This window comes from Ambystoma mexicanum, chromosome 3q, assembly GCF_040938575.1.
Source record: "Ambystoma mexicanum isolate Mex_15411 chromosome 3q, UKY_AmexF1_1, whole genome shotgun sequence".
Classification (NCBI taxonomy): domain Eukaryota; kingdom Metazoa; phylum Chordata; class Amphibia; order Caudata; family Ambystomatidae; genus Ambystoma; species Ambystoma mexicanum.
Genome location: NC_090926.1, coordinates 446,607,143 through 446,678,821, shown reverse-complemented (window position 1 = coordinate 446,678,821; position 71,679 = coordinate 446,607,143).

The following is a 71,679-nucleotide window of genomic DNA, read 5'->3' as shown; positions in this document are numbered from 1 at the left end:
GTCTCATGGTTACAAGTCAACCCTGTATGCAGTACAGGAATGTTAAGGATTACATACATAGAGTTACTACAGTTACATACTAGTGAGAAGGTCATGTACATTTTCCTTTCAGACAAAAAGCTTGGTTTTGATTGCTTTGGGGAATGCTTGGTGGGACTTGATCATTCTTAGGTGACTCGGTAACACATTCCAATGGGTAGCAGCCAGTGTTGGAAAGCTGGATCCCCCCGCTCGAACTTTACACGTCCTGGGGGTGAGAATCATGTTGCAGTAACCCTTCCTCAGCGGTCTTGTGGCGGTGTGCAAGGTGATCCTTTGGGCCAGGTACCGGGGTGCAAGATCATGGAGGCATTTGTGGGTGAGAGCAAGGGTTTTGAACACAATTCTCTCTTTGGCCAGGAGCCAGTGGGCCTGCCTTCTGATTTCGGCAATGTAATCTTTTCTGGAGGTTCCTGTGGCTGCCCGGAGGGCGTTGTTTTGAACCAGTTAGAGTTTTGCGAGATTTTTGCAGGACATTCCGGTGCATAGGGCATTACAGTAGTCCAACCTTGAACCAATTATTGCCCTAGCAATGGTGAGGCAGTTTTGGCGCGATAGGAAGGGTCTGGCAGCATTAAGAATCTTAGAGTAATACGCTGATGATGAGGCGATGGCATTCACCTGTCTATCCAGCATTAGGTCGGAATCAAGGTAGACCCAAGTGTCTTAACGTGGTTTGAGACCTTGATGCAGATGTTGTCGATAGTAAATGAAGAGTATTGTTGATCGAGGATGCCCAGGGTGGTGGGTGACCCAATGAGCAGGAGTTCCGTTTTTTCGCTGTTATGGCAGAGCCAATTGTCTGGCCTCCAGGATTGGATGGTGGAGTAAATGGTGGTGAGCGTGTTCATATCTCCTACATAGTTACCCATAAGCGGGATAAGAACCTGCGTGTCATCTGCATAATTGGTATATGAGATGCCCATGGAGTCAAGGATGCTGAACAGTGATCTTGTGAAGAGGTTGTACAGCGTGGGTGCAATGCAGGATCCTTGTGGGACCCCACATTTGATGTGACTTGGGGTTGCACAGGCTGAGTCAGAGAAGACTTTCATGACCCTCTCTTGGAGGAAGGAGGTAATCCAATCATATGCTTTAGGGGAGAAATTGGCCTCAGATGCTAGGTGGCGGCACAGGGTGTTGTGATCCACCAAGTCAAAGGCGGCAGAAAGGTCCAGAAGCAGTGGGAGCGTAGGTTTGCCTGAGTCTCTAAGATCGTCCATTTGGTTTTTTAAGTTTAAGAGCGCCGTTTCAGTGCCATGTCGTGGGCGGAAACCAGATTGCCGCAGGCCGAGGAGACGGTTCTATTCAAGGTATTTTTAGACTTGCAGGTAAGCTGCTTTGTCTAAAATCTTCAGTAGAAAAGGGACGGTAGTGATGGGCCTATAGTTCCCTGGGACCGTTGGGTCGAGGGATTTTTTTTTAGGAGTGGGAGTACCCACACTTCCTTGAGGCCGGTAGGGACATGGGACACCTGGAATGAAGAGTTGATAAAGGTGGTTATGAAGGCTGCTAGGATGTGTGCTGAGTCTTTGATGAGTAGGGCTGGGCAGGCATCCCCCTTGCAATTGGATGGTTTGATGGATTTGAGCAGGGCGATTACTTCCTGGACTGTCATGTCTTTGAAGTGAAAGGATGGGGCAGCCTTTGCTTTAGTGGGCTTAGGCTTTTTCTTGTTAAGGTTCTCTATGAGAAGGTTCAGTGATTTTTGATGGCCGAGGATTTTGGTTTGTAAAGAATCGAGCTTGTCTAGCATGGCAGACTGAATACTGTTGTACCAGCTTTCATCCTTCAAGATAGAGGGTGAGGGTTGGAGGGTTTTTCTAGCTCTCTAAACATGGAGAAGATTTATTTGGACCCTGATTTGGCATCATTAAGTCTTAGGTTGAAGGACTCTACTTTCGCTCTCGTGATGTTGGCTTTGTAAGCTATAAATACTATCTCCCTGTGTTCATATTAAGCCTCCCAGTGCCCGGTAGAATGTTCATTGTGGCAGGGTAAGACTTTGCTGGGACAACTGAAGCATCCACTGGAAAGAAAGGCACAGCTACACTTGTACATTTGCTAATTATGTGTTTTGTCCCCACCACCAAGCCAAACCCATACACCACAGGTGGTAGGTTATTACAAATCGTGGAGATTCATTGATAGCCGACTTTAAAGAACAGTTGTGAGTGATCAATAACATAGTCAACCGTGGAGTTCAATGATAGATAAACAAAAGTGCAGTACAGCCCTAATGTCATTACTACAGATAGAGTGGAGTGGGATAATCGAATGGAATAGCTTCAATATTTGGGCCAGATTCAAAAAGTCTGTTTGATCTCTGAAAAAGAGGCTTCTAATTTGCAGCGCCCTTTCCGTGCATCCGGAAGAGAAGCTCACATTATTACACTCCGTTTCAGTCCTATTAGATGTCACTGAGGATTCTTCCACAGATGGAAATGCAGGGCCAACTGCTGGACCAGCAGAAGCCTTGAAAGCAGCAGAAGCCTTGAAAACATGTGTAGTTATGGAGACAGCAAACAGGTGTTTTAAGTTATACATAGGAGTGAATTCCTTCACCAGATGTTGTCTTTTATCTCTCCCCCATCCTTGGGAGAATTTCGAGCCCACCCCTTTTCTTAGTGCCAGCATTAAGTAAGATGGACAGAGATGCAGGTGCCGCATCCACCAAAGCCTTATAAGCTACCATACTCACCACAGCAGGCACTGCAGAGGGATCTCTCAGTGGGGACTTCAGTACCGAAATACAAAAGGAGGTCTGAACAGCACAGGTGTTCCTCCACAAGGGTTTAACAGAGCATGGTGAGGAGGCTCAATAGTCAGCAGGTGGAGCCAAGGTGTTAACAAGAAAAGACAAGTCACAATTATCAATGAAATTTGTGATGTAATCTTTGATGTCTTGGGTGTTAGTCTTAGGAGTGCACGGTGGTGGTGCGAGTTATGGTTGCTTAGCTTACCATATCTGGCGAATTTCAAGGGTACCAAAACGTCCCTTTGACAAAGTTTTTTCACTGAATTTCATAGGTTTTTAGTAGCGCAACTTAACCATAACGTCACTTTAACAAAGTTTTTCACTGAATTTCAAAGGTTTTTACTAGCGCAATTTAACCATAACATCCCTGTAACATTTTTTTTAACTAAATTTTAAAGGTTTTTATTAGTGCAACGTCACCATAACATCCTTTTCAATAGATGAAGACCACTAACATCATATGTCCTCAAAGTGGGAACGCCGGGTGGTAAAAAAACAAAAAGATTTTCCTTCCTACACCGGGACGCCTGCGGCATGAGTGGAGACATGGGGCATGAGCGGGGGGGCTACAGGGCACACAGGGGACATGAGCGGGGGGGGAAGGAGAGAGACAAGGGGCATGAGTGGGGGGTGGAGGGAACACGAGGGAGACACGGGGCATGGGCGGGGGGGTGGGTGGTAACACGAGGGAAACACACGGCATGATCGGGGGTGGGGGGAACACGAGGGAGACACGGGGCATGAGCGGGGGGTGGGGGGCAACAGGAGACAGACACGGGGCATGAGCGGGGGGTGGGGCCAACAGGAGAGAGACACGGGCATGAGTGGGGGGTGGGGAGAACAGGAGACAGACACGGGGCATGAGCGGGGGGGTGGGGAGAACAGTAGACAGACACGGGGCATGAGCGGGGGATGGGGGAACAGGAGACAGATACAGGGCATGAGTGGGGGTGGGGAGAACAGGAGAACGACACGGGGCATGAGCGGGGGGGTGAGGGGCAACAGGAGACAGACACGGGGCATGAGCGGGGGGGTCAGGGGCAACAGGAGAGAGAACGGGGCATGAGCGCGGAGTGGGGGGTACAGGAGACAGACACGGGGCATGGGTGGGGGCAACAGGAGACAGACACGGGGCATGAGCGGGGATTGGGGGGAACAGGAGACAGACACGGGGCATGAGCGGGGGTGGGGGGAACAGAAGACAGACACGGGGCATGAGCGGGGGGTGGGGGGCAACAGGAGACAGACACGGGGCATGAGCGGGAGGTGTGGGGGTACAGGAGACAGACACGGGGCATGAGCAGGGGATGGGGGGCATCAGGAGAGAGACACGGGGCATGAGCGGGGGTCTGGGGGGATACAGGAGACAGACACGGGGCATGAGCAGGGGGTTGGGGGCAACAGGAGAGAGACACGGGGCATGAGCGGGTGGGGGAACAGGAGACAGACACGGGGCATGAGCGGAGGGCAATAGGAGAGAGACACGGGGCATGAGCGGGGGGTGGTGGGGGTACAAGAGACAGACACAGGGCATGAGCAGGGGTGGGGGGGTACAGGAGACAGACACGGGACAAGAGCAGGGGGTGGGGGGCAACAGGCGAGAGACACGGGGCATGAGCGGGGGTAGGGGGTACAACAAACATGGGGCATGAGCGGGGGGTGGGGAGAACAGACACGGGGCATGAGCGGCGGTGGGGGGCAACAGGAGACAGACACAGGGCAAGAGCGGGGGGTGAGGGGCAACAGGAGACAGACACAGGGCATGAGCAGGGGGTGGGTGGCAACAGGAGACAGGCACGGGGCATGAGCGGGGGGTGGAGGGCAAAAGGAGACAGACTCGGGGCATGAGCGGGGGTGGGGGGAACAGGAGACAGACACGGAGCATGAGCAGGGGGTGGGGAGAACATCAGACAGACACGGGGCATGAGCGGGGGGTGGGGGCAACAGGAGACAGACACGGGGCATGAGCGGGGGGTGGGAGTCAACAGGAGAGACACGGGGCATGAGCGGGGGGTGGGGGAACAGGAGACAGACATGGGGTGTGGGGGGCAACAGGAGAGACACGGGGCATGAACAGGGGGTGGGGGAACAGGAGACAGACACGGGGTGGGAGGCAACAGGAGAGACACACGGGGCATGAGCGGGGGGTGGGCGGGAGGGACAGAGACACACAGGGCATGAGCGGGGGTGGGCGGGAGGGAGAGAGACACACGGGGCATGAGCGGGGGGTGGGCGGGAGGGGGAGAGACACATGGGGCATGAGCGAGGGGTGGGCGGGAGGGGATGAGACACACGGGGCATGAGCGGGGGGTGGGCGGGAGGGGGAGAGACACACGGGGCAGGAGCGGGGTGGGGGGAGGTTCGAGAGAAACACGGGGCATGAGCGGGGGTGGGGGGAGGGAGAGAGACACACGAGGCATGAGCGGGGGGTGGGAGGAAGGGGAGAGACACGGGGCATGAGCGGGGGTGGGGAGAACATGAGACAGACACGGGGCATGAGTGGGAGGTGTGGAGGTACAGGAGACAGACACGGGGCATGAGCAGGGGATGGGGGGCAACAGGAGAGAGACACGGGGCATGAGCGGGGAGTGGTGGGGGTACAAGAGACAGACACGGGGCATGAGCGGGGGGTGGGGGGGTACAGGAGACAGACACGGGGCATGAGCAGGGGGTGAGGGGCAACAGGCGAGAGACACGGGGCATGAGCGGGGGTGGGGAGAACAACAGAGACAGACACGGGGCATGAGCAGGGGGTAGGGGGCAACAGGAGACAGACACGGGCATGAGCAGGGGCTGGGGGGCAACAGGAGACAGACACAGGGCATGAGCAGGGGGTTGGGGACAACAGGAGACAAACACGGGGCATGAGCTGGGGGTGGGGGGCAACAGGAGACAGACACGGGGCATGAGCGGAGGGTGGGGGGAAAAGGAGACAGACACAGGGAATGAGCGAGGGGTGGAGGGAACAGGAGACAGACACGGGCATGAGCGGGGGGTAGGGGGTACAACAGACATGGGGCATGAGCGGGGGTGGGGGGCAACAGGAGACAGACACAGGGCAAGAGCAGGGGGTGAGGGGCAACAGGAGACAGACACGGGGCATGAGCAGGGGGTGGGGGGCAACAGGAGACAGACACGGGGCATGAGCGGGGGTGGAGGGCAACAGGAGACAGACACGGGGCATGAGCGGGGGTGGGGGGAGCAGGAGACAGACACGGAGCATGAGCAGGGGGTGGGGAGAACATCAGACAGACACGGGGCATGAGCGGGGGGTGGGGGGCAACAGGAGACAGACACGGGGCATGAGCGGGGGGCAACAGGAGAGACACGGGGCATGAGCGGGGGGTGGGGGAACAGGAGACAGACACGGGCATGACCGGGGGTAGGGGGTACAACAGACACGGGGCATGAGCGGGGGGTGGGGAGAATAGACCCGGGGCATGAGCGGAGGGGTGGGGGGCAACAGGAGACAGACACGGGGCATGAGCGGGGGGTGGGAGGAACAGGAGACAGTCACGGGGCATGAGCGAGGGGTGGGGAGAACAGGAGACAGACACGGGGCATGAGCGGGAGTGTGGGGGGCAACAAGAGACAGACACAGGGCATGAGAGGGTCGGGGGAACAGGAGACAAACACGGGGCATGAGCGGGTGGGGGGAACAGGAGACAGACACGGGGCATGAGCGGGGGGTTGGGGAGCAACAGGAGATAGACACGGGCCATGAGCGGGGGGTGGGGGGAACAGGACACAGACACGGGGCATGAGCGGGGGGTGGGGAGAACAGGAGACAGACACGGGGCATGAGCGGGGGGTGAGGAGAACAGGAGACAGACACAGGGCATGAGCGCGGGGAACAGAAGACAGACACGGGGCATGAGCGGGGGGTGGGCGGGCTTGAGAGAGACACACGGGCATGAGCGGGGGGGTGGGCGGAAGGGACAGGGACACACACGGCATGAGCGGGGTTGGGCGGGAGGGAGAGAGACACACGGGGCATGAGCGGGGGGTGGGCCGGAGGGAGAGAGACACATGGGGCATGAGCGAGGAGTAGGCGGGAGGGGATGAGACACACGGGGCTTGAGCGGGGGGTGGGCGGGAGGGGGAGAGACACACGGGGCGTGAGCTGGGGGTGTGCAGGGGGGAGAGAGACACACAAGGCATGAGCGGGGGGTCAGGGGGAGGGAGAGAGACACACGGGGCATGAGCGGGGGTGAGGGAGAGAGACACGGGGCATGAGCGGGGGGTGGGGCGGAGGGAGAGAGACACACGGGGCATGAGCGGGGGTGGACGGGAGGGTGAGAGACACAAGGGGCATGGGCGGGGGGTGGGCGGGAGGGGGAGGGACACAAGGGGCATGGGCGGGGGGTGGTCGGGAGGGTGAGAGACACACGGGGCATGGGCGGGGGGTGGGTGGGAGGGGGAGAGACACAAGGGGCATGAGCGGGGGTGGGGGGGAGGGAGAGACACAGACGGGGCATGAGCGGGGACTGGGCCAGAGGGAGAGATACACACAGGGCATGAGCAGGGGGTGGGGGGAGGGAGAGAGGCACACGGGGCATGAGCAGGGGGTGGGGGGAGGGAGAGAGACATGGGGCATGAGCGGGGGGTGGGCAGGAGGGAGAGAGACACACAGGGCATGAGCAGGTGGTGGGAGGGAGGGAGAGAGACACATGGGGCATGAGCGGGGGGTGGGGGGGAGGGAGAGGAACACGGGGCATGAGCGGGGGGTGGGAGGGAGGGAGAGAGACACATGGGGAATGAGCGGGGGTGGGCGGGAGGGGGAGAGACACACGGGGCATGAGCGGTGGTGGGGGGGAGGGAGAGAGACACACGAGGCATGAGCGGGGGGTGGGGGGAAGGGGAGAGACACGGGGCATGAGCGGGGGTGGGGAGAACATGAGACAGACACGGGGCATGAGCAGGGGGTGGGGGGCAACAGGAGACAGACACGGGGCATAAGCGGGGGGTGGGGGGCAACAGGAGAGACACAGGGCTTGAGCGGGGGTGGGGGAACAGGAGACAGACACGGGGCATGAGTGGGGGGTAGGGGGTACAACAGACACGGGGCATGAGCGGGGGGTGGGGAGAACAGACCCGGGGCATGAGCGGGGGGGTGGGGGGCAACAGGAGACAGACACGGGTCATGAGCGGGGGGTGGGAGGAACAGGAGACAGACACGGGGCATGAGCGAGGGGTGGGGAGAACAGGAGACAGACACGGGGCATGAGTGGGAGTGTGGGTGGCAACAAGAGACAGACACGGGGCATGAGAGGGTGGGGGGAACAGGAGACAAACACGGGGCATGAGCGGGGGGGTGAGGGGCAACAAGAGACAGACACGGGGCATGAGCGGGGGGGTCAGGGGCAACAGGAGAGAGAACGGGGCATGAGCGCGGAGTGGGGGGTACAGGAGACAGACACGGGGCATGGGTGGGGGCAACAGGAGACAGACACGGGGCATGAGCGGGGATTGGGGGGAACAGGAGACAGACACGGGGCATGAGCGGGGTTGGGGGGAACAGAAGACAGACACGGGGCATGAGCAGTGGGTGGGGGGCAACAGGAGACAGACACGGGGCATGAGCGGGAGGTGTGGGGGTACAGGAGACAGACACGGGGCATGAGCAGGGGATGGGGGGCATCAGGAGAGAGACACGGGGCATGAGCGGGGGTGTGGGGGGATACAGTAGACAGACACGGGGCATGAGCGGGGGGTTGGGGGCAACAGGAGAGAGACACGGGGCATGAGCGGGTGGGGGAACAGGAGACAGACACGGGGCATGAGCAGAGGGCAATAGGAGAGAGACACGGGGCATGAGCGGGGGGGTGGGGAGAACAGTAGACAGACACGGGGCATGAGCGGGGGATGGGGGAACAGGAGACAGATACAGGGCATGAGTGGGGGTGGGGAGAACAGGAGAACGACACGGGGCATGAGCGGGGGGGTGAGGGGCAACAGGAGACAGACACGGGGCATGAGCGGGGGGGTCAGGGGCAACAGGAGAGAGAACGGGGCATGAGCGCGGAGTGGGGGGTACAGGAGACAGACACGGGGCATGGGTGGGGGCAACAGGAGACAGACACGGGGCATGAGCGGGGATTGGGGGGAACAGGAGACAGACACGGGGCATGAGCGGGGGTGGGGGGAACAGAAGACAGACACGGGGCATGAGCGGGGGGTGGGGGGCAACAGGAGACAGACACGGGGCATGAGCGGGAGGTGTGGGGGTACAGGAGACAGACACGGGGCATGAGCAGGGGATGGGGGGCATCAGGAGAGAGACACGGGGCATGAGCGGGGGTCTGGGGGGATACAGGAGACAGACACGGGGCATGAGCAGGGGGTTGGGGGCAACAGGAGAGAGACACGGGGCATGAGCGGGTGGGGGAACAGGAGACAGACACGGGGCATGAGCGGAGGGCAATAGGAGAGAGACACGGGGCATGAGCGGGGGGTGGTGGGGGTACAAGAGACAGACACAGGGCATGAGCAGGGGTGGGGGGGTACAGGAGACAGACACGGGACAAGAGCAGGGGGTGGGGGGCAACAGGCGAGAGACACGGGGCATGAGCGGGGGTAGGGGGTACAACAAACATGGGGCATGAGCGGGGGGTGGGGAGAACAGACACGGGGCATGAGCGGCGGTGGGGGGCAACAGGAGACAGACACAGGGCAAGAGCGGGGGGTGAGGGGCAACAGGAGACAGACACAGGGCATGAGCAGGGGGTGGGTGGCAACAGGAGACAGGCACGGGGCATGAGCGGGGGGTGGAGGGCAAAAGGAGACAGACTCGGGGCATGAGCGGGGGTGGGGGGAACAGGAGACAGACACGGAGCATGAGCAGGGGGTGGGGAGAACATCAGACAGACACGGGGCATGAGCGGGGGGTGGGGGCAACAGGAGACAGACACGGGGCATGAGCGGGGGGTGGGAGTCAACAGGAGAGACACGGGGCATGAGCGGGGGGTGGGGGAACAGGAGACAGACATGGGGTGTGGGGGGCAACAGGAGAGACACGGGGCATGAACAGGGGGTGGGGGAACAGGAGACAGACACGGGGTGGGAGGCAACAGGAGAGACACACGGGGCATGAGCGGGGGGTGGGCGGGAGGGACAGAGACACACAGGGCATGAGCGGGGGTGGGCGGGAGGGAGAGAGACACACGGGGCATGAGCGGGGGGTGGGCGGGAGGGGGAGAGACACATGGGGCATGAGCGAGGGGTGGGCGGGAGGGGATGAGACACACGGGGCATGAGCGGGGGGTGGGCGGGAGGGGGAGAGACACACGGGGCAGGAGCGGGGTGGGGGGAGGTTCGAGAGAAACACGGGGCATGAGCGGGGGTGGGGGGAGGGAGAGAGACACACGAGGCATGAGCGGGGGGTGGGAGGAAGGGGAGAGACACGGGGCATGAGCGGGGGTGGGGAGAACATGAGACAGACACGGGGCATGAGTGGGAGGTGTGGAGGTACAGGAGACAGACACGGGGCATGAGCAGGGGATGGGGGGCAACAGGAGAGAGACACGGGGCATGAGCGGGGAGTGGTGGGGGTACAAGAGACAGACACGGGGCATGAGCGGGGGGTGGGGGGGTACAGGAGACAGACACGGGGCATGAGCAGGGGGTGAGGGGCAACAGGCGAGAGACACGGGGCATGAGCGGGGGTGGGGAGAACAACAGAGACAGACACGGGGCATGAGCAGGGGGTAGGGGGCAACAGGAGACAGACACGGGCATGAGCAGGGGCTGGGGGGCAACAGGAGACAGACACAGGGCATGAGCAGGGGGTTGGGGACAACAGGAGACAAACACGGGGCATGAGCTGGGGGTGGGGGGCAACAGGAGACAGACACGGGGCATGAGCGGAGGGTGGGGGGAAAAGGAGACAGACACAGGGAATGAGCGAGGGGTGGAGGGAACAGGAGACAGACACGGGCATGAGCGGGGGGTAGGGGGTACAACAGACATGGGGCATGAGCGGGGGTGGGGGGCAACAGGAGACAGACACAGGGCAAGAGCAGGGGGTGAGGGGCAACAGGAGACAGACACGGGGCATGAGCAGGGGGTGGGGGGCAACAGGAGACAGACACGGGGCATGAGCGGGGGTGGAGGGCAACAGGAGACAGACACGGGGCATGAGCGGGGGTGGGGGGAGCAGGAGACAGACACGGAGCATGAGCAGGGGGTGGGGAGAACATCAGACAGACACGGGGCATGAGCGGGGGGTGGGGGGCAACAGGAGACAGACACGGGGCATGAGCGGGGGGCAACAGGAGAGACACGGGGCATGAGCGGGGGGTGGGGGAACAGGAGACAGACACGGGCATGACCGGGGGTAGGGGGTACAACAGACACGGGGCATGAGCGGGGGGTGGGGAGAATAGACCCGGGGCATGAGCGGAGGGGTGGGGGGCAACAGGAGACAGACACGGGGCATGAGCGGGGGGTGGGAGGAACAGGAGACAGTCACGGGGCATGAGCGAGGGGTGGGGAGAACAGGAGACAGACACGGGGCATGAGCGGGAGTGTGGGGGGCAACAAGAGACAGACACAGGGCATGAGAGGGTCGGGGGAACAGGAGACAAACACGGGGCATGAGCGGGTGGGGGGAACAGGAGACAGACACGGGGCATGAGCGGGGGGTTGGGGAGCAACAGGAGATAGACACGGGCCATGAGCGGGGGGTGGGGGGAACAGGACACAGACACGGGGCATGAGCGGGGGGTGGGGAGAACAGGAGACAGACACGGGGCATGAGCGGGGGGTGAGGAGAACAGGAGACAGACACAGGGCATGAGCGCGGGGAACAGAAGACAGACACGGGGCATGAGCGGGGGGTGGGCGGGCTTGAGAGAGACACACGGGCATGAGCGGGGGGGTGGGCGGAAGGGACAGGGACACACACGGCATGAGCGGGGTTGGGCGGGAGGGAGAGAGACACACGGGGCATGAGCGGGGGGTGGGCCGGAGGGAGAGAGACACATGGGGCATGAGCGAGGAGTAGGCGGGAGGGGATGAGACACACGGGGCTTGAGCGGGGGGTGGGCGGGAGGGGGAGAGACACACGGGGCGTGAGCTGGGGGTGTGCAGGGGGGAGAGAGACACACAAGGCATGAGCGGGGGGTCAGGGGGAGGGAGAGAGACACACGGGGCATGAGCGGGGGTGAGGGAGAGAGACACGGGGCATGAGCGGGGGGTGGGGCGGAGGGAGAGAGACACACGGGGCATGAGCGGGGGTGGACGGGAGGGTGAGAGACACAAGGGGCATGGGCGGGGGGTGGGCGGGAGGGGGAGGGACACAAGGGGCATGGGCGGGGGGTGGTCGGGAGGGTGAGAGACACACGGGGCATGGGCGGGGGGTGGGTGGGAGGGGGAGAGACACAAGGGGCATGAGCGGGGGTGGGGGGGAGGGAGAGACACAGACGGGGCATGAGCGGGGACTGGGCCAGAGGGAGAGATACACACAGGGCATGAGCAGGGGGTGGGGGGAGGGAGAGAGGCACACGGGGCATGAGCAGGGGGTGGGGGGAGGGAGAGAGACATGGGGCATGAGCGGGGGGTGGGCAGGAGGGAGAGAGACACACAGGGCATGAGCAGGTGGTGGGAGGGAGGGAGAGAGACACATGGGGCATGAGCGGGGGGTGGGGGGGAGGGAGAGGAACACGGGGCATGAGCGGGGGGTGGGAGGGAGGGAGAGAGACACATGGGGAATGAGCGGGGGTGGGCGGGAGGGGGAGAGACACACGGGGCATGAGCGGTGGTGGGGGGGAGGGAGAGAGACACACGAGGCATGAGCGGGGGGTGGGGGGAAGGGGAGAGACACGGGGCATGAGCGGGGGTGGGGAGAACATGAGACAGACACGGGGCATGAGCAGGGGGTGGGGGGCAACAGGAGACAGACACGGGGCATAAGCGGGGGGTGGGGGGCAACAGGAGAGACACAGGGCTTGAGCGGGGGTGGGGGAACAGGAGACAGACACGGGGCATGAGTGGGGGGTAGGGGGTACAACAGACACGGGGCATGAGCGGGGGGTGGGGAGAACAGACCCGGGGCATGAGCGGGGGGGTGGGGGGCAACAGGAGACAGACACGGGTCATGAGCGGGGGGTGGGAGGAACAGGAGACAGACACGGGGCATGAGCGAGGGGTGGGGAGAACAGGAGACAGACACGGGGCATGAGTGGGAGTGTGGGTGGCAACAAGAGACAGACACGGGGCATGAGAGGGTGGGGGGAACAGGAGACAAACACGGGGCATGAGCGGGGGGGTGAGGGGCAACAAGAGACAGACACGGGGCATGAGCGGGGGGGTCAGGGGCAACAGGAGAGAGAACGGGGCATGAGCGCGGAGTGGGGGGTACAGGAGACAGACACGGGGCATGGGTGGGGGCAACAGGAGACAGACACGGGGCATGAGCGGGGATTGGGGGGAACAGGAGACAGACACGGGGCATGAGCGGGGTTGGGGGGAACAGAAGACAGACACGGGGCATGAGCAGTGGGTGGGGGGCAACAGGAGACAGACACGGGGCATGAGCGGGAGGTGTGGGGGTACAGGAGACAGACACGGGGCATGAGCAGGGGATGGGGGGCATCAGGAGAGAGACACGGGGCATGAGCGGGGGTGTGGGGGGATACAGTAGACAGACACGGGGCATGAGCGGGGGGTTGGGGGCAACAGGAGAGAGACACGGGGCATGAGCGGGTGGGGGAACAGGAGACAGACACGGGGCATGAGCAGAGGGCAATAGGAGAGAGACACGGGGCATGAGCGGGGGTGGGCGGGAGGGAGAGAGACACACGGGGCATGAGTGGGGGGTGGGCGGGAGGGGGAGAGACACATGGGGCATGAGCGAGGGGTGGGCGGGAGGGGATGAGACACACGGGGCATGAGCGGGGGGTGGGCGGGAGGGGGAGAGACACACGGGGCAGGAGCGGGGTGGGGGGAGGTTCGAGAGAAACACGGGGCATGAGCGGGGGTGGGGGGAGGGAGAGAGACACACGAGGCATGAGCGGGGGTGGGAGGAAGGGGAGAGACACGGGGCATGAGCGGGGGTGGGGAGAACATGAGACAGACACGGGGCATGAGTGGGAGGTGTGGGGGTACAGGAGACAGACACGGGGCATGAGCAGGGGATGGGGGGCAACAGGAGAGAGACACGGGGCATGAGCGGGGAGTGGTGGGGGTACAAGAGACAGACACGGGGCATGAGCGGGGGGTGGGGGGGTACAGGAGACAGACACGGGGCATGAGCAGGGGGTGAGGGGCAACAGGCGAGAGACACGGGGCATGAGCGGGGGTGGGGAGAACAACAGAGACAGACACGGGGCATGAGCAGGGGGTAGGGGGCAACAGGAGACAGACACGGGCATGAGCAGGGGCTGGGGGGCAACAGGAGACAGACACAGGGCATGAGCAGGGGGTTGGGGACAACAGGAGACAAACACGGGGCATGAGCTGGGGGTGGGGGGCAACAGGAGACAGACACGGGGCATGAGCGGAGGGTGGGGGGAAAAGGAGACAGACACAGGGAATGAGCGAGGGGTGGAGGGAACAGGAGACAGACACGGGCATGAGCGGGGGGTAGGGGGTACAACAGACATGGGGCATGAGCGGGGGTGGGGAGAACAGACACAGGGCATGAGCGGGGGTGGGGGGCAACAGGAGACAGACACAGGGCAAGAGCAGGGGGTGAGGGGCAACAGGAGACAGACACGGGGCATGAGCAGGGGGTGGGGGGCAACAGGAGACAGACACGGGGCATGAGCGGGGGTGGAGGGCAACAGGAGACAGACACGGGGCATGAGCGGGGGTGGGGGGAGCAGGAGACAGACACGGAGCATGAACAGGGGGTGGGGAGAACATCAGACAGACACGGGGCATGAGCGGGGGGTGGGGGGCAACAGGAGACAGACACGGGGCATGAGCGGGGGGCAACAGGAGAGACACGGGGCATGAGCGGGGGGTGGGGGAACAGGAGACAGACACGGGCATGACCGGGGGTAGGGGGTACAACAGACACGGGGCATGAGCGGGGGGTGGGGAGAATAGACCCGGGGCATGAGCGGAGGGGTGGGGGGCAACAGGAGACAGACACGGGGCATGAGCGGGGGGTGGGAGGAACAGGAGACAGTCACGGGGCATGAGCGAGGGGTGGGGAGAACAGGAGACAGACACGGGGCATGAGCGGGAGTGTGGGGGGCAACAAGAGACAGACACGGGGCATGAGAGGGTCGGGGGAACAGGAGACAAACACGGGGCATGAGCGGGTGGGGGGAACAGGAGACAGACACGGGGCATGAGCGGGGGGTTGGGGAGCAACAGGAGATAGACACGGGCCATGAGCGGGGGGTGGGGGGAACAGGACACAGACACGGGGCATGAGCGGGGGGTGGGGAGAACAGGAGACAGACACGGGGCATGAGTGGGGGGTGAGGAGAACAGGAGACAGACACAGGGCATGAGCGCGGGGAACAGAAGACAGACACGGGGCATGAGCGGGGGGTGGGCGGGCTTGAGAGAGACACACGGGCATGAGCGGGGGGGTGGGCGGAAGGGACAGGGACACACACGGCATGAGCGGGGTTGGGCGGGAGGGAGAGAGACACACGGGGCATGAGCGGGGGGTGGGCCGGAGGGAGAGAGACACATGGGGCATGAGCGAGGAGTAGGCGGGAGGGGATGAGACACACGGGGCTTGAGCGGGGGGTGGGCGGGAGGGGGAGAGACACACGGGGCGTGAGCTGGGGGTGTGCAGGGGGAGAGAGACACACAAGGCATGAGCGGGGGGTCAGGGGGAGGGAGAGAGACACACGGGGCATGAGCGGGGGTGAGGGAGAGAGACACGGGGCATGAGCGGGGGGTGGGGCGGAGGGAGAGAGACACACGGGGCATGAGCGGGGGTGGACGGGAGGGTGAGAGACACAAGGGGCATGGGCGGGGGGTGGGCGGGAGGGGGAGGGACACAAGGGGCATGGGCGGGGGGTGGTCGGGAGGGTGAGAGACACACGGGGCATGGGCGGGGGGTGGGTGGGAGGGGGAGAGACACAAGGGGCATGAGCGGGGGTGGGGGAGAGGGAGAGACACAGACGGGGCATGAGCGGGGACTGGGCCAGAGGGAGAGATACACACAGGGCATGAGCAGGGGGTGGGGGGAGGGAGAGAGGCACACGGGGCATGAGCAGGGGGTGGGGGGAGGGAGAGAGACATGGGGCATGAGCGGGGGGTGGGCAGGAGGGAGAGAGACACACAGGGCATGAGCAGGTGGTGGGAGGGAGGGAGAGAGACACATGGGGCATGAGCGGGGGGTGGGGGGGAGGGAGAGGAACACGGGGCATGAGCGGGGGGTGGGAGGGAGGGAGAGAGACACATGGGGAATGAGCGGGGGTGGGCGGGAGGGGGAGAGACACACGGGGCATGAGCGGTGGTGGGGGGGAGGGAGAGAGACACACGAGGCATGAGCGGGGGGTGGGGGGAAGGGGAGAGACACGGGGCATGAGCGGGGGTGGGGAGAACATGAGACAGACACGGGGCATGAGCAGGGGGTGGGGGGCAACAGGAGACAGACACGGGGCATAAGCGGGGGGTGGGGGGCAACAGGAGAGACACAGGGCTTGAGCGGGGGGTGGGGGAACAGGAGACAGACACGGGGCATGAGTGGGGGGTAGGGGGTACAACAGACACGGGGCATGAGCGGGGGGTGGGGAGAACAGACCCGGGGCATGAGCGGGGGGGTGGGGGGCAACAGGAGACAGACACGGGTCATGAGCGGGGGGTGGGAGGAACAGGAGACAGACACGGGGCATGAGCGAGGGGTGGGGAGAACAGGAGACAGACACGGGGCATGAGTGGGAGTGTGGGGGGCAACAAGAGACAGACACGGGGCATGAGAGGGTGGGGGGAACAGGAGACAAACACGGGGCATGAGCGGGGCGGTGAGGGGCAACAAGAGACAGACACGGGGCATGAGCGGGGGGGTCAGGGGCAACAGGAGAGAGAACGGGGCATGAGCGCGGAGTGGGGGGTACAGGAGACAGACACGGGGCATGGGTGGGGGCAACAGGAGACAGACACGGGGCATGAGCGGGGATTGGGGGGAACAGGAGACAGACACGGGGCATGAGCGGGGTTGGGGGGAACAGAAGACAGACACGGGGCATGAGCAGTGGGTGGGGGGCAACAGGAGACAGACACGGGGCATGAGCGGGAGGTGTGGGGGTACAGGAGACAGACACGGGGCATGAGCAGGGGATGGGGGGCATCAGGAGAGAGACACGGGGCATGAGCGGGGGTGTGGGGGGATACAGTAGACAGACACGGGGCATGAGCGGGGGGTTGGGGGCAACAGGAGAGAGACACGGGGCATGAGCGGGTGGGGGAACAGGAGACAGACACGGGGCATGAGCGGAGGGCAATAGGAGAGAGACACGGGGCATGAGCGGGGGTGGGCGGGAGGGAGAGAGACACACGGGGCATGAGCGGGGGGTGGGCGGGAGGGGGAGAGACACATGGGGCATGAGTGAGGGGTGGGCGGGAGGGGATGAGACACACGGGGCATGAGCGGGGGGTGGGCGGGAGGGGGAGAGACACACGGGGCAGGAGCGGGGTGGGGGGAGGTTCGAGAGAAACACGGGGCATGAGCGGGGGTGGGGGGAGGGAGAGAGACACACGAGGCATGAGCGGGGGGTGGGAGGAAGGGGAGAGACACGGGGCATGAGCGGGGGTGGGGAGAACATGAGACAGACACGGGGCATGAGTGGGAGGTGTGGGGGTACAGGAGACAGACACGGGGCATGAGCAGGGGATGGGGGGCAACAGGAGAGAGACACGGGGCATGAGCGGGGAGTGGTGGGGGTACAAGAGACAGACACGGGGCATGAGCGGGGGGTGGGGGGGTACAGGAGACAGACACGGGGCATGAGCAGGGGGTGAGGGGCAACAGGCGAGAGACACGGGGCATGAGCGGGGGTGGGGAGAACAACAGAGACAGACACGGGGCATGAGCAGGGGGTAGGGGGCAACAGGAGACAGACACGGGCATGAGCAGGGGCTGGGGGGCAACAGGAGACAGACACAGGGCATGAGCAGGGGGTTGGGGACAACAGGAGACAAACACGGGGCATGAGCTGGGGGTGGGGGGCAACAGGAGACAGACACGGGGCATGAGCGGAGGGTGGGGGCAACAGGAGACAGACACGGGGCATGAGCGGAGGGTGGGGGGAAAAGGAGACAGACACAGGGAATGAGCGAGGGGTGGAGGGAACAGGAGACAGACACGGGCATGAGCGGGGGGTAGGGGGTACAACAGACATGGGGCATGAGCGGGGGTGGGGAGAACAGACACAGGGCATGAGCGGGGGTGGGGGGCAACAGGAGACAGACACAGGGCAAGAGCAGGGGGTGAGGGGCAACAGGAGACAGACACGGGGCATGAGCAGGGGGTGGGGGGCAACAGGAGACAGACACGGGGCATGAGCGGGGGTGGAGGGCAACAGGAGACAGACACGGGGCATGAGCGGGGGTGGGGGGAGCAGGAGACAGACACGGAGCATGAGCAGGGGGTGGGGAGAACATCAGACAGACACGGGGCATGAGCGGGGGGTGGGGGGCAACAGGAGACAGACACGGGGCATGAGCGGGGGGCAACAGGAGAGACACGGGGCATGAGCGGGGGGTGGGGGAACAGGAGACAGACACGGGCATGACCGGGGGTAGGGGGTACAACAGACACGGGGCATGAGAGGGGGGTGGGGAGAATAGACCCGGGGCATGAGCGGAGGGGTGGGGGGCAACAGGAGACAGACACGGGGCATGAGCGGGGGGTGGGAGGAACAGGAGACAGTCACGGGGCATGAGCGAGGGGTGGGGAGAACAGGAGACAGACACGGGGCATGAGCGGGAGTGTGGGGGGCAACAAGAGACAGACACGGGGCATGAGAGGGTCGGGGGAACAGGAGACAAACACGGGGCATGAGCGGGTGGGGGGAACAGGAGACAGACACGGGGCATGAGCGGGGGGTTGGGGAGCAACAGGAGATAGACACGGGCCATGAGCGGGGGGTGGGGGGAACAGGACACAGACACGGGGCATGAGCGGGGGGTGGGGAGAACAGGAGACAGACACGGGGCATGAGCGGGGGGTGAGGAGAACAGGAGACAGACACAGGGCATGAGCGCGGGGAACAGAAGACAGACACGGGGCATGAGCGGGGGGTGGGCGGGCTTGAGAGAGACACACGGGCATGAGCGGGGGGGTGGGCGGAAGGGACAGGGACACACACGGCATGAGCGGGGTTGGGCGGGAGGGAGAGAGACACACGGGGCATGAGCGGGGGGTGGGCCGGAGGGAGAGAGACACATGGGGCATGAGCGAGGAGTAGGCGGGAGGGGATGAGACACACGGGGCTTGAGCGGGGGGTGGGCGGGAGGGGGAGAGACACACGGGGCGTGAGCTGGGGGTGTGCAGGGGGGAGAGAGACACACAAGGCATGAGCGGGGGGTCAGGGGGAGGGAGAGAGACACACGGGGCATGAGCGGGGGTGAGGGAGAGAGACACGGGGCATGAGCGGGGGGTGGGGCGGAGGGAGAGAGACACACGGGGCATGAGCGGGGGTGGACGGGAGGGTGAGAGACACAAGGGGCATGGGCGGGGGGTGGGCGGGAGGGGGAGGGACACAAGGGGCATGGGCGGGGGGTGGTCGGGAGGGTGAGAGACACACGGGGCATGGGCGGGGGGTGGGTGGGAGGGGGAGAGACACAAGGGGCATGAGCGGGGGTGGGGGGGAGGGAGAGACACAGACGGGGCATGAGCGGGGACTGGGCCAGAGGGAGAGATACACACAGGGCATGAGCAGGGGGTGGGGGGAGGGAGAGAGGCACACGGGGCATGAGCAGGGGGTGGGGGGAGGGAGAGAGACATGGGGCATGAGCGGGGGGTGGGCAGGAGGGAGAGAGACACACAGGGCATGAGCAGGTGGTGGGAGGGAGGGAGAGAGACACATGGGGCATGAGCGGGGGGTGGGGGGGAGGGAGAGGAACACGGGGCATGAGCGGGGGGTGGGAGGGAGGGAGAGAGACACATGGGGAATGAGCGGGGGTGGGCGGGAGGGGGAGAGACACACGGGGCATGAGCGGTGGTGGGGGGGAGGGAGAGAGACACACGAGGCATGAGCGGGGGGTGGGGGGAAGGGGAGAGACACGGGGCATGAGCGGGGGTGGGGAGAACATGAGACAGACACGGGGCATGAGCAGGGGGTGGGGGGCAACAGGAGACAGACACGGGGCATAAGCGGGGGGTGGGGGGCAACAGGAGAGACACAGGGCTTGAGCGGGGGGTGGGGGAACAGGAGACAGACACGGGGCATGAGTGGGGGGTAGGGGTACAACAGACACGGGGCATGAGCGGGGGGTGGGGAGAACAGACCCGGGGCATGAGCGGGGGGTGGGGGGCAACAGGAGACAGACACGGGTCATGAGCGGGGGGTGGGAGGAACAGGAGACAGACACGGGGCATGAGCGAGGGGTGGGGAAAACAGGAGACAGACACGGGGCATGAGTGGGAGTGTGGGGGGCAACAAGAGACAGACACGGGGCATGAGAGGGTGGGGGGAACAGGAGACAAACACGGGGCATGAGCGGGGGGGTGAGGGGCAACAAGAGACAGACACGGGGCATGAGCGGGGGGGTCAGGGGCAACAGGAGAGAGAACGGGGCATGAGCGCGGAGTGGGGGGTACAGGAGACAGACACGGGGCATGGGTGGGGGCAACAGGAGACAGACACGGGGCATGAGCGGGGATTGGGGGGAACAGGAGACAGACACGGGGCATGAGCGGGGTTGGGGGGAACAGAAGACAGACACGGGGCATGAGCAGGGGGTGGGGGGCAACAGGAGACAGACACGGGGCATGAGCGGGAGGTGTGGGGGTACAGGAGACAGACACGGGGCATGAGCAGGGGATGGGGGGCATCAGGAGAGAGACACGGGGCATGAGCGGGGGTATGGGGGGATACAGTAGACAGACACGGGGCATGAGCGGGGGGTTGGGGGCAACAGGAGAGAGACACGGGGCATGAGCGGGTGGGGGAACAGGAGACAGACACGGGGCATGAGCGGAGGGCAATAGGAGAGAGACACGGGGCATGAGCGGGGGGTGGTGGGGGTACAAGAGACAGACACGGGGCATGAGCGGGGGTGGGGGGGTACAGGAGACAGACACGGGGCAAGAGCAGGGGGTGGGGGGCAACAGGCGAGAGACACGGGGCATGAGCGGGGGTAGGGGGTACAACAGACATGGGGCATGAGCGGGGGGTGGGGAGAACAGACACGGGGCATGAGCGGTGGTGGGGGGCAACAGGAGACAGACACAGGGCAAGAGCGGGGGGTGAGGGGCAACAGGAGACAGACACGGGGCATGAGCAGGGGGTGGGGGGCAACAGGAGACAGACACGGGGCATGAGCGGGGGGTGGAGGGCAAGAGGAGACAGACACGGGGCATGAGCGGGGGTGGGGGGAACAGGAGACAGACACGGAGCATGAGCAGGGGGTGGGGAGAACATCAGACAGACACGGGGCATGAGCGGGGGGTGGGGGGCAACAGGAGACAGACACGGGGCATGAGCGGGGGGTGGGAGGCAACAGGAGAGACACGGGGCATGAGCGGGGGGTGGGGGAACAGGAGACAGACACGGGGGTGGGGAGCAACAGGAGAGACACGGGGCATGAGCAGGGGGTGGGTGAACAGGAGACAGACACGGGGTGGGAGGCAACAGGAGAGACACACGGGGCATGAGCGGGGGGGTGGGCGGGAGGGACAGAGACACACAGGGCATGAGCGGGGGTGGGCGGGAGGGAGAGAGACACACGAAGCATGAGCGGGGGGTGGGCGGGAGGGGGAGAGACACATGGGGCATGAGCGAGGGGTGGGCGGGAGGGGATGAGACACACGGGGCTTGAGCCGGGGGTGGGCGGGAGGGGGAGAGACACACGGGGCAGGAGCGGGGTGGGGGGAGGTTCGAGAGAAACACGGGGCAGGAGCGGGGGTGGGGGGAGGGAGAGAGACACACGAGGCATGAGCGGGGGGTGGGGGAAGGGGAGAGACACGGGGCATGAGCGGGGGTGGGGAGAACATGAGACAGACACGGGGCATGAGTGGGAGGTGTGGGGGTACAGGAGACAGACACGGGGCATGAGCAGGGGATGGGGGCAACAGGAGAGAGACACGGGGCATGAGCGGGGGGTGGTGGGGGTACAAGAGACAGACACGGGGCATGAGCGGGGGGTGGGGGGGTACAGGAGACAGACACGGGGCATGAGCAGGGGGTGAGGGGCAACAGGCGAGAGACACGGGGCATGAGCGGGGGTGGGGAGAACAACAGAGACAGACACGGGGCATGAGCAGGGGGTAGGGGGCAACAGGAGACAGACACGGGCATGAGCAGGGGTTGGGGGCAACAGGAGACAGACACAGGGCATGAGCAGGGGGTTGGGGGGCAACAGGAGACAAACACGGGGCATGAGCGGGGGGTGGGGCTAACAGGAGACAGACACGGGGCATGAGCGGGGGGTGGGGGCAACAGGATAGACACGGGGCATGAGCGGAGGGTTTGGGGAACAGGAGACAGACACAGGGCATGAGCGAGGGGTGGAGGGAACAGGAGACAGACACGGGCATGAGCGGGGGGTAGGGGGTACAACAGACATGGGGCATGAGCGGGGGGTGGGGAGAACAGACACAGGGCATGAGCGGGGGTGGGGGGCAACAGGAGACAGACACAGGGCAAGAGCAGGGGGTGAGGGGCAACAGGAGACAGACACGGGGCATGAGCGGGGGGCAACAGGAGACAGACACGGGGCATGAGCGGGGGTGGGGGGAGCAGGAGACAGACACGGAGCATGAGCAGGGGGTGGGGAGAACATCAGACAGACACGGGGCATGAGCGGGGGGTGGGGGGCAACAGGAGACAGACACGGGGCATGAGCGGGGGGCAACAGGAGAGACACGGGGCATGAGCGGGGGGTGGGGGAACAGGAGACAGACACGGGCATGAGCGGGGGGTAGGGGGTACAACAGACACGGGGCATGAGCGGGGGGTGGGGAGAATAGACCCGGGGCATGAGCGGGGGGGTGGGGGGCAACAGGAGACAGACACGGGGCATGAGCGGGAGGTGGGAGGAACAGGAGACAGTCACGGGGCATGAGCGAGGGGTGGGGAGAACAGGAGACAGACACGGGGCATGAGCGGGAGTGTGGGGGGCAACAAGAGACAGACACGGGGCATGAGAGGGTCGGGGGAACAGGAGACAAACACGGGGCATGAGCGGGTGGGGGGAACAGGAGACAGACACGGGGCATGAGCGGGGGGTTGGGGAGCAACAGGAGATAGACACGGGCCATGAGCGGGGGGTGGGGGGAACAGGACACAGATACGGGGCATGAGCGGGGGGTGGGGAGAACAGGAGACAGACACGGGGCATGAGCGGGGGGTGAGGAGAACAGGAGACAGACACAGGGCATGAGCGCGGGGAACAGAAGACAGACACGGGGCATGAGCGGGGGGTGGGCGGGATTGAGAGAGACACACGGGGCATGAGCGGGAGGGTGGGCGGAAGGGACAGAGACACACACGGCATGAGCGGGGTTGGGCAGGAGGGAGAGAGATACACGGGGCATGAGCGGGGGGTGGGCCGGAGGGAGACAGACACGGGGCATGAGCGGGAGGTGTGGGGGTACAGGAGACAGACACGGGGCATGAGCAGGGGATGGGGGCAACAGGAGAGAGACACGGGGCATGAGCGGGGGTGTGGGGGGATACAGGAGACAGACACGGGGCATGAGCGGGGGGTTGGGGGCAACAGGAGAGAGACACGGGGCATGAGCGGGTGGGGGAACAGGAGACAGACACGGGGCATGAGCGGAGGGCAATAGGAGAGAGACACGGGGCATGAGCGGGGGGTGGTGGGGGTACAAGAGACAGACACGGGGCATGAGCGGGGGTGGGGAGGTACAGGAGACAGACACGGGGCAAGAGCAGGGGGTGGGGGGCAACAGACGAGAGACACGGGTCATGAGCGGGGGTAGGGGGTACAACAGACATGGGGCATGAGCGGGGGCTGGGGAGAACAGACACGGGGCATGAGCGGCGGTGGGGGGCAACAGGAGACAGACACAGGGCAAGAGCGGGGGGTGAGGGGCAACAGGAGACAGACACGGGGCATGAGCAGGGGGTGGGGGGCAACAGGAGACAGACACGGGGCATGAGCGGGGGGTGGAGGGCAACAGGAGACAGACACGGGGCATGAGCGGGGGTTGGGGGGCAACAGGAGACAGATACAGGGCATGAGCGGGGGTGGGGGTAACAGGAGACAGACGCGGGGCATGAGCGGGGGGTGGGGGCAACAGGAGAGACACGTGGCATGAGCGGGGTGTGGGGGTAACAGGAGACAGACACGGGGCATGAGCGGGGGGTGGGGGCAACAGGAGAGACACGGGGCATGAGCGGAGGGTGGGGGGAACAGGAGACAGACACAGGGCATGAGCGAGGGGTGGAGGGAACAGGAGACAGACACGGGCATGAGCGGGGGGTAGGGGGTACAACAGACATGGGGCATGAGCGGGGGGTGGGGAGAACAGACACAGGGCATGAGAGGGGGTGGGGGGCAACAAGAGACAGACACAGGGCAAGAGCAGGGGGTGAGGGGCAACAGGAGACAGACACGGGGCATGAGCGGGGGGTGGGGGGCAACAGGAGACAGACACGGGGCATGAGCGGGGGTGGAGGGCAACAGGAGACAGACACGGGGGCATGAGCGGGGGTGGGGGGAGCAGGAGACAGACACGGAGCATGAGCAGGGGGTGGGGAGAACATCAGACAGACACGGGACATGAGCGGGGGGTGGGGGGCAACAGGAGACAGACACGGGGCATGAGCGGGGGCAACAGGAGAGACATGGGGCATGAGCGGGGGGTGGGGGAACAGGAGACAGACACGGGCATGAGCGGGGGATAGGGGGTACAACAGACACGGGGCATGAGCGGTGGGTGGGGAGAACAGACCCGGGGCATGAGCGGGGGGGTGGGGGGGCAACAGGAGACAGACACGGGGCATGAGCGGGGGGTGGGAGGAACAGGAGACAGTCACGGGGCATGAGCGAGGGGTGGGGAGAACAGGAGACAGACACGGGGCATGAGCGGGAGTGTGGGGGGCAACAAGAGACAGACACGGGGCATGAGGGGGTCGGGGGAACAGGAGACAAACACGGGGCATGAGCGGGTGGGGGGAACAGGAGACAGACACGGGGCATGAGCGGGGGGTTGGGGAGCAACAGGAGATAGACACGGGCCATGAGCGGGGGGTGGGGGGAACAGGACACAGACACGGGGCATGAGCGGGGGGTGAGGAGAACAGGAGACAGACACAGGGCATGAGCGCGGGGAACAGAAGACAGACACGGGGCATGAGCGGGGGGTGGGCGGGATTGAGAGAGACACACGGGGCATGAGCGGGGGGGTGGGCGGAAGGGACAGAGACACACACGGCATGAGCGGGGTTGGGCGGGAGGGAGAGAGACATACGGGGCATGAGCGGGGGGTGGGCCGGAGGGAGAGAGACACATGGGGCATGAGCGAGGGGTAGGCGGGAGGGGATGAGACACACGGGGCTTGAGCGGGGGGTGGGCGGGAGGGGGAGAGACACACGGGGCGTGAGCTGGGGGTGTGCAGGGGGAGAGAGACACACAAGGCATGAGCGGGGGGTCGGGGGGAGGGAGAGAGACACACGGGGCATGAGCGGGGGTGAGGGAGAGAGACACGGGGCATGAGCGGGGGTGGACGGGAGGGTGAGAGACACAAGGGGCATGGGCGGGGGGTGGGCGGGAGGGGGAGAGACACAAGGGGCATGGGCAGGGGGTGGTCGGGAGGGTGAGAGACACACGGGGCATGGGCGGGGGGTGGGTGGTAGTTCGAGAGACACAAGGGGCATGAGCGGGGGTGGGGGGGAGGGAGAGACACAGACGGGGCATGAGCGGGGACTGGGCCGGAGGGAGAGATACACACAGGGCATGAGCAGGGGGTGGGGGGAGGGAGAGAGGCACACGGGGCATGAGCAGGGGGTGGGGGGGAGGGAGAGAGACATGGGGCATGAGCAGGGGGTGGGCAGGAGGAAGAGAGACACACAGGGCATGAGCAGGTGGTGGGAGGGAGGGAGAGAGACACATGGGGCATGAGCGGGGGGTGGGGGGGAGGGAGAGAAACACGGGGCATGAGCGGGGGGTGGGAGGGAGGGAGAGAGACACATGGGGAATGAGCGGGGGTGGGCGGGAGGGGGAGAGACACACGGGGCATGAGCGGGGGTGGGCGGGAGGGGGAGAGATACGGGGCATGAGCAGGGGTGGGCGGGAGGGGGAGAGACACATGGGGCAGGAGCGGGGTGGGGGGAGGTTCGAGAGACACACGGGGCATGAGCGGGGGTGGGGGGGAGGGAGAGAGACACACGAGGCATGAGCGGGGGGTGGGGGGAAGGGGAGAGACACGGGGCATGAGCGGGGGTGGGGAGAACATGAAACAGACACGGGGCATGAGCAGGGGGTGGGGGGCAACAGGAGACAGACACAGGGCATAAGCGGGGGGTGGGGGGCAACAGGAGAGACACAGGGCTTGAGCGGGGGGTGGGGGAACAGGAGACAGACATGGGGCATGAGCGGAGGGTAGGGGGTACAACAGACACGGGGCATGAGCGGGGGTGGGGAAAACAGACCCGGGGCATGAGCGGGGGGGTGGGGGGCAACAGGAGACAGACACGGGTCATGAGCGGGGGGTGGGAGGAACAGGAGACAGACACGGGGCATGAGCGAGGGGCGGGGAGAACAGGAGACAGACACGGGGCATGAGTGGGAGTGTGGGGGGCAACAATAGACAGACATGGGGCATGAGAGGGTGGGGGGAACAGGAGACAAACACGGGGCATGAGCGGGTGGGGGGAACAGGAGACAGACACAGGGCATGAGCAGGGGGTTGGGGGGCAACAGGAGATAGACACGGGCCATGAGCGGGGGGTGGGGGGAACAGGAGACAGACACGGGCATGAGCGGGAGTGTGGGGGGCAACAAGAGACAGACACGGGGCATGGGAGGGTGGGGGGAACAGGAGACAAACACAGGGCATGAGCGGGTGGGGGGAACAGGAGACAGACACAGGGGGCATGGGGGGCAACAGGAGACAGACACGGCACATGAGGGGAATAGGAGACAGATACAGGGCATGAGCGGGGGGTGAGGAGAACAGGAGAGAGACACAGGGCATGAGCGGGGGGAACAGAAGACAGACACGGGGCATGAGTGGGGGGTGGGCGGAAGGGGAGAGAGACACACGGGGCATGAGCAGGGGTGGGGGAGGGAGAGAGACACACGGGGCATGAGCGGGGGGAGGGAGAGAGACACGGGGCATGAGCGGGGGGTGGGGGGGAGGGAGAGAGACACACGGGGCATGAGCGGGGGGTGGACGGGAGGGTGAGAGACACACGGGGCATGAGCGGGGGGTGGGCGTTTGGGACAGAGACACACAGGGCATGAGCGGGGGGGTGGGCGGGAGGGAGAGAGACACACGGGGCATGAGCGGGGGGTGGGCGGAAGGGGGAGAGACACATGGGGCATGAGCGAGGTGTGGGCAGGAGGGGATGAGACACACGGGGCATGAGCGGGGGGTGGGCGGGAGGGGGAGGGACACACAAGGCATGAGCGGGGGGTGGGGGGGAGGGAGAGAGACACCCGGGGCATGAGCGGGGGGAGGGACAGAGACACACGGGGCATGAGCGGGTGTGGGGGGGAGGAAGAGAGACACACGGGGCATGAGCGGGGGGTGGACGGGAGGGTGAGAGACGCACGGGGCATGGGCAGGGGGTGGGCGGGAGGGGGAGAGACACAAGGGGCATGGGCAGGGGGTGGTCGGGAGGGTGAGAGACACACGGGACATGGGCGGGGGTGGGCGGGAGGGGGAAAGACACAAGGGGCATGAGCGGGGGTGGGGGGGAGGGAGAGACACACATGGGGCATAAGCGGGGAGTGGGCAGGGGGGAGAGAGACACACAGGGCGTGAGCAGGGGGTGGGGGGAGGGACAGAGACACACGGGGCATGAGCGGGGGTGGGGGGAGGGAGAGAGACATGGGGCATGAGCGGGGGGTGGGCAGGAGGGAGAGAGACACACAGGGCATGAGAGGGGGGTGGAGGGGAGGGAGAGAAACACGGGGCATGAGTGGGGTGGGAGGGGGAGAGACACATGGGGCATGAGCGGGGGGTGGGCGGGAGGGGGAGAGACACGGGGCATGAGCGGGGGGTGGGCGGGAGGGAGAGAGACACACGGGGCAGGAGCGGGGTGGGGGGGTTCGAGAGACACACGGGGCATGAGCGGGGGTGGGGGGGAGGGAGAGAGACACACGAGGCATGAGCGGGGGGTGGGGGAAGGGGAGAGACACGGGGCATGAGCGGGGGTTGGGGGGAGGGAGAGAGACACACGGTGCATGAGCGGGGTGGGGGAAGTGGAGAGACGCACGGGGCATGAGCGGGGGGTGGGCGGGAGGGGGAGAGACACACGGGCATGAGTGGGGTGGGCGGGAGGGGGAAAGACACATGGGACATGAGCAGGGGTGGGCGGGAGGGGGAAAGACACATGGGGCATGAGCAGGGGTGGGCGGGAGGGGTAAAGACACATGGAGCAAGAGCGGGGGTGGGTTGGAGGGGTGAAAGACACATGGGGCATGAGCAGGGGTGTGCGGAAGGGGGAAAGACACATGGAGCAAGAGCGGGGGTGGGTGGGAGGGGGAAAGACACACGGGGCAAGAGCAGGGGTGGGCGGGAGGGGGAAAGACACACGGGGCAAGAGCAGGGGTGGGCAGGAGGGGGAAAGACACGGGGCAAGAGCAGGGGTGGGCGGTAGGGGGAAAGACACATGGGACAAGAGGGGGGTGGGCGGGAGGGGGAAAGACACAGGGGGCAAGAGCGGGGGTGGGCGGGAGGGGGAAAGACACACGGGACAAGAGGGGGGGTGGGCGGGAGGGGGAGAGACACACGGGGCATGAGCGGGGGGTGGGGGAAGGGGAGAGAGACACGGGGCATGAGCGGGGGTGGAGGGGAGGGAGAGAGACACACGGGGCATGAGCAGGGGTGGGGGGGAGGGAGAGAGACACACGGGGCATGAGCGGGGGGAAGGGTAGAGAGACACGGGGCATGAGTGGGGGTGGAGGGGAGGGGGAGAGACTCACGGGGCATGAGCGGGGGTGGGGAGGAGGGAGAGAGACACACGGGGCATGAGCGGGGGTGGGGGGAGGGAGAGAGACACACAGGGCATGAGCGGGGGTGGGCGGGAGGGGAAGAGACACACGGGGCATGAGCGGTGGTGGGGGAGGGAGAGAGACACATGGGGCATGAGCGGTTGGTGGGGGGCAGGGGAGAGAGACACATGGGGCATGAGCGGGGGTGGGGGGGTGGGAGAGAGACACACGGGGCTTGAGCGGGGGTGGGGGGAGGGAGAGAGACACACGGGGCATGAGCAGGGGTGCGGGGGAGGGAGAGAGACACACGGGGCGTGAGCGGGGTGTGGGGGAAGGGAGAGAGACACACGGGGCCTGAGCAGGGGTATGGGGGAGGGAGAGAGACACACGGGACATAAGCGGGGGGTGTGGGGAAGGGAGAGAGACACACGGGGCATGAGCGGGGGTGGGCGGGAGGGGGAGAGACACACGGGGGAAGGGGCGGGGGTGGGGGTAGCGAGAGAGACACACGGGGCATGAGCGGGGGTGGGGGAGAAGGGGAGAGAGACATGTTGCATGAGCGGGGCTGGGGGGAGGGAGAGAGACACACGGGGCATGAGCGGTGTGCGGGGATGGAGAGAGACAAACGGGGCATGAGCGGGGGTGGGGGCGAGGGAGAGAGACACAAGAGGCATGAGCGGGGGTGGGGGGAAGGGGAGAGAGACATACAGGGCATGAGCAGGGGGTGGGGGAGGGAGAGAGACACACAGGGCATGAGCGGGGGTGGGGCGGAGGGAGAGAGAAACACAGGGCTTGAGCGGGTGTAGAGGGAGGGAGAGAGACACACGGGGCAGCATGAGCGGGTGTGGGGGAAGGGGAGAGAGTCACACGGGGCATGAGCGGGGGGTGGAGGGGAGAGAGAGTGACACACGGGGCATGAGCAGGGGTGGGGGGAGGGAGAGAGACACATGGGGCATGAGCGGGGGTGGAGAGGAGGGATAGAGACACACGGGGCATGAGCGGGTGGTGGAGGGGAGGGAGAGAGACACACGGGGTATGAGCGGGGGTGGGGGGAAGGGGAGAGAAACACAGGGCATGAGCAGGGGTGGGGGGAGGGAGAAAGAATCACGGGGCATGAGCGGGGGTGGGGGGAAGGGAGAGAGACACATGGGGCATGAGCGGTGGTGGGGGGAGGGAGAGAGACACACGGGGCATGAGCGGGGGTGGGGGGAGGGAGAGAGACACACGGGGCATGAGCGGGAGGTGGGGGGAATTGGAGAGAGACACATGGGGCATGTGCGGGGGGTGGGGGGAGGGAGAGAGACACACAAGGCATGAGCGGGGGTGGGGGGAGGGAGAGAGACACACGGGACATGAGCGGGGGGTGAGGGAAGGGGAGAGAGACACACGGGGCATGAGCAGGGTGTGGGGGGGAGGTAGAGAGACACACGGGGCATGAGCAGGGGTGGGGAGGAGGGAGAGGGACACACCGGGCATGAGCAGGGGTGGGGGGAGGGTGAGAGACACACATGGGCATGAACGGGGGTGGGGGGAGGGAGAGAGACTCCCGGTGTATGAGCGGTGGTGGGGGAAGGGGAGAGAGACATGTGGCATGAGCCGTTGGTGGGTGGGAGGGGGAGAGACACACGGGGCATGAGCAGGGATGGGGGAGAGAGACAAACGGGGCATGAGCATGAGTGGGGGGAGGGGGAAAGACACACGAGGCAAGAGGGGGGTGGGCGGGAGGGGGAAAGACACACGGTGCAAGAGGGGGGTGGGCGGGAGGGGGAAAGACACACGGGGCAAGAGCGGGGGTGGGCAGGAAGGGGAAAGACACACGGGACAAGATGGGGGGGGTGGGAGGGGGAGAGACACACGGGGCATGAGCGGGGGGTGGGGGGAAGGGGAGAGAGACACAGGGCATGAGCGGGGGTGGAGGGGAGGGAGAAAGACACACGGGGCATGAGCAGGGGTGGGGGGAGTGAGAGACACACGGGGCATGAGCGGGGGTGGGGGGAGGGAGAGAGACACATGGGGCATGAGTAGGGGGTGGATGCCGGAAGGGGAGAGGCACACGGGGCATGAGCGGGGGGTGGTCGGGAGGGGGAGAGACACACGGGACATGAGCGGCGTGGGGGGAGTGAGAGAGACACATGGGGCATGAGCGGGGGTGGGGGGAGGGAGAGACACATGGGGCATGAGCGGGGGGTGGGCGGAAAGGGAGAGAGACACACGGGGCGTGAGCGGGGGTGGTGGGGAGGGAAAGAGACACACGGGGCTTGAGCGGGAGTGGGGGGAGGGAGAGAGACACACGGGGCATGAGCAGGGGTGTGGGGGAGGGCGGGAGACACACGGGGCATGAGCGGGGGTGGGCGGGAGGGGGAGAGAGACACACAGAGCATGACCGGGGGTGGGGGAGGGAGAGAGACAGACGGGGCATTAGCGGGGGTGGGAGGTAGGGGGAGAGACACACGAGGCATGAGCGGGGGGTGGGGGAAAGGGGAGAGAGACACACGGGGCATGAGCGGGGGGTGGGGGGAGCGAGAGAGACACACGGGGCATGAGCGGGGGTGGGGGGGAGGGAGAGAGACTCACGGGGTATGAGCGGGGAGTGGGGGGAAGGGGAGAGAGACATGTTGCATGAGCGGGGCTGGGGGGAGGGAGAGAGACACACGGGGCATGAGCGGTGTGCGGGGATGGAGAGAGACACACGGGGCATGAGCGGGGGTGGGGGCGAGGGAGAGAGACACACGAGGCATGAGCGGGGGTGGGGGGAAGGGGAGAGAGACATACAGGGCATGAGCAGGGGGTGGGGGAGGGAGAGAGACACACAGGGCATGAGCGGGGGTGGGGCGGAGGGAGAGAGAAACACAGGGCTTGAGCGGGTGTGGAGGGAGGGAGAGAGACGCACAGGGAAGCATGAGCGGGGGTGGGGGAAGGGGAGAGAGTCACACGGGGCATGAGCGGGGGGTGGGGGGAGCGAGAGAGACACACAGGGCATGAGCGGGGGTGGGGGGGAAGGGGAGAGACACACGGGGCATGAGCAGGGGTGGGGGGGAGGGAGAGAGACTCACGGGGTATGAGCGGGGAGTGGGGGGAAGCGGAGAGAGACATGTTGCATGAGCGGGGCTGGGGGGAGGGAGAGAGACACACGGGGCATGAGCGGTGTGCGGGGATGGAGAGAGACACACAGGGCATGAGCGGGGGTGGGGGCGAGGGAGAGAGACACACGAGGCATGAGCGGGGGTGGGGGGAAGGGGAGAGAGACATACAGGGCATGAGCAGGGGGTGGGGGAGGGAGAGAGACACACAGGGCATGAGCGGGGGTGGGGCGGAGGGAGAGAGAAACACAGGGCTTGAGCGGGTGTGGAGGGAGGGAGAGAGACACACGGGGCAGCATGAGCGGGTGTGGGGGAAGGGGAGAGAGTCACACGGGGCATGAGCGGGGGGTGGGGGGGAGAGAGAGAGACACACGGGGCATGAGCAGGGGTGGGGGGAGGGAGAGAGACACATGGACACATGGGGCATGAGCGGGGGTGGAGAGGAGGGAGAGAGACACACGGGGCATGAGAGGGTGGTGGAGGGGAGGGAGAGAGACACACGGGGCATGAGCGGGGGTGGGGGGAAGGGGAGAGAGACACGGGGCATGAGCGGTGGTGGGGGGGAGGGAGAAAGAAACACGGGACATGAGCGGGGGTGGGGGGAAGGGAGAGAGACACATGGGGCATGAGCGGTGGTGGGGGGAGGGAGAGAGACACACGGGGCATGAGCAGGGGTGGGGGAGGGAGAGAGACACACAGGGCATGAGCAGGGGTGGGGGGAATGGGAGAGAGACACATGGGGCATGTGCGGGAGGTGGGGGGAGGGAGAGAGACACACGGGGCATGAGCGGGGCTGGGGGGAGGGAAAGAGACACACGGGGCATGAGCGGGGGTGGGCGGGAGGGGGAGAGACACACAGGGCATGACCGGGGGTGGGGGGAGGGAGAGAGACAGACGGGGCATTAGCGGGGTGGGAGGTAGGGGGAGAGACACACGAGGCATCAGCGGGGGGTGGGGGGAAGGGGAGAGACACGGGGCATGAGTGGGGGTGGGGGGGAGGGCGAGAGATACACGGGGCATGAGCGGGGGGTGGGGGAAAGGGGAGAGAGACACACGGGGCATGAGCGGGGGGTGGGGGGAGCGAGAGAGACACACGGGGCATGAGCGGGGGTGGGGGGGGAAGGGGAGAGACACACGGGGCATGAGCAGGGGTGGGGGGAGGGAGAGAGACTCACGGGGTATGAGCGGGGAGTGGGGGGAAGGGGAGAGAGACATGTTGCATGAGCGGGGCTGGGGGGAGGGAGAGAGACACACGGGGCATGAGCGGTGTGCGGGGATGGAGAGAGACACACGGGGCATGAGCGGGGGTGGGGGCGAGGGAGAGAGACACACGAGGCATGATCGGGGGTGGGGGGAAGGGGAGAGAGACATACAGGGCATGAGCAGGGGGTGGGGGAGGGAGAGAGACACACAGGGCATGAGCGGGGGTGGGGCAGAGGGAGAGAGAAACACAGGGCTTGAGCGGGTGTGGAGGGAGGGAGAGAGACACACGGGGCAGCATGAGCGGGGGTGGGGGAAGGGGAGAGAGTCACACGGGGCATGAGCGGGGGGTGGGGGGAGAGAGAGAGACACACGGGGCATGAGCAGGGGTGGGGGGAGGGAGAGAGACACATGGGGCATGAGCGGGGGTGGAGAGGAGGGAGAGAGACACACGGGGCATGAGCGGGTGGTGGAGGGGAGGGAGAGAGACACACGGGGCATGAGCGGGGGTGGGGGGAAGGGGAGAGAGACACGGGGCATGAGCGGTGGTGGGGGGGAGGGAGAAAGAAACACGGGACATGAGCGGGGGTGGGGGGAAGGGAGAGAGACACATGGGGCATGAGCGGTGGTGGGGGGAGGGAGAGAGACACACGGGGCATGAGCAGGGGTGGGGGAGGGAGAGAGACACACGGGGCATGAGCGGGAGGTGGGGGGAATGGGAGAGAGACACATGGGGCATGTGCGGGGGGTGGGGGGAGGGAGAGAGACACACGGGGCATGAGCGGGGCTGGGGGGAGGGAGAGAGACACACGGGACATGAGCGGGGGGTGAGGGAAGGGGAGAGAGACACACGGGGCATGAGCAGGGTGTGGGGGGAGGGAGAGAGACACACGGGGCATGAGCAGGGGTGGGGAGGAGGGAGAGGGGCACACCGGGGATGAGCGGGGGTGGGGGGAGGGTGAGAGACACACATGGGCATGAACGGGGGTGGGGGGAGGGAGAGAGACACCCGGTGTATGAGCGGTGGTGGGGAAGGGGAAAGAGACATGGGGCATGAGCGGGGGGTGGGCGGGAGGGGGAGAGACACACGGGGCATGAGCAGGGATGGGGGAGAGAGACACACGGGGCATGAGCATGAGTGGGGGGAGGGGGAAAGACACACGGGGCAAGAGGGGGGTGGGCGGGAGGGGGAAAGACACATGGGGCAAGAGCGGGGGTGGGCAGGAGGGGGAAAGACACACGGGACAAGATGGGGGGGCGGGAGGGGGAGAGACACACGGGGCATGAGCGGGGGGTGGGGGGAAGGTGAGAGAGACACAGGGCATGAGCGGGGGTGGAGGGGAGGGAGAAAGACATACGGGGCATGAGCAGGGGTGGGGGGAGTGAGAGACACACGGGGCATGAGCGGGGGTGGGGGAAGGGAGAGAGACACACGGGGCATGAGTAGGGGGTGGATGCCGGAAGGGAAGAGACACACGGGGCATGAGCGGGGGGTGGTCGGGAGGGGGAGAGACACACGGGACATGAGCGGCGTGGGGGGGAGTGAGAGAGACACACGGGGCATGAGCGGGGGTGGGGGGAGGGAGAGAGACACATGGGGCATGAGCGGGGGGTGGGCGGAAAGGGAGAGAGACACATGGGGCGTGAGCGGGGGTGGTGGGGAGGGAGAGAGACACACGGGGCTTGAGCGGGAGTGGGGGGAGGGAGAGAGACACACGGGGCATGAGCAGGGTTGTGGGGGAGGGCGGGAGACACACGGGGCGTGAGCAGGGGATGGGGGAAGGGGAGAGAGACACACCGGGCCTGAGCAGGGGTGGGGGGAGGGAGAGAGACACACGGGACATAAGCGGGGGGTGGGGGGAGGGAAAGAGACACACGGGGCATGAGCGGGGGTGGGCGGGAGGGGGAGAGACACACAGGGCATGACCGGGGGTGGGGGGAGGGAGAGAGACAGATGGGGCATGAGCGGGGGTGGGAGGTAGGGGGAGAGACACACGAGGCATGAGCGGGGGGTGGGGGGGGAGAGAGACACACGGGGCATGAGCGGGGGGTGGGAGGAAGGGGAGAAGACACACGGGGCTTGAGCGGGGGTGGGGGGTGGGAGAGACACACGGGCATGAGCGGGGGTGGGGGGGAGGGAGAGAGACACACGGGGCATGAGCGGGGGTGGGAGGAAGGGGAGAGAGACACATGGGGCATGAGCGGGGGTGGGGGGGAGGGAGAGAGACACACGGGGCATGAGCGGGGGTGGGGGGAGGGAGAGAGACACACGGGGCATGAGAGGTGGGTGGGGGGAAGGGGAGAGAGACACACAGGGCATGAGCGGGGGTGGGGTGAGGGAGAGAGACACACGGGGCATGAGTTAGGGGTGGGGGGAGGGAGAGAGACACACGGGGCATGAGCGGGGGGTGAGGGAAGGGGAGAGAGACACACGGGGCATGAGCAGGGGGTGGGGGAGAGGGAGAGAGACACACGGGGCATGAGCGGGGGTTGGGGGAGGTCGAGAGACACACAGGGCATGAGCGGGGGTGGGGGGGATGGATAGAGACACACGGGGCATGAGCGGGGGTGGGGGGGAGGGAGAGACACATGGGGCATGAGCGGGGGTGTGGGGAGGGAGAGACACACGGGGCATGAGTGGGGTGGGGGGAGGTAGAGAGACACACGGGGCATGAGCGGGGTGGGGGAAGGGATAGAGACACACGGGGCATGAGCGGGGGTGGGGAGGAGGGAGAGACACACGGGGCATGAGCGGGGTGGGGGAGGGAGAAACACACGCGGCATGAGCGGGGGTGGGGGGAGGGAGAGCGACACACGGGGCATGAACGGGGGTGGGGGAGGGAGAGAGACACACGGGGCATGAGCGGGGTGGGGGAAGGGATAGAGACACACGGGGCATGAGCGGGGGTGGGGGGAGGGAGAGACACACGGGGCATGAGCGGGGGTGGGGGGAGGGAGAGAGACACAAGGGGCATGAGCGGGGGTGGGGGGAGGGAGAGAGACACACGGGGCATGAGCAGGGGTGGGGGGGAGGTCGAGAGACACACGGGGCATGAGCGGGGGTGGGGGGAGGGAGAGAGACACACGGGGCATGAGCGGGGTGGGGGGAGGGAGAGAGACACACGGGGCATGAGCGGGGGTGGGGGGAGGGAGAGAGACACACGGGGCATGAGCGGGAGGTGGGGGGAAGGGGAGAGAGACACATGGGGCATGTGCGGGGTGTTGGGGGGAGGGAGAGACACACGGGGCATGAGTGGGGGTGGGGGGAGGGCGAGAGATACACGGGGCATGAGCGGGGGGTGGGGGAATGGGGAGAGAGACACACGGGGCATGAGCGGGGGTGGGGAGAGGGAGAGAGACACACAGCGTTCGTGTGCAGGCGGCAGATCCCGCTCCTCGCCCCTCCGCTGGCCATCGTGTGCCGATGGCGTGAGCGGGGGACTGGAGGATCAGGTGTTAAGCGGAAACCTGTGCAGTTCCCTCTGGGACCACTGCAAAAGATTTAGGCTTACAGGTTTTTGGCAGTAAACCCACTTGGTAGCAGTCTGTACCACACAGGTTCACCTGGTAGCTGTGGCCGAGCAGTCAGACTTCCCTCAAGAAGAATTAGGCAATATGTGGAGTATACAAAATAGGGCAATTTACACAGTAGAACAAGCAGACACGGATCAGAGCTTGGGTGTAAAGATATATAGTTATTTATTTATAAAAACACATCTATGAAAAACACACTGGCACTAATACGGCAAACAACTTCAATTACAATTACTATAAGTATATCAATCCCCTAACAATATTTCGACAAGTCTAGGTTCAACTGCACCACTTATTTGGAGACAGAGGTGAATGCTTTAACCTAGATGGCACTCTAATATTCGTTAGAAAGGGAGAGAAAAGGCGGGTTATGAAACCAACTCGGTACCAACTCTTTTACGAAGCAAATGCAAGCCAAGCAAGGCAGGGTCTACTGTAGATCACAAAGTTCAGAGGCCAGGCCCCCTCGGAGAGAGGCAAGGCGATATGACCCAAAAAAGTATCACAGTGGAAATGCACTTCGAGTCTAGTAGCAAATTGTCACAGAAAGGTTGGCCCAGTTTAGAACAAACAGTTAAGAAGGTCCTGGAGGCGACCCAAATGGAGAGGCAAGGATTAATACACCTCACGCTAACCGTCACAAGGGAAGCAGGCGGACACGGTACCTTGTATGTGGAGAGACAGCTCTGGCGGGGGAGTTGTTCCTGGTGGTGGATGCAAGTCGGGGCTTTGCCAAGAGATGAGATGATCTCGTTGTCGAAGGAAAGTTGAAGATCGTTGCACAACCAGGGAAGAGACCAGCCACGGAGTGCTCCGTCACAAGGCACCACCTTTTGGTCACGGTACATGCAAGTGGCTATCCGGTTGCCGGGTGCTCAGCACGAGCAATTCGACCACTATGCCCTGGAAGCGAAGAAAAAGCAAAGGGACTGGTTGTTCCCACCAGTCAGGGGAATAAGGCTCTCCAGCCGGGAGATCTCCTCTGTCATTGGGAAGTGGTGAGTCGGTTCAGCAGGGCTCCACCGGAGGTGTCGTCGTTGCAGCTCGGTGACTTCTGAAGATCCAGTCCCAAAAGCCCTGCTTTATGCAGCAAAACCCCATTCATTCAGCCTGGCGGTCAATCAAAACACGCTAAGTGGGGAGCGGGGTGGCTCACCACTTGGGCCAATCACACCAGAGTGCGACTTGAGTTGGCAAGGCAACTCAGTCCAGGGTGCCTAAACCCCCTCCCACACCCCCTGTGGTACCCAGACAGAATGGCACCACTTTGGAGAGCTTCTGTGCAGAAGCCCGCCAAAAGTGGAACAAAGGGCTCAACCTTTGGTTCGGAGTTACAGAGGTGAACACAGACGCCATTTAAAAACCGAGTCCTGGCAGAAAATACCGACCGGTAGATTTATTTAAGACAAATAAACCGGCGGTATGTTAGAGACTAACTGAAAAGGTATTAGCCTCCAACAATGGGAAGAATCCCATAGAATTATATTCGGGGTCGAATATAACAAGTAGTTTCCACTGCCACCAGCCAAAACTCGACGAGGGGGACGGGACTGTACCCCCTCGAATAACAGACCCAGGGGTAATCGAATAACCCCTACTAGTACGTCCAAAATAGGATGGTTTGTACTAGTTCTGTTAGTAAAATTTAGGTCTAGTAAAGCAATGGTGACTTTACATGCCCTGGGAGACAGTAGTCAGTCCCAGGGTATGGAGTCTATGGTGGGGATCCTCTAGAACCCCCAGTGTTAACGGCACGGAAGTTGCAGTGTAACACACATAGTAAAACATATGAGACCCTATGGAGTGAAAGACCCCATAGCCCATAAAACACATTGATATTCAAAGGAATTAACCACATTCACATCCAAGAGTGGGAGAAAAGAGTCTCACTCTTGGCAGGAAGGAAAAAAACAAACTCCCGAAATCCAGCAAATTGCTGGGGGACTCACTAGGTTAGGAATTCAGCCTAAACAGAGAATTCTCCCTAACAACAGGGGAGACACAGAGCATAAATGGGGGTGGGGGGGTCAAGAAGGACACACGGGGGGTGGGAGGAACAGGAGACAGACACAAGACTTACTGTGCAGGCGGCGAGGAACAAAGATGGCGGGCGTCTCTGAAGCCAGACGCACTGCACGCTTTCACCGCATCCAGTGAGAGAGCACGTCAGATGTCCGCGGACATCACACAAGCTGCTTACCCAATCACCGTCCTGTCCGCGGAGCATGAGAGGCTTTGTATCCCACCTGCACAGTAAGTCTCCCACCACCGCTCATGCCCGTGTCTCCTTCTTTTCACCCCCACTCATGCTCCGTGTATTCCCTTTTCCTCCAGCCCCCCGCTCACGCCATCGGCACATGGTGGCCAGCGGAGGGCCGAGGAGCAGGATCTGCCGCCTGCACACAAAGTCTTTCTCCCTCCCGCCCACCCCCGCTCATGTCTCTGTGTCTTTCTCCCTCCCGCTCACCCCCCGCTCATGTCCATGTGTCTTTCTCCCTCCCGCTCACCCCCCGCTCATGCCCCGCTAGTGCCCCCGCTCGTGCCCCGCTCGTCTCTAACACCCGCTCACCCCCGCTCATGTCCGTGTTACTCTCCCCTTCCGCCCACCCCCCGCTCATGTCTGTGTGTCTCTCCCCTCCCGCCACCCCCCGCTCATGTTCGTGTGTCTCTCCCCTACCCCCCCACCCCAGCTCTTGCCCCGTGTGTCTGTCTCCCTCCCCCTCACCCCTGCTCTTGCCCCGTGTCTCTTTCCCCCTCCCGCCCACTCCCGCTCTTGCCCCGTGGCTCTTTCGCCCACCCACCCCCGCTCTTGCCCTGTGTCTCTTTCCCCCTCCCGTCCACCCCCGCTCTTGCCCCGTGTCTCTTTCCCCCTCCCCACCCACCCCCACTCTTACCCCGTGGCTCTTTCCCCCTCCCCGCCCACCCCCAATCTTGCCCCATGTCTCTTTCCCCCTCCTGCCCACCCCCGATCTTGCCCCTTGTCTCTTTCCCCCTCCCGCCCACCCCCACTCTTGCCCCGTGTCTCTTTCCCCCTCCCCCCCACCCCCGCTCTTGCCCGTGTCTCTTTCCCCCTCCCGTCCACCCCCGCTCTTGCCCCGTGTCTCTTTCCCCCCTCCCACCCACCCCCGCTCTTGCCCCGTGTCTCTTTCCCCCTCCTGCCCCACCCCCGCTCTTGCCCCTCTTGCCCCGTGTCTCTTTCCCCCTCCCGCCCACCCCCGCTCTCTTACCCCGTGTCTCTTTTCCCCACCCACCCACCCACCCTCTTGCCCTGTGTCTCTTTCCCCCTCCCGCCCACCCCCGCTCTTGCCCCGAGTGTTTCCCCCTCCCGCCCATCCCCGCTCTTGCCCAGTGTCTCTCCCCTTCCTGCCCACCCCTCGCTCATGTCCCGTGTGTCTCTCCCCCTCCCGCTCATGCCCCGTGTGTCTCTCTCCCTCCCCCCACCCCCCGCTCATGCCCCGTGTGTCTCTCTCCCTCCCCCCACCCCCTGCTCATGCCCGTGTGTCTCTCTCCCTCCACCCCACCCCCCGCTCATGCCCCGTGTGTCTCTCTCCCTCCCGCCCACCCCCACTCATGCCCCGTGTCTCTTTCCCCCTCCCGCCCACCCCCGCTCTTGCCCCGTGTCTCTTTCCCCCTCCCACCCAACCCCGCTCTTGCCCTGTGTCTCTTTCCCCTCCCGCCCACCCCGCTCTTGCCCCGTGTCTCTTTCCCCTCCCACCCACCCCCACTCTTACCCCATGGCTCTTTCCCCCTCCCGCCCACCCCCAATCTTGCCCCATGTCTCTTTCCCCCTCCTGCCCACCCCCGATCTTGCCCTTGTCTCTTTCCCCCTCCCGCCCACCCCCACTCTTGCCCCGTGTCTCTTTCCCCCTCCCCCCACCCCCGCTCTTGCCCCGTGTCTCTTTCGCCCCTCCCGTCCACCCCCGCTCTTGCCCCGTGTCTCTTTCCCCCTCCCGCCCACCCCGCTCTTGCCCCGTGTCTCTTTCCCCCTCCTGCCCACCCCCGCTCTTGCCCCGTGTCTCTTTCCCCTCCCGCCCACCCCCGCTCTTGCCCCGTGTCTCTTTTCCCCACCCACCCACCCACCCTCTTGCCCTGTGTCTCTTTCCCCCTCCCGCCCACCCCCGCTCTTGCCCCGAGTGTTTCCCCCTCCCGCCCATCCCCGCTCTTGCCCAGTGTCTCCCCCTTCCCCGCCCACCCCTCGCTCATGTCCCGTGTGTCTCTTCCCCTCCCGCTCATGCCCCGTGTGTCTCTCTCCCTCCCCCCATCCCCCGCTCATGCCCCGTGTGTCTCTCTCCCTCCCCCCCACCCCCTGCTCATCCCCGTGTGTCTCTCTCCCTCCACCCCACCCCCCGCTCATGCCCCGTGTGTCTCTCTCCCTCCCGCCCACCCCCACTCATGCCCCGTGTCTCTTTCCCCCTCCCGCCCACCCCGCCTCTTGCCCCCGTGTCTCTTTCCCCCTCCCACCCAACCCCTGCTCTTGCCCTGTGTCTCTTTCCCCCTCCCGCCCACCCCCGCTCTTGCCCCGTGTCTCTTTCCCCCTCCTGCCCACCCCGCTCTTGCCCCGTGTCTCTTTCCCCCCTCCCGCCCACCCCCGCTCTTGCCCCGTGTCTCTTTTCCCCTCCCACCCACCACCGCTCTTGCCCTGTGTCTCTTTCCCCCTCCCCGCCCACCCACGCTCTTGCCCCGTGTGTTACCCCCTCCCGCCCACCCCCGCTCTTGCCCAGTGTCTCTCCCCTCCCGCCCACCCCCCGCTCATGTCCCGTGTGTTTCTCCTCCTCCCGCTCATGCCCCGTGTGTCTCTCTCCCTCCCCCCGCTCATGCCCCGTGTGTCTCTCTCCCTCCCCCCACCCCCTGCTCATGCCCGTGTGTCTCTCTCCATCCACCCCACCCCCCCGCTCATGCCCCGTGTGTCTCTCTCCCTCCCCTCCACCCCCCGCTCATGCCCCATGTGTCTCTCTCCCTCCCCCCACCCCCCGCTCATGCCCCGTGTGTCTCTCTCCCCTTCCCCCCACGCCCCGCTCATGCCCCGTGTGTCTCTCTCCCTCCCGCCCACCCCCGCTCATGCCCCGTGTCTCTCGCTCCCTCCCGCCCACCCCCGCTCATGCCCCGTGTGACTCTCTCCCTAGCTCATGACCCGTGTGTCTCTCTCCCTGCCGCCCACCCCCGCTCATGCCCCGTGGGTCAATCTCCCTCCCTCCCACCCCCCGGTCATACCCCGTGTGTCTGTCTTCCTCCCCCCACCCCCTGCTCATGCCCCGTGTGTCTCTCGCCCTCCCCCACCCCCGCTCATGCCCCGTGTCTGTCTACTGTTCTCCCCACCCCCGCTCATGCCCCATATCTGTCTCCTGTTCCCCTCATGTGACGTGTCTATCTCCTGTTGCCCCCCACGCCCTCGCTCATGCCCCGTGTCTGTCTCCTGTTCTCCCCACCCCCCGCTCATGCCCCGTGTCTGTCTCCTGTTCCCCCCACACGCTCATGCCCTGTGTCTGTCTCCTGTTCCCCCCACCCGCTCATTGCCCCGTTTCTCTCTCTTGTTGCCCCCCTCCACCGCTCATGCCCCGTGACTGTGTCCTGTTCTCCCCACCCCCCGCTCATGCCCCGTGTCTGTCTCCTGTTCCTCCTACCCCCAATCTTGCCTCATGTCTCTTTCCCCCTCCCGCCCACCCCCACTCTTGCCCCTTGTCTCTTTCCCCCTCCCGCCCACCCCCGCTCTTGCCCCGTGTCTCTTTCCCCCTCCCGCCCACCCCCGCTCTTGCCACGTGTCTCTTTCCCCCTCCCGCCCACCCCCGCTCTTGCCCCGTGTCTCTTTCCCCCTCCTGCCCACCCCCGCTCTTGCCCCGTGTCTCTTTCCCCCTCCTGCCCACCCCTGCTCTTGTCCCGTCATCTCCCGCCCACCCCGGCTCTTGCCCCGTGTCTCTTTCCCCCTCCCGCCCACCCCCGCTCTTGCCCCGTGTCTTTCCCCCTCCCGCCCACCCCCGCTCTTGCCCAGTGTCTCTCCCCCTCCCGCCCACCCCCCGCTCATGTCCCGTGTGTCTCTCCCCCTCCCGCTCATGCCCCGTGTGTCTCTCTCCCTCCCCCCCAGCCCTCGCTCATGCTCCGTGTGTCTCTCTCCCTCCCCCACCCCCCGCTCATGCCCGTGTGTCTCTCTCCCTCCACCCCACCCCCTGCTCATGCCCCGTGTGTCTCTCTCCCTCCCCTCCACCCCCTGCTCATGCCCCGTGTGTCTCTCTCCCTCCCCTCACCCCCCGCTCATGCCCCGTGTGTCTCTCTCCCCTTTCCCCCATGCCCCGCTCATGCCCGTGTGTCTCTTTCCCTCCCACCCACCCCCACTCATGCCCCGTGTGTCTCTCTCCCTCCCGCCCACCCCTGCTCATGCCCCGTGTGACACTCTCCCTGCCGCCCACCACCCGCTCATGCCCTGTGTGTCTCTCTCCCTGCCGCCCACCCCCCGCTCATGCCCCGTGTCATTCGCCCTCCCACCGACCCCCGCTCATGCCCCGTTTGTCTGTCTCCCTCCCCCCACCCCCCGCTCATGCCCCGTGTGTCTCTCTCCCTCCCCCACCCCCGCTCATGCCCCGTGTCTGTCTACTATTCTCCCCACCCCCGCTCATGCCCCGTATCTGTTTCCTGTTCCCCTCATGTGTCGTGTCTATCTCCTGTTGCCCCCCACCCTCTGCTCATGCCCCGTGTCTGTCTCCTGTTCCCCCCACCAGCTCATGCCCCGTGTCTGTCTCCTGTTCCCCCCACCCGCTCATGCCCCGTGTCTATCTCTTGTTGCCCCTCTCCCCCGCTCATGCCCCGTGACTGTCTCCTGTTCTCCCCACCCCCCGCTCATGCCCTGTGTCTGTCTCCTGTTCCTCCCACCGGTGGCTCATGCCCCGTGTCTGTCTCCTGTTGCCCCCCAACCACCCCGCTCATGCCCGGTGTCTGTTCTCCCCACCCCCCGCTCATGCCCCATGTCTGTTGTTCCCCCGCACCCCCCGCTCATGCCCTGTGTCTGTCTCCTGTTCCCCCCACCCCTTGCTCATGCCCCGTGTCTGTCTCCTGTTCCCCCCACCCCCCGCTCATGCCCCATGTCTGTTGTTCTCCCCCACCCCCCGCTCATGCCCCGTGTCTGTCTCCTGTTCCCCCCACCCCTTGCTCATGCCCCGTGTCTGTCTCCTGTTCCCGCCCACCCCCCGCTCATGTCCGTGTGTCTCTCCCCTCCCGCCCATCCCCGCTCATGTCCGTGTGTCTCTCCCCTACCCCCCACCCCAGCTCTTGCCCCGTGTGTCTGTCTCCCTCCCCCTCACCCCCGCTCTTGCCCCGTGTCTCTTTCCCCCTCCCGCCCCCGCTCTATCCCCATGTCTCTTTCCCCCTCCCGCCCACCCCCGCTCTTGCCCCGTGGCTCTTTCCCCCTCCCGCCCACCCCCAATCTTGCCCCGTGTCTCTTTCCCCCTCCCGCCCACCCCCGATCTTGCCCCTTGTCTCTTTCCCCCTCCCCGCCCACCCCCACTCTTGCCCCGTGTCTCTTTCCCCCCTGCCGACCCCGCTCTTGCCCTGTGTCTCTTTCCCTCTCCCACCCACCCCCGCTCTTGCCCCGTGTCTCTTTCCCCCTCCCGCCCACCCCCGCTCTTGTCCCGTGTCTCTTTCCCCCTCCCGCCCATCCACCCCCGCTCTTGCCCTGTGTCTCTTTCCCCCTCCCGCCCACCCCCGCTCTTGCCCCGTGTCTTTCCCCCTCCCCGCCCACCCCTGCTCTTTCCGAGTGTCTCTCCCCCTCCCGCCCACCCCCCGCTCATGTTCCGTGTGTCTCTCCCCCTCCCGCTCATGCCCCGTGTGTCTCTCTCCCTCCCCCCAACCCCCTGCTCATGCCCCGTGCATCTCTCTCCCTCCCCCCACCCCCCGCTCATGCACGTGTGTCTCTCTCCCCTTCCCCCCATGCCCCGCTCATGCCCCGCTCATGCCCCGTGTGACTCTCCGCCTCCTGCCCACTCCCCGCTCATGCCCTGTGTGTCTCTCTCCCTGCCACCCACCCCCGCCCCGTGTGTCTCTCTCCCTGCCACCCACCCCCGCTCATGCCCCGTGTGTCAATCACCCTCCCTCCCACCCCCCGCTCATGCCCCGTGTGTCTGTCTCCCCCCACCCCCCGCTCATGCCCCGTGTGTCTCTCTCCCTCCCCCCACCCCTGCTCATGCCCCGTGTCTGTCTACTGTTCTCCCCACCCCGCTCATGCCCCGTATCTGTCTCCTGTTCCCCTCATGTGCCTTGTCTGTCTCCTGTTGCCCCCCATGCCCCCGCTCATGCCCCGTGTCTGTCTCCTGTTCTCCCCACCCCCCGCTCATGCCCCGTGTCTGTTTCCTGTTCCCCCCCCCCTGCTCATGCCCCGTGTCTATCTAATGTTGCCCCCCACCCTCCGCTCATGCCCCATGTCTGTCTCCTGTTCCCACCACCCGCTCATGCCCCATGTCTGTCTCCTGTTCCCCCACCCGCTCATGCCCCGTGTCTCTCTCTTGTTGGCCCCCTCCCCCGCTCATGCCCCGTGACTGTGTCCAGTTCTCCCCACCCCCCGCTCATGCCCCGTGTCTGTCTCCTGTTCCTCCCACCCCCAATCTTGCCCCATGTCTCTTTCCCCCTCCCGCCCACCCCCACTATTGCCCCTTGTCTCTTTCCCCCTCCCGCCCACCCTTGCTCTTGCCCCGTGTCTCTTTCCCCCTCCCGCCCACCCCCGCTCTTGCCCCGTGTCTCTTTCCTTCTCCCGCCAACCCCCGCTCTTGCCCTGTGTCTCTTTCCGCCTCACGCCCACCCCCGCTTGTGCCCCGTGTCTCTTTCCCCCTCCTGCCCACCCCCGCTCTTGCCCCGTGTCTCTTTCCCCCTCCCGCCCACCCCCGCTCTTGCCCCGTGGCTCTTTCCCCCTCCCACCCACCCCCGCTCTTGCCCCATATCTCTTTCCCCCTCCCGCCCACCCCCGCTCTTGCCCCGTGGCTCTTTCCCCCTCCCGCCCACCCCCAATCTTGCCCCATGTCTCTTTCCCCCTCCCGCCCACCGCCGATCTTTCACCTTGTCTCTTTCCCCCTCCTGCCCACCCCCACTCTTGCCCCGTGTCTCTTACCCCCCCGCCGACCCCCGCTCTTGCCCCGTGTCTCTTCCCCCTCCCGCCCGCCCCCGCTCTTGCCCTGTGTCTCTTTCCCCCTCCCACCCACCCCCGCTCTTGTCCCGTGTCTCTTCCCCCTCCCGCCCACCCACCCCCGCTCTTGCCCTGTGTCTCTTTCCCCCTCCCGCCCACCCCCGCTCTTGCCCCGTGTCTTTCCCCCTCCCGCCCACCACTGCTCTTGCCCAGTGTCTCTCCCCCTCCCGCCCACCCCCGCTCATGTCCCGTGTGTCTCTCCCCCTCCCGCTCATGCCCCGTGTGTTTGTCTCCCTCCCCCCCGCTCATGCCCGGTGCATCTCTCTCCCTCCCCCCACCCCCCGCTCATGCACGTGTGTCTCTCTCCCTCCACCCCACCCCCCGCTCATGCCCCGTGTGTCTCTCTCCCTCCCCTCCACCCCCCGCTCATGCCCCGGGTGTCTCTCTCCCTCCCCCCACCACCCGCTCATGCCCCGTGTCTGTCTCCTGTTCCCCCCACCCGCTCATGCCCCGTGTCTCTCTCTTGTTGGCCCCCTCCCCCGCTCATGCCCCGTGACTGTGTCCAGTTCTCCCCACCCCCCGCTCATGCCCCGTGTCTGTCTCCTGTTCCTCCCACCCCCAATCTTGCCCCATGTCTCTTTCCCCCTCCCGCCCACCCCCACTATTGCCCCTTGTCTCTTTCCCCCTCCCGCCCATCCGTGCTCTTGCCCCGTGTCTCTTTCCCCCTCCCGCCCACCCCCGCTCTTGCCCCGTGTCTCTTTCCCCCTCCCGCCAACCCCCGCTCTTGCCCTGTGTCTCTTTCCCCCTCCCGCCCACCCCCGCTCTTGCCCCATGTCTCTTTCCCCCTCCTGCCCACCCCCGCTCTTGCCCCGTGTCTCTTTCCCCCTCCCGCCCACCCCCGCTCTTGCCCCGTGGCTCTTTCCCCCTCCCGCCCACCCCCAATCTTGCCCCATGTCTCTTTCCCCCTCCCGCCCACCCCCGATCTTGCCCCTTGTCTCTTTCCCCCTCCTGCCCACCCCCACTCTTGCCCCGTGTCTCTTTCCCCCCCGCCGACCCCCGCTCTTGCCCCGTGTCTCTTCCCCCTCCCGCCCGACCCCGCTATTGCCCCTTGTCTCTTTCCCCCTCCCGCCCATCCGTGCTCTTGCCCCGTGTCTCTTTCCCCCTCCCGCCCACCCCCGCTCTTGCCCCGTGTCTCTTTCCCACTCCCGCCAACCCCCGCTCTTGCCCTGTGTCTCTTTCCCCCTCCCGCCCACCCCCGCTCTTGCCCCGTGTCTCTTTCCCCCTCCCGCCCACCCCCGCTCTTGCCCCGTGGCTCTTTCCCCCTCCCGCCCACCCCCAATCTTGCCCCATGTCTCTTTCCCCCTCCCGCCCACCCCCGATCTTGCCCCTTGTCTCTTTCCCCCGCCCACCCACCCCCGCTCTTGCCCTGTGTCTCTTTCCCCCTCCCGCCCACCCCCGCTCTTGCCCCGTGTCTTTCCCCCTCCCGCCCACCACTGCTCTTGCCCAGTGTCTCTCCCCCTTCCTGCCCACCCCCCTGCTCATGCCCCGTGTGTCTCTCTCCCTGCCACCCACCCCCGCTAATGCCCTGTGTGTCAATCTCCCTGCCTCCCACCCCCCGCTCATGCCCCGTGTGTCTGTCTCCCCCCACCCCCCGCTCATGCCCCGTATGTCTCTCTCCCTCCCCCCACCCCTGCTCATGCCCCGTGTCTGTCTACTGTTCTAACCACCCCCGCTCATGCCCCGTATCTGTCTCCTGTTCCCCTCATGTGCCGTGTCTGTCTCCTGTTGCCCCCCATGCCCCCGCTCATGCCCCGTGTCTGTCTCCTGTTCTCCCCACCCCCCGTTCATGCCCCGTGTCTGTTTCCTGTTCCCCCCACCCCCTGCTCATGCCCCGTGTCTATCCCCTGTTGCCCCCCACCCTCCGCTCATGCCCCATGTCTGTCTCCTGTCCCACCACCCGCTCTTGCCCCGTGTCTGTCTCCTGTTCCCCCCACCCGCTCATGCCCCGTGTCTCTCTCTTGTTGCCACCCTCCCCCGCTCATGCCCCGTGACTGTGTCCAGTTCTCCCCACCCCCCGCTCATGCCCTGTGTCTGTCTCCTGTTCCTCCCACCCCCAACTCTTGCCCCATGTCTCTTTCCCCCTCCCGCCCACCCCCACTATTGCCCCTGGTCTCTTTCCCCCTCCCGCCCACCCCCGCTCTTGCCCCGTGTCTCTTTCCCCCTCCCGCCCACCCCCGCTCTTGCCCCGTGTCTCTTTCCCCCTCCCGCCCACCCCCGCTCTTGCCCCGTGTCTCTTTCCCCCTCCTGCCCACCCCCGCTCTTGCCCCGTTTCTCTTTCCCCCTCCCGCCCACCCCGGCTCTTTCCCCGTGTCCCTTTCCACCTCCCACCCACCCCCGCTCTTGCCCCATGTCTTTCCCCCTCCCGCCCACCCCTGCTCTTGCCCAATGTCTCTCCCCCTCCCGCCCACCCCTCGCTCATGTCCCGTGTGTCTCTCCCCCTCCCGCTCATGCTCTGTGTGTCTCTCTCGCTCCCCCCCACCTCCCGCTCATGCCCCGTGTGTCTCTCTGCCACCCCCCACCCCCCGCTGATGCCAGTGTGTCTCTCTCCCTCCACCCCAACCCCCGCTCATGCCCCGTGTGTCTCTCTCCCTCCCCTCCACCCCCCGCTCATGCCCCGTGTGTCTCTCTCCCTCCCTCCACCCGCCGCTCATGCCCCGTGTGTCTCTCTCCCCTTCCCCCCACCCCCCGCTCATGCCCCGTGTGTCTCTCTCCCTCCCCTCCACCCCCCGCTCATGCCCGTGTGTCTCTTTCCCTCCCGCCCACCCCTGCTCATGCCCCGTGTGTCTCTCTCCCTCCTCCCCACCCCTGCTCATGCCCCGTGTGACTCTCTCCCTCCCGCCCACCCCCCGCTCATGCCCCGTGTGTCTCTCTCCCTGCCGCCCACCCCCCGCTTATGCACCATGTGTCAATCTCCCTCCCACCCACCCCCGCTCATGCCCCGTGTGTCTGTCTCCCTCCCCCCACCCCACGCTCATGCCTCGTGTATCTCTCGTCCTCCCCCCACCCCCGCTCATGCCCCGTGTCTGTCTACTATTCTCCCCACCCCCGCTCATGCCCCGAATCTGTCTCCTGTTCCCCTCATGTGCCATGTCTGTCTCCTGTTCTCCCCACCCCCCGCTCATTCCCCGTGTCTGTGTCCTGTTCCCCCCACCCCCCGCTCATGCCCCGTGTGTATCTCCTGTTGCCCCCCACCCTCTGCTCATGCCCCGTGTCTGTCTCCTGTTCCCCCCACCCGCTCATGCCCTGTGTCTGTCTCCTGTTCCCCCACCCGCTCATGCCCCATGTCTCTCTCTTGTTGCCCCCCCACTCATGCCCCGTGACTGTGTCCTGTTCTCCCCACCCCCCGCTCATGCCCCATGTCTGTCTCCTGTTCCTCCCACCCCCCGCTCATGCCCCGTGTCTGTCTCCTGTTGTCCCCCACCCACCCCGCTCATGCCCCGTGTCTGTTCTCCCCACCCCCGCTCATGCCCCATGTCTGTTGTTCCCCCCCACCCCCCGCTCATGCCCATGTCTGTTTCCTGTTCCCCCCACCCCTTGCTCATGCCCCGTGTCTGTCTCCTGTTCCACCCACCCCCCACTCATGCCCCGTGTCTGTCTCCTGTTGCCCCCACTCCCCGCTCATGCCCCGTGTCTCTCCTGTTGCCCCCCACCCCCAGCTCATGCCCCGTGTCTCTCCTGTTGCCCCCCACCCCCCACTCATGCCCCGTGTCTGTCTCCTGTTGCCCCCACTCCCCGCTCATGCCCCGTGTCTGTCTCCTGTTCTCCACACCCCCGCTCATGCTCTGTGTCTGTCTCCTGTTCCCCCCACCCCTCGCTCATGCCCCGTGTCTCTCCGGTTGCCCCCCGCTCATGCTCCGTGTCTATCCTGTTGCCCCCCACCCCCCGCTCATGCCCCATGTCTGTCTCCTGTTAACCCCCACTGCCTGCTCATGCCCCGTGTCTTTCTCCTGTTCTCCCCACACCTCGCTCATGCTCCGTGTCTATCTCCTGTTGCCCCCCACCCCCCGCTCATGCCCCGTGTCTGTCTCCTGTTGCCCCCCACCCCCCGCTCATGCCCCGTGTCAGTCTCCTCTTGCCCCCCACCCCTCGCTCATGCCCAGTGTCTCTCCCCTGTTGGCCCCCGCTCATGCCCTGTGTCTGTCTCCTGTACCCCCCCACCCCTGGCTCATGCCCCGTGTCTCTCTCCTCTTGCCCCCCACCCCCTGCTCATGCTCCGTGTCTGTCTCCTGTACCCCCCCACCCCCCGCTCATGCCCCGTGTCTCTCTCCATTTGCCCCCCACTCCCCCGCTCATGCCCCGTGTCTGTCTTCTGTTCCCCCCACCCTCCCTCATGCCCCGTGTCTGTCTCCTGTTCCCCCCACCCTCCTCTCATGCCCCGTGTCTGTCTCCTGTTGCCCCCACCCATGCCCCGTGTCTGTCTCCTGTTGCCCCCACCCCCGGCTCATGCCCCGTGTCTCTCTCCTCTTGCCCCCCACCCCCTGCTCATGCCCCATGTCTGTCTCCTGTTCTCCCCACCCCCCGCTCATGCTCCGTGTCTGTCTCCTGTTGCCCCCCAACCCCCGCTCATGCCCCGTGTCTGTCTCCTGTTGCCCCCCACCCTCCGCTCATGCCCTGTGTCTCTCTCCTGTTGCCCCACACCCCTGCTCATGCCCCGTGTCTGTCTACTGTTCTCCCCACCCCCGCTCATGCCCCGTATCTGTCTCCTGTTCCCCTCATGTGCCGTGTCTGTCTCCTGTTGCCCCCCATGCCCCCGCTCATGCCCCGTGTCTGTCTCCTGTTCTCCCCACCCCCCGCTCATGCCCCGAGTCTGTTTCCTGTTCCCCCCACCCCCCGCTCATGCCCCGTGTCTATCTCCTGTTGCCCCCCACCCTCCGCTCATGCCCCATGTCTGTCTCCTGTTCCCACCACCCGCTCATGCCCCGTGTCTGTCTCCTGTTCCCCCCACCCGCTCATGCCCCGTGTCTCTCTCTTGTTGCTCCCCTCCCCCGCTCATGCCCCGTGACTGTGTCCAGCTCTCCCCACCCCCCGCTCATGCCCCGTGTCTGTCTCCTGTTCCTCCCACACCCAATCTTGCCCCATGTCTCTTTCCCCCTCCCGCCCACCCCCACTATTGCCCCTTGTCTCTTTCCCCCTCCCGCCCACCCCCGCTCTTGCCCCGTGTCTCTTTCCCCCTCCCGCCCACCCCCGCTCTTGGCCCGTGTCTCTTTCCCCCTCCCGCCCACCCCCGCTCTTGCCCGTGTCTCTTTCCCCCTCCTGCCCACCCCCGCTCTTGCCCCGTTTCTCTTTCCCCCTCCCGCCCACCCCGGCTCTTTCCCCGTGTCCCTTTCCCCCTCCCGCCCACCCCCGCTCTTGCCCCATGTCTTTCCCCCTCCCGCCCACCCCCGCTCTTGCCCTATTTCTCTCCCCCTCCCGCCCACCCCTCGCTCATGTCCCGTGTGTCTCTCCCCCTCCCGCTCATGCCCCGTGTGTCTCTCTCGCTCCCCTCCACCTCCCGCTCATGCCCCGTGTGTCTCTCTGCCACCCCCCACCCCCCGCTGATGCCAGTGTGTCTCTCTCCCTCCACCCCAACCCCCGCTCATGCCCCGTGTGTCTCTCTCCCTCCCCTCCACCCCCCGCTCATGCCCCGTGTGTCTCTCTCCCTCCCCCCACCCCCCGCTCATGCCCCGTGTGTCCCTCTCCCCTTCCCCCCACCCCCTGCTCATGCCCCGTGTGTCTCTCTCCCTCCCCTCCACCCCCCGCTCATGCCCGTGTGTCTCTTTCCCTCCCGCCCACCCCTGCTCATGCCCCGTGTGTCTCTGTCCCTCCTGCCCACCCCCGCTCATGCCCCGTGTGACTCTCTCCCTCCCGCCCACCCCCCGCTCATGCCCCGTGTGTCTCTCTCCCTGCCGCCCACCCCCCGCTTATGCACCATGTGTCAATCTCCCTCCCACCCACCCCCCGCTCATGCCCCGTGTGTCTGTCTCCCTCCCCCCACCCCCGCTCATGCCCCGTGTATCTCTCTCCCTCCCCCCACCCCCGCTCATGCCCCGTGTCTGTCTACTATTCTCCCCACCCCGCTCATGCCCCGTATCTGTGTCCTGTTCCCCTCATGTGTCGTGTCTATCTCCTGTTGCCCCCCACCCTCTGCTCATGCCCCGTGTCTGTCTCCTGTTCCCCCCACCCGCTCATGCCCTGTGTCTGTCTCCTGTTCCCCCCACCCGCTCATGCCCCATGTCTCTCTCTTGTTGCCCCCCCGCTCATGCCCCGTGACTGTGTCCTGTTCTCCCCACCCCTGCTCATGCCCCATGTCTGTCTCCTGTTCCTCCCACCCCCCGCTCATGCCCCGTGTCTGTCTCCTGTTGCCCCCCACTCACCCCGCTCATGCCCCGTGTCTGTTCTCCCCACCCCCGCTCATGCCCCATGTCTGTTGTTCCCCCCCGCCCCCCGCTCATGCCCCATGTCTGTTTCCTGTTCCCCCCACCCCTTGCTCATGCCCCGTGTCTGTCTCCTGTTCCACCCACCCCGCTCATGCACCATGTCTCTCCTGTTGCCCCCCACCCCCTGCTCATGCCCCGTGTCTCTCCTCTTGCCCCCCACCCCCCGCTCATGCCCCGTGTCTGTCTCCTGTTGCCCCCACTCCCCGCTCATGCCCCGTGTCTGTCTCCTGTTCTCCACACCCCCCGCTCATGCTCCGTGTCTGTCTCCTGTTCCCCCCACCCCTCGCTCATGCCCCGTGTCTCTCCGGTTGCCCCCCGCTCATGCCCCGTGTCTATCCTGTTGCCCCCCACCCCCCGCTCATGCCCCATGTCTGTCTCCTGTTACCCCCCACCGCCTGCTCATGCCCCGTGTCTTTCTCCTGTTCTCCCCACACCCCGCTCATGCTCCGTGTCTATCTCCTGTTCCCCCCCACCCCCCGTTCATGCCCCGTGTCTGTCTCCTGTTGCCCCCCGCTCATGCCCCGTGTCAGTCTCCTGTTGCCCCCCACCCCTCGCTCATGCCCAGTGTCTCTCCCCTGTTGCCCCCTGCTCATGCCCTGTGTCTGTCTCCTGTACCCCCCCACCCCTGGCTCATGCCCCGTGTCTCTCTCCTCTTGCCCCCACCCCCTGCTCATGCTCCGTGTCTGTCTCCTGTACCCCCCCACCCCCCGCTCATTCCCCGTGTCTGTGTCCTGTTCCCCTCATGTGTCGTGTCTATCTCCTGTTGCCCCCCACCCTCTGCTCATGCCCCGTGTCTGTCTCCTGTTCCCCCCACCCGCTCATGCCCTGTGTCTGTCTCCTGTTCCCCCCACCCGCTCATGCCCCATGTCTCTCTCTTGTTGCCCCCCCCGCTCATGCCCCGTGACTGTGTCCTGTTCTCCCCACCCCCGCTCATGCCCCATGTCTGTCTCCTGTTCCTCCCACCCCCCGCTCATGCCCCGTGTCTGTCTCCTGTTGCCCCCCACCCACCCCGCTCATGCCCCGTGTCTGTTCTCCCCACCCCCGCTCATGCCCCATGTCTGTTGTTCCCCTCCACCCCCGCTCATGCCCCGTGTCTGTCTCCTGTTGCCCCCACTCCCCGCTCATGCCCCGTGTCTGTCTCCTGTTCTCCCCACCCCCCGCTCATGCTCCGTGTCTGTCTCCTGTTCCCCCCATCCCCAGCTCATGCCCCGTGTCTGTCTCCTGTTCCCCCCACCCCTCGCTCATGCCCCGTGTCTCTCTGGTTGCCCCCCGCTCATGCCCCGTGTCTATCCTGTTGCCCCCCTCCCCCCGCTCATGCCCCATCTCTGTCTCCTGTTACCCCCCACCGCCTGCTCATGCCCCGTGTCTTTCTCCTGTTCTCCCCACACCCCGCTCATGCTCCGTGTCTGTCTCCTGTTCCCCCTCACCCCCCGCTCATGCCCCGTGTCTGTCTCCTGTTGCCCCCCACCCCCCGCTCATGCCCCGTGTCAGTCTCCTGTTGCCCCCCACCCCTCGCTCATGCCCAGTGTCTCTCCCCTGTTGCCCCCCGCTCATGCCCTGTGTCTGTCTCCTGTACCCCCCCACCCCTGGCTCATGCCCCGTGTCTCTCTCCTCTTGCCCCCCACCCCCTGCTCATGCTCCGTGTCTGTCTCCTGTACCCCCCCACCCCCCGCTCATGCCCCGTGTCTCTCTCCTGTTGCCCCCCACTCCCCCGCTTATGCCCCGTGTCTGTCTTCTGTTCCCCCCACCCCACCTCATGCCCCGTGTCTGTCTCCTGTTCCCCCCACCCTCCTCTCATGCCCCGTGTCTGTCTCCTGTTGCCCCCACCCATGCCCCGTGTCTGTCTCCTGTTGCCCCCACCCCCGGCTCATGCCCCGTGTCTCTCTCCTCTTGCCCCCCACCCCCTGCTCATGCCCCATGTCTGTCTCCTGTTCTCCCCACCCCCCGCTCATGCTCCGTGTCTGTCTCCTGTTGCCCCCCACCCCCCGCTCATGCCCCGTGTCTGTCTCCTGTTGCCCCCCACCCCCCCGCTCATGCCCTGTGTCTCTCTCCTGTTGCCCCCCACTCATGCCCTGTGTCTGTCTCCTGTACCCCCCCACCCCCCGCTCATGCCCCGTTCTGTCTCCTGTTGTCCCCCACCCCCCGCTCATGCCCCGTGTCTGTTCTCCCCACCCCCTGCTCATTCCGCGTGTCTGTTGTCTCCCCCCACCCCCCGCTCATGCCCGGTGTCTGTCTCCTGTTCCCCCCACCCCCCGCTCATGCCCCAAGTCTCTTCTTTTGCCCCCCACTCCCCCGCTCATGCCCCATGTCTGTCTCCTGTACCCCCCAAACCCCCTCTCATGCTCCGTGTCTGTCTCCTGTTGCCCCCACCCATGCCCCGTGTCTGTCTCCTGTTGCCCCCCACTCCGCGCTCATGCCCCGTGTCTCTCTTCTGTTGCCCCCCACCCCCCGCTCATGCCCCGTGTCTGTCTCCTGTTCCCCCCACCCCTTGCTCATGCCCCGTGCCTGTCTCCTGTTCCCCCCACCCCCCGCTCATGCCCCGTGTCTCTCCTGTTGCTCCCCACCCCTTGCTCGTGCCCCGTGCCTGTCTCCTGTTCCCCCCACCCCCCGCTCATGCCCCGTGTCTGTCTCCTGTTGCCCCCCACCCCCCGCTCATGCCCCATGTCTGTCTCCTGTTCTCCCCACCCCCCGCTCATGCTCCGTGTCTGTCTCCTGTTCCCCCCACCCCCCACTCATGCCCCTTGTCTGTCTCCTGTTGCCCCCCACCCCCCGCTCATGCCCCTTGTCTGTCTCCTGTTGCCCCCCACTCATGCCCCGTGTCTATCTCCTGTTGCCCCCCACCCCCCGCTCATGCCCTGTGTCTGTCCCCTGTACCCCCTCACCCCCCGCTCATGCCTCGTTTCTGTCTCCTGTTCCTCCCACCCCCCGCTCATGCCCCGTGTCTTTTCTGCCCACCCCCTGCCCATGCCCCGTGCCTGTTGTCCTCCCCCACCCCCCGCCCATGCCCGGTGTCTGTCTCCTGTTCCCCCCACCCCCGCTCATGCCCCGTGTCTCTCCTGTTGCCCCCCACCCCCCGCTCATGCCCCCTGTCTGTCTCCTGTTCTCCCCACCCCCCGCTCATGCCCCGTGTCTGTCTCCTGTTCCTCCCACCCCCCGCTCATGCCCCGTGTCGGTCTCCTGTTCTCCCCTCCGCCTGTTCATGCCCCGTGTGTCACACCGTTTCGTCGTTGGCAACTACGGCATCATTGGTCCCTGTGTGGGGTTCTGTTTCCAGGAGAAACGGGGAAAACAAGAAGAACCAGTGTCAACGGTCTAGTCGTTGCACGTTGTCATCAAGATCACGTGACTGATCATCTGACCCCTTTTAAGGAATCCGGAACTCTATTCCGATGCGTCGCTACTACTATTAGTGGTGCTCCGTAAGTTCGCTCGCAAATAGAAACTACCCAAGTCCAACTGCTTTCTCTAATTTCTGTCCTGTATTAACGTTCCCTTGTTTCGCTCCTTTCCCTTCCCTTTCTTCCAGCAGTCTCGAGAACTCCCTCGTCCCGACTAGCCGAGCCGATCGCTCTGCTCTCTGTATAGGGCAACCCGTCCGCCTAGCGGAAGTAAGTGCATTCCTAGGTTAGAAAAGGTTCTCCCTTCTTCCTTCTATTCGGACTTACCATTTTTTCCTTTTCAGTCACATTCCTCTGTGTTGGACTCTCCCCCCGTAAACGGCCGGAGAAGTTACATTCCCAAGGTTGTCACGTTTCCAGACCCGACATTAGTATCAGACTTGATACCTGCATTTCATGTACTATCTCCTCAGTCTCCTTTCTCCCACTCACCTGTACCTCTCATAATATAGATCTCCTGTTCACGCTGCTACCTAAGGAACAAGGGACCCCAAGTTCCACCATTTCCGAAGCAAGTGATCATACTCAGCAAGACGAAGGATTCCTGTCATCCAGGGTTTTTTTCCCCAGAGGGTTTCCCTGGTATTCGTGTTCTCCCCTACCAATTCTTATTATTTGGTACAGGGGGGAGCAGGAGTTTCAGGGGGATCCTTCCGATGACCGTTGCAGCTCCAGATATATTGACACCCAAACAGGTTAGTGTTTTTCCACTACGGAATTCAATTTGAGATTTCCTAGGCTTCTGGCTGGCATTTCCTGAAGGAGTATTTACTCTAGGGGTTACAGATAGCGACGCCAGGTAAAGCTAATCCGGTCGGGTGTCGGTACTATGGAGCAACAAATGCAACAGTTAATGACAGCTATGCAGTCTATGTCGTTAGAATTGCAAGCTATTAAGCAAGACAATGCCCAATTAAGACAACAAGTGACACGTGCCTTTTCTGAGACCCCCCCAGTTTCATTAAACATGGGCAAGTTCGATGGGGATCCTCATAAACTTAAGGAATTTCTAGATAGTTGCACAGTACAATTTACGTTTAAACCTCGATTCTTTCCAACTGAAAGAGACAAGGTGGGATTTCTCATTTCTCATCTCTCGGGTCCGGCCTTAGCCTGGGCGACTTCTTTGGTTACCTCGGGGAATGCAGTATTGGATTCCTACCCCGCTTTCGTGAATAGCCTGAGATCAATGTTTAGTCGTCAGGAGATATCAGTGTCAATACAAGAGAAACTTCTTGATCTCCGACAAGGTAATAAGGACCTTCTCTGGTACATCACTCAGTTTAAACAGTTGTCCTCAGAACTAGGATGGCCGGATGATGGTCTTCTCACATTGTTCTGCCGAGGTCTTTCTGAGGAACTGAAGGATGAGGTTTCCAAAGTTCCACGTACCGCCAACCTGGCTGACATGATTACTTTGTCCATGCAAATTGAGTACCGACTTCTTGAAAGAGCACATGAAAGAAAAAAGTCTAAAGGAAGTTGAACTCATTCTGATCTACTGCCCAGTTTTGTTAAGACCCCTTCTGGAGAAGAACCCATGCAGATTGGGTCCATCATGGGCCCGTTAACTAACACAGAAAGAGAATGACGGAAGACATTGGGCCTCTGTATGTATTGTGGCTCCTCATTGCATATATTGCGTGATTGTCCTACAGTTCCACCACGCAGACCCAAGCCGCAGGTGGCGGGAAACGACAAAACCCTGCCGTACAGGGAACCACGGTAGGGGTATCAGAGCAGAGTTCCCCACATATTTTTGGGCTGTCTCCGGATTCACCTATATGCAACCATTCAATGATTGTATTAGCTATTACCTTCAGTCTCCCAGGGAAGATAATACAAAACATTCCTGCTCTGCTCGACTGCGGGGCAGCGGGTAACTTTTTGGATGATCAATGGGCGGCCACTCATGGCATCGCAAGGACACTTAAGACTTGTTCCACCCCAATCCAGAGTGTGGATGGTAGTCCCTTGGTTTCCGGACCGATTAGAGAACATACCCATCCTGTGTTGTGTCTAATTGCTTCACATAAGGAGAGTCTAACTTTCGATCTGATTAAGGCGGCACACTTCCCGGTTATTTTAGGACTCCCTTGGCTTTGTACCCACAATCCATATATCAATTGGACGGCTGGAACGATTTTCTTAGCTTCAGAATATTGCTTAGCCCATTGCATTTCCCAAGAAGCAGTTGGTATACAGATCCCTCCATAAACCTCTCAGATCCCTATAACTTCTTCTATTAATCAGTTGAATACTGTGCCTGAGTATCATCAGCCTTTCCACAAAGTCTTTTCGAAACCCTTATTTCCCTCCTTACCACCGCACCGTCGTGATGATTGTCACATCACTCTCCTCCCGGAACAACCTCTCCCATTCGGCCGAATGTATGTCCTTTCCCAAAAGGAAAAGAAGGCTCTTAGAGAATATCTCCAGGCAAATCTTCGGAATGGACTCATAACTGAATCTAAATCCCCTGCGGGGGCTTCGCTTTTTTTTATCCCGAAGAAGGATTCAGAAGAATTGCGCCCTTGCATCGATTATCGAGGACTAAACAGAATTACTATTCCTGATAAATACCCGATGCCACTGATTAAAGACATCTTGGAAGCAGTTCGAGGGGCAGAAATATACACCAAACTGGATCTTCGGGGGGCTTACCATCTTATTGGCATCGCCCCCGGAGACGAATGGAAGACAGCGTTTCGCACCCCCTTTGGTCACTATCAGTACCAAGTGATGCCCTTTGGACTAATAAACCCACCAGCAGTGTTCCAAAGATTTATGGATCATTTGTTCTCGGACATCCTTCTTCACTTCGTAATCATTTATTTGGACGACATTCTGGTGTTTTCTACCAACAAGAAAGACCATATTTGTCAAGTCAATATCATCCTGGAACGTCTTCAAGCTAATCACCTATATTGCAAGGTCGAGAAATGTGAATTTCATCAAACTCAGATTACTTACCTGGGATTTGTGTTATCAGCCAACGGTATCTCCATGGATCATCGAAACATTTCTGCTGTTGTAGACTGGCCCTCTCCCAATTCTGTAAAAGAAGTCTGACGCTTTCTAGGTTTTGCCAACTTCTATCGTAAGTTTATTCCTCGTAACTCCGAGGCTGTTCTACCTATCACCAGATTACTCAAGAAAGGCGTACGTTTCAAGTGGGATGAACCAGCACAACAGGCTTTCCTTAACCTGAAAGAGCTTTTTACTTCAGCATCTATTTTAGTTACTCCTGATCAGAATCGCCCCTTTATTGTTGAGACAGGCGCTTCTCATCATGCCCTAGGGGCTGTATGGTTGCAAACTTCAAGATCTGGCGAAGAAAGACCTGTGGCCTATCTCTCGAAGACTTTCACCAGCTCCAAACAGAATTATTCGGTGCTCAAAAAAGAGCTTCTGGCCATCAAGAAGGCCTTTGAGGAATGGCGACATCTGTTATTGGGATCTCCTTTTCCCATTGTGGTTCGTACAGAGCATCAAAACCTAAAGGTGCTTCAACAGGCCCAAACCACCAACAGTAGGCAAGCAAGATGGGCACACTTTTTTCTCCCCTACAGGATTGAATTCACCTTTATACCAAGGAGTCAGAATCTTCGAGAGGATGCTCTATCCCGTAAGAATCCCCATTCTACAAGATTCTGTTTGGAAAAGATGTTTCCACATGCTCGATTCATATCCAGTGTTGTGGATTTTCTCCAAGCCCTAAAAACCGAAACTACAAATCAACGACAATTGTGCGAAGAACTGGCTAGATCCTACCACCTAACCTGGAACCAAGGTTTATATTTTCATGATGGTCAAGTACTCATTCCCACCTATCCCTTACAAGTAGAAGTGCTTCGGATGTGTCATGACACCCGGGCAGCTGGTCATCGAGGTATTCAAACTACCCTCGAGTTGATTCAAAGACACTTCTGGTGGCCTACGTTGTTATCGGACGTCACGGATTATGTTAATGCTTGCAGCATCTGCATTTAATCCCAGACTGTACGGTCCCCTCCTTTCGGTTTAATGGCATGCATGCCCATACCAGAAAAACCATGGCAATTCATCTCTACTGATTTCATTGTAGACCTTCCTCCTTCGTCGCAAAGTAGCACTATTATTGTCACCATGGATTATTTCACCAAGATGGCGCATTTCATCCCTTTACCTAAACTTCCAGGAACGGCTCAGATGGCTAAGATCTTCATCTCTGAAATATTTGCAAGACATGGTCTTCCAGACAAGATCATTTCCGATAGAGGCCCCCAATACATATCAGGTTTCTGGAAAGGGATATGCCAAGCTTTAAACATTGAAAGAGCTCTGAGTTCAAGATATCACCCCCATACCAACGGGCAGATGGAACTTTTGAACCAGACTTTAGAGTGCTATCTCTGCTGTTTTGGGTCGGCAGCTCAAGACAACTGGGTTGAACTCTTACCCTTTGCAGAGTTCGCCTATAATAATGCCAAGCATGCAGCTCTGAAGACCAGCCCCTTCTACTGCTCATATGGTTATCACCCTTCATTTCTTCAGTCTCCTTCTGCAACCTCTTCTCAATTCCCAGGGGTGGACAGCTTGATAGCCGATATCCAAGAAGGCCATCGGACGGCTTGCGTGGCTTTGCAAGCAGTGCAGGAGCGTGCCAAGAAGTATGCAGATAGACACCGGAGAATTGCACCGATTCTTAATCCCGGGACTAAGGTTTGGTTGGCCTCTCGCTTTTTGCCTAGACACCTGATTCCTTCCAAACTGTCTCCGAGATTTTTTGGTCCCTTTGAAGTCTTGGAACAGGTAGGATCTTTAGCAGTACGGTTATCCTTGCCCCCTTCTTGGTCTCGTATCCATCCTGTTTTTCACGTCTCTCAGATCAGGCTGGATGTACCAGACCGTTTCTCCTGGTCCAGCAGTCATCTGCCTCCTCCTATCCTGACTGCATCAGGTCCTGAGTATGAAGTTGCAGATATTTGTGACTCTAGATATCGCCGAGGTTGTCTCCAGTTTCTGGTGGATTGGAAGGGGAATTCCCTTCTGAACAGACTTGGGAACCCGCATCTGGAGTACATGCTCCTCTGTTGGTACGTTGATTCTTTCGACTTCACCCGGGTAAAAGGGTTCTCCCCCCTTGAGGAGGGGGCATACTGTCACACCGTTTCGCCGTTGGCAACTACGACATCATTGGTCTCTGTGTGGGGTTCTGTTTCCAGGAGAAACGGGGAAACCAAGAAGAACCAGTGTCAACGGTCTAGTCGTTGCACGTTGTCATCAAGATCACGTGACTGATCATCTGACCCCTTTTAAGGAATCCGGAACTCTGTTCCGATGCGTCGCTACTACTATTAGTGGTGCTCGTAAGTTCGCTCGTGAATAGAAACTACCCAAGTCTAACTGCTTTCTCTAATTTCTGTCCTGTATTAACGTTCCTTTGTTTCGCTCCTTTCCCTTCCCTTTCTTCCAGCAGTCTCGAGAACTCCCTCGTCCCGACTAGCCGAGCCGATCGCTCTGCTCTCTGTATAGGGCAACCCGTCCGCCTAGCGGAAGTAAGTGCATTCCTAGGTTAGAACAGGTTCTCCCTTCTTCCTTCTACTCAGACTTACCATTTTTCCCTTTTCAGTCACATTCCTCTGTGTTGGACTCTCCCCCCGTAAACGGCCGGAGAAGTTACATTCCCAAGGTTGTCACGTTTCCAGACCTGACGTTAGTATCAGACTTGATACCTGCATTTCATGCACTATCTCCTCAGTCTCCTTTCTCCCACTCACCTGTGCCTCTCAAAATATAGATCTCCTGTTCACGCTGCTACCTAAGGAACGAGGGACCCCAAGTTCCACCATTTCCGAAGCAAGTGATCATCCTCAGCAAGACGAAGGATTCCTGTCATCCAGGGTTTTTTTCCCCAGAGGGTTTCCCTGGGATTCGTGTTCTCCCCTACCAATTCTTATTATTTGGTACAGGGGGGAGCAGGAGTTTCGGGGGGATCCTTCCGACGACCGTTGCAGCTCCAGATCCATTGACACCCGAACAGGTTAGTGTTTTTCCACTACAGAATTCATTTTGAGATTTCCTAGGCTTCTGGCTGGCATTTCCTAACAGAGTATTTACTCTAGGGGTTACACCGTGTCTGTCTCCTGTTCCTCCCTCCCCCTGCTCATGCCCCGTGCCTGTTGTTCCCCCCACCCCCCGCTCATGCCCCGTGTCTGTCTCCTGTTCCCCCCACCCCTCGCTCATGCCCCGTGTCTGTCTTCTGTTCCCCCCACCCCCTGCTCATGCCCCGTCTCTCCTGTTGCCCCCCACCCCCCGCTCATTCCCCATGTCTGTCTCCTGTTGCCCCCACCCATGCCCCGTGTCTGTCTCCTGTTGCCCCCACTCCGCGCTCATGCCCCGTGTCTCTCTCCTGTTGCCCCCCACCCCCCCACACATGCCCCGTGTCTGTCTCCTGTTGCCCCCCGCTCATGCCCCGTGTCTGTCTCCTGTTCTCCCCATCCCCGCTCATGCCCCGTATCTGTCTCCTGCTCCCCATCCCCCGCTCATGCCCCGTGTCTGTCTCCTGTTCTCCCCACCCCGCTCATGCCCCGTGTCTCTCTCCTGTTGGCCCCACCCCCACTCATGCCCCGTGTCTGTCTCCTGTTGCCTCCCACCCCCCGCTCATGCCCCGTGTCTCCCTCGTGTTCCCCCACCCCCCGCTCATGCCCCGTGTTTCCCTCGTGTTACTCCCCACCCCCCCGCTCATGCCCCGTGTCTCCCTCGTGTACCCCCACCCCCGCTCATGCCCCTTGTCTCTCTCCTTCCCCCCCCATCCCCGCTCATGTCCTCTGTGTGCCCTGTACCCCCGCTCATGCCCTGTGTCTCCCTTGTGTTCCTCCCCTCTACCTGCTCATACCCCGTGTCTCCCTCATGTTCCTCCCCACCCGTTGCTACAAGATATGATATGATAGGTTATTTATAACGCGATTAATACCCAGAGGTTTCTAAGTGCGGACCCAGGGATCGAACCTGTTTTGCTCCGTGTCATCTTGTTTCCAAGTCGAGCACCCATGCCCCATGTCTCTCTCGTGTTCCCCCACCACCGCTCATGCCCCGTGTTTCCTTCCTTTCCCCCCCACCCCCTGCTCATGCCTCGTTTGTACCCTGTTCCCTCTCACGCCCCGCTCATGCCCATGTGTCTCCCCTGTACCCCCCCACCCCCCGCTCATGCCCTGTTTTGTTCTTTATACACCCCGCCTTCCCCTTTCCAATGTGGCCATCTTGGTAAAATATTTTCCTTCGTACAACGGGACGCCACAGGCGTCCCGGTGTAGGAAGGAACATCTTTATGTTTTTTTTACCATCCGGCGTTCCCACTTTGAGGACATAAGATATTAGTGGTCTTCATCTATTGAAAAGGATGTTATGGTGACGTTGCACTAATAAACCCCTTTAAAATGTAGTAAAAAAAAAATGTTACAGGGACGTTATGGTTAAGTTGCACTAATAAAAACCTATGAAATTCAATGAAAAAACTTTGTTAAAGGGACGTTATGGTTAAGTTGCGCTACTAAAAACCTATGAAATTCAGTGAAAAAACTTTGTCAAAGGGACGTTATGGTTCCAAGTAAAACCGAAAAACCCTTGAAATTCGCCAGTTATGGTAAGTTAAGCAACCATAACTTGCGCCACCACCGTGCACTGCTAAGACTAACACCCAGGACATCAAAGATGACATCACAAATGTCATTGATGACATCACTGATGACATCACATGTCTGGCTCACTCTTTTTTCTTTTGCTGACATATCTAGGCCACATGGTTTTCTTCAGTAACAGTCAGAAACGAAACATTTTATTTTATTTGTAGACGTATCCTTCAAGTAGGTTCTTACAGTAATTCCATTAGAGTCCAGTCACATCATATGAAACATATACATACGGGAAGACACAAGCTTGAAAGACAGCAATCCTTTTTGTGCATAAAGATAATCAATAGACTTATGAGCACTTTCTGATAGTTCTGTTGTTTTTTTTTTTTTATGGCTGTACTTTCCCTGTGGGTCCAATCACATCAAGTGATACATATACATAGGGTAAATAGCAGCTTTGAAACAGAGCAATCATTTATTTGCATGAAAATAATCAGTTAAGTTATGAATTGTTTCTGCTACTACTTGTGCTTTTTTGCTAACTTCATTTTCCCTGTATATACCCATATTGGTATGTGTTCTTGTGTCTTTGTGTTTTGTCTATAGTAATGCAATTATGTAATACATGTGTTTTATTAGCTACGTATTACATATTTCACAGTACACAAAAATCTATTAAGAAAACAATTATCATTTCATTATTCAACATATTAACATTACAAATATTATACCTTCATCTTGTACGCTGCACACAATGTTATGTTTCTGTATCAGTAGCTTAGTATACTAGATAGAACCCCATAATAGAATGCTATTTATATCAATGCATCGTTCAATGCACTAATTAGGGTATGATATTTATTACAATGATCCTTGACACTTGTTTCGCAACATTATAATAAGAATCCCTTGTACACATATTTCATGAAAAGTACATACACATGTGATGTCATCAGTAATGTCATCTATTACATTTGTGATGTAATCTTTGATGTCCTGGGTGTTAGTCTTAGCAGTGCACGGTGGTGGCGCGAGTTATGGTTGCTTAGCTTACCATAACTGGCGAATTTCAAGGGTTTTTCAGTTTTACTTGGAACCATAACGTCCCTTTGACAACGTTTTTTCACTGAATATATATATATATTTCTGATTTTACTTATCTATCAACACTTTCACACACATTTTTCCCATTTTACATTGTCTACATATACACTCTAACTTTTAATTCACACCTTCAGACACTCCACATCAAACACACCTGCTTACCTGCTCCGATTAATCTTTTTACCCCTTCCACAAGCTACTCACCTTACAGACTTGCTCACCTTGATTCTAATCTGCTTGTCCATACTTTTGAATGGGCCATGCCAGGATGCCAGACATTTGGCATTACTACTCTTGCCGTTCGTGAAGTTGAATTTATACGCCTGGCCACCTATTTCATACTCCTTAAAAGATGACTTCCTGTCATTGTATCATTTGGCACTCTCAGCTGCTCTTTCCAGATTTTGCTGTGCAAATGCAAATGCATGCTGCAACTGCTTTTTCAACTCTTGCACATTCTCATGAATTATAGATGCATTCCGCAAGACTTGCTCATGGGTTCTGAACAACAAATGTTGGGGAAGTACCATTTTCCTGGCAGTACTAATGCCATGTTGACTGAGATTTGTAGACTTTGATGGTGTCTCCCTAATGGCCATCAGTACCGAGGGAGATGTAAATCCTAATTAGACCCTGCTTCAGCCACAAACGCTTTAAGAATATCAATTATTTATCAGTTTCACTGTTCTACTCCATTACTAGAAGAGAGTTGGTATGAAATATATAGCTTCCTTTATACTCCCAGAATCTGCCACATCTTGGTGATTACTGCATGGGTGAAATGGCTTCCACAGTCTGATTCTATAATCTGATGCAAATCAAACCTAGAAAATATGTGACTCACTAATAAGATTGTTGCTGTCTGTGCACTACAGTCAGGAGCAGGTATGCATTCCAACCACTTTGACCTCAAACAGGTAACTGTTAGCATGTATGTGTTTCCCTGTGACAGCCTTTGGACTGGGCCAATGAAATATATTGTAAATCTGACCAGGGACGTGTCAGACCTCTCTTCATCTATAGTGCTCAATCTGTTGTGGAGGCGGACTGCAATTGCGCACACACCAAACACCCTTGGGTATACAACTCCACATTTTGGGACATATCTGGCCAATAAGCATATTCTTTCTATATTTCCAATGGTTTCTGCAAACTTCTATGCCCCGCTGTTATCGCATAATAGACCCATTGTGTCGGACCTGAAATGCATTTCCAGACCAACAGTCCAACTTGCATTAGAACATGTTTTTTATTCTTCAACATCACCCTCAATTCCTGTTTTCCTTTGCAGTCCTCCTCTATTAATGGATTCCGCTCTGCATTTAACATATGTTTGTACAACATACCTAGGATTGAGTGTTCTTTTTGTGCTCTGATCAAGTCCTGATTGAGCATGTCAAAAGCTCGACTGCACCACCAGTTAATCCTTGTTCCCTGAGATTTGGAACATGTTACCACGTCCATTTGGATCTCACCAAGTAAGTCTTCAATAGGAAACATGTTTCCCCACCACTGCCCCAATGTTGGCCAATTGGTCAGCCTTTTCATTCCCTTCCATATCTTCCCCAGGTGTTCTGGAATGCCCTTGTATCTTCCTCCAGGGAATTTTGATCTCATTCACTGGAAAAAGATTGTTGAATGCGTGAATCAGTTTTCTATGTTTGATTGTTTTTTTGTTTTTTTTTCGTTACAAGTGACTGTCCCTCTCAGCTTCCACCCCAGTAAGTAGTCCACAAAACTATTTAGTGCATAATCAGAATCAGTAACCAACACTATTTGTTTTCTACTGCTGTGGAAATTGCTTTGTAAATCACAGCCAATTACACCACCTGACTACTTCTGGGACCGATCCTCATGCTCACCCATGGGATACCCTCACATTTGACCCACACATTCCCCATTCCTGCCGCCAGTTCTTTTTCAGGGTCACCACCCACATGATATTATCATCCATCCACATATGCAGTTTGGAGATTTCTACACTCTTCTTCATCAAAGGTCCTGTGTGGTGATTGTTCAAATTTGAACACATGTGTTTCTAATTCTGTACCATTTGTACCATCTACAGCTACGCAGTCATGTGAGTCTGCCAGCCCTTGAGCTACTGGACATTTTTTATTCAGCCCACATGTCACTTCCAAAGGGAATCCCTGCAATGCCAATGTCTATGCTATACTTATTGACTGCAAAAATTGCAGGGGTTGATGAGTAGTTTCACCAATCACTCATTCTCCTTGAATAATGGGGCAGGAATGTTGTAATGCCCAAAAAGTAGACAGAAGTGCTTTTTCACACTCATTAAAATGTGGTTTCCACCTGTGACAATGCTTTCCTAGCATATGCAATGGTTTTGTGATTTGAAACATGCTTTTGATACAAGACCGCAGACATGCGTATGTCTGTGAACCCTATCTCCAGATAGAAATCTTGATTCTTCGTTGTATAAGCCAAACATAGGTTCTTTATTAGACAATCTTTCAATTTGACTGTTCCTGTCCCAATTTCCAGGGCACTCCCTGTTTCAGTAATTTAGTCAATGGTTGCATGATTTCAGCATATTCTTCAATGAATTTCCTATTGTTAGCCATATTTCACATTTAGCCTGATTGTGTAAGTTAGCCATATGTCACATTTAGCCTGATTATGTGATTTAACCATATTTATTTATGTATTTATTTATTTATTTATTTAAATTTATATAGCGCGCAAGCAGCCCACGGGCATTGAGGCGCTGTTACTTGTGAGAGCTTAGTTACAGAGGTACAGGAATGATAGCAGTCGTTGGTACATTATAAGTATTACAGACATAATACAATACTTAGAGTTTATGCAATTGGTCATTACATTCCATGTAGTGGGTCATATGTATAGTATTCATGCTGATGAGAGGGACCTTATGTGAAGAGGATGGTTTTCATAGCTTTACGGAAGGCGATGAGGGAGGCCTCACCTCGGATAGTGGGAGGTAGGGCATTCCAGTGTGTGGGTGCAAGATATGGGAAGCTGGAACCACCCGCTCTGGCTCTTTTTACTAGTGGCACATAGAGCATGTTGGTATAGGGTGATCTGGTTGGCCTTGTGGTGGAGACAGGGTGGATCCTTTCCGAGAGGTAAACGGGAGCAGTGAGGTGAAGGCACTTGTGGGTCAGTGTAAGGGCTTTGAAGACGATTCTTTCCTTAATTGGGAGCCAGTGGGCTAGTTTTCTAGCCTCCAAGATGTGTTCTCTTTTAGCAATGCCTTGGGCTGCACAGAGAGCACTATTCTGTATGACTTGTAGCCTTTCCAGATTTTTGTTGGAGGTTCCTAGAAAGAGTAGATTGCAGTAGTCTAGCCTGGAGCCAGTGATGGCTCTGGCTATGTTCGTGCAGTTCTCTTTGGAGAGAAAGGGCCTTACTGCGTTGATTAGTTTAGCATGATGTGCAGCTGAGGAGGCTATTGCATTGACTTGTCTGCCCATGGATAGGTTGGAATCCAAATAGACTCCAAGGGTTTTGGTTGAGTCTGAGACAGGTATTGTGATGGTGTCGATGGTGAAGTGACTGAATTGGGAGTCTAGATTTCTTAGTGTGTCGGTGGGACCTTTCAGGAGGAGTTCGATCTTATCGGAATTGAGTCATAGTCCATTGTCTGCCATCCAGGCTTGGATGGTGTTGTAGAGGTTGTTAAGGGTCAAGGAGTCAGTGTCGTAGTTGCCAGTGAGGGTAAGGAGGATCTGGGTATCGTCAGCATAGTTAGTGTACGAGATACCCATAGCGTCGAGGATGAGGAAGAGGGGCCGTGTGAAGATGTTGTACAGGGTGGGAGAGAGGCAGGAGCCTTGGGGCACACCACAGAGTATGAAGGAGGGTGAGGCGGAGGCTAGGTCAGAGAATACTTGCATGGTTCTGTCTTGTAGGAAGGAAGTGATCCATGCAGTGGCGTCAGGGGAGAACTTGGCAGTGGAGGAGAGGTGGTGGCATAGGACGTTGTGATCTACAAGATCGAAAGCCGCGGATAAGTCAAGAAGTAGGAGAAGTGTTGGTTTGCGCATGTCTCTGGCATCGTCCATCTGGTTTTTCAGGTCAAGGCGGTTTCAGTCCCGTGTCTGGGGCGGAAGCCAGATTGACCGAGTCCCAGGAGTTTGTTCTCTTCAATGAAGTGCTGGACCTGCAGGTAGGCTGCTTTGTCCAATATTTTGAGGAGGAAAGGGACAGTGGTGATAGGTCTGTAGTTGTTAGGGGATGTTGGGTCAAGAGTTGTTTTTTTAAGAGAGGGCGGACCCAGGCTTCGTTGAGGGAGGCAGGGACTTTCCCTGTGGCAAAGGACGCATTGACAAAGGCTGTCAGGAAGGGAGCCAGCGCTTCAGTACAGTCCTTGATGATGGTGGCTGGGCATGCATCACCTTTACAGTTAGAGGGTTTGATATTCCTCATTATGTTGATGATATCTTTTTCCTGTATGGGGTTGAAGGAAAAAGGTTGGGGGGGTCCGAGGCTGGTGGTGGGACAGGGATGTGTGTATTAGGCAGGGCTAGTTTGGTAGCCAGTATTTTGCTTTGGAGAGTCTTCAATTTGGTTTGCATGGCCATTTGTATTTCATCGCACCAGGCTTTGTCTTTGGTGAAGTTCTGGGGGCGGGAGTGGGTGTCTCTAGCTCCCTGAAGATGGCGAAGATTTCTTTTGAGCTAGATTGGGCTTCCGAGATTCGGGATTCAAAGGATTTGGACTTAGCTAGGGTGATTGCCTTTATGTATATGGTGGAGCGGGTTTTAAAGATCAGCTTATCTTTGTCGGAGTGGGATGTTTGCCACTGCGTAAGTGCAGCCTTTTTCTCATTGCAGAGTATGAGAAGGTCCGGGGTGAACCAGGAGTTGGAGTGGGTAGTTGGTTTGGATTTCCGGGGTTTGAGTGGTGCAATGGAGTTGATAGCTGCTTTGATGGCAACATCATAGGCTGTTGCGAGGGTTTCTGGGTCTGTAGAAAAAGGTGGTCTGAAAGCTGGGCCTTGGAGGAAGAGCAGTAGCCTTTCCTTAGTGAGCTGGCGGGAGCTTCTTGCGAGGCAGGGAGGAAGGGGTTGTGGTGCGGGAGTGGAGGGGCTGGTGGTAAGGATGCTAAAGGTGATGATGTGGTGGTCGGACCAGTGGTTGGGAGTGTTTCCAGTGATGATGAGTGGGCAGTTATGCTGTGCGACCCAGTCGAGAGTTCTGCCCTGGGTGTGAGTTGGGCAGAAGATGGTGTTTTTGTATCCTAGTGCCCTGAGGGCTGAGTCAAGGGATTTGGCTGCTGAATCCTTGCTGTCCAGGAGGCCTAGGTTGACGTCCCCAAGGAGAATGGCTTTTGAGTGTTTTTTGAGGTTGTCGGAGAGGAGGTGGGTGAGAGAGGATTGAAAGTCTCCTGTTGGGCCTGGAGGGCGATAGACAGTGTGAATAGTAATGGTACAATGGGGAGAGATGTTGATTTTGACTTGGTGGTAGTCGCTGTTGTTGTGTAGGGATTTCTCTACCTTTCTAATCGAAAGGGCGTCTTTGGCAATGATTGCTACACCACCCCCTTTAGAGAGTCGATCCTGTCTTATGATGGAGTAACCAGAGGGCAGTGCAAGGGAGAGCGCGGGGCCGGAGGCCTCGTGAAGCCAGGTTTCTGAGATCATGAGTAGATCGAGGTCATGGGTGGTGATGAGGTCATGGATGTCCAGAGCGTGGGCATTGATGGACCTAGCGTTGATCATGGTGCATTTGAGATGGGGCTCTGTAACGGCTAGGTGGGGGGTCCATGGGGAGAGTGGGTGCAGAGGTGGGCGTGGTTACGCTGGGGGTGGTAGAAGAGTTGCACAGCGCTGATTTTCCAATGGTGGTGGACACATGTGGAATCACATTTGGCACAATAGCATTCAAGGTGGGGGCAGAAGAATTGCACTTCACAGATTTTGCACTGGGGACCTCATTTTCGGTAGTGGTGGACACATGTGGAATCACATTTAATATAGAAGTACTATAGTTTGGAATGGGGTGAGCTGATTCATTGACAACTATATTGTGGGTAGCTATAGTGGCTGCGGGCTTGGCGGTTGGGCGGATGATCCTGACCTTGTTAGCACATATAGTGGGGGGCATAGTACGGGAGCATAGATGTTCATTTCGGGTGCTCATGGGGGCGGGCTGGGAGCTGAGGGCGGGCACGCAGTCTGAGGCACCTGGTGGCAGGGCCTGGGTGGCAGCTGGCAGCTGGCAAACGGGCACCTAAGCAGAGCGGCCATTTTTGAGAGGTGAGTCTCGTACTTTTAAGCAACAGGATAGTAGGCAAGGTTAATTCTGCTCAGCTCAGTACAGAGCGACAGGGGTTACAGAATGGCACTTAGTCAGCAATGATGGTGGCAATGACGATTCAGAGTTCAACATGAGGAAATTTTGCAATTAAATGTTCCTGTTAATCTTGTAGAGTAAGGCCCAAAGGCTTACCGTAGTGTTGGAGGCCCATCATTGGAGAGGTTACAGTTCCTGCGGTAGAGTGGTGCAGTCCGCACCGCCCTCACATGCACCGAACAGGCGCCAAACAGGGCCTTTGTGTGGCCTTCGTGGCTGGCCACCGGCGACTCCGCCTACCGGCGAAGCAAACCGGATTATAACGAGGTGCAGCCTCGTTGTCGTGCCGCGCAGCGCCCGGCATGCGCGAGTCAGGCACAGTATGGCGACAGGGTCAGGCAGGCCCTTCTCCGTTCATATTGAGCCTGATTGGGTAAGTTAGCCATAAGTCAAATTTAGCCTGGTTGTGTAAGTAAGTCATATGTCTAAGTTAGCCGGGTTTGCATAGGTTAACCGTATGTCACATTTAGCCTGATTGTGTAAGTTAGCCATATGTCACATGTAGTCTGATTGTGTAAGTTAGCCATATGTCACATTTAGCCTGATTCTGCAAGTTAGCATATGTGACATATAGCCTGATTGTGTAAGTTAGCCACATGCCACATTTAGCCTGATTGTGCAAGTTAGCCATATGTCACATATAGCCTGATTGTGTAAGTCAACCATATGTCACATTTAGCCAGATTGTTTAAGTTAATGATATGTCACATTTGCCCTGATTGTGTAAATTGGCCATATCTCACATTTTCACAGATTGGGTTAGCCAGGCAC